This window comes from Triturus cristatus, chromosome 11 (genome assembly GCF_964204655.1).
Source record: "Triturus cristatus chromosome 11, aTriCri1.1, whole genome shotgun sequence".
Lineage (NCBI taxonomy): Eukaryota > Metazoa > Chordata > Amphibia > Caudata > Salamandridae > Triturus > Triturus cristatus.
Window position 1 is genome coordinate 91628476 of NC_140594.1, and position 72089 is coordinate 91700564.

Below are 72089 nucleotides of genomic sequence, written 5' to 3' on the forward strand. Positions count from 1 at the left end.
CAACAAACACTCCACAGGAAGGTCTGAACTAACAACAACTTTCTTGAGGCCAGTTACCCCTCCCCAGGAGAAGTTAACTATTGCCACACTATGGGAAGTAGTGGCATTGCTAGCGTTGGTCACTAGGTAATTCTCACCTAGCATGATCTGTCCAGGGTCCACAGTTAGCTACTAGCCACTTTTCCCAGGTCGCCGGTCCCACGTCCCTCGTCGCCTCCACGGGTCTCAGCTTTGTTGTAGATGTGGATCTGGTTCAGAGGTGTCTGGAAGTCTCTGCACTGATCAGTCTCTGCAGTCGTCCCTCGTAGGATCAGTCGCAAAGCAAGCAGCAGTCACTGGATAGTACCTGGTTGCCCAGGGTGGTCACTCCTTGGCCACAAGGGAGATTTCTTCAGTCTTCTTCCTGAGGTCGAATGTCGAAGGTCCAGAGTTTCTGTTCAAGTTGCAGGTTCAGGATAATCTAAAGTCCTGGAGCCCCAGCTCCCACTCTTATACTAATCTGGAGGGCTGGGTTGCCTGCTAGGTCACGCCTTATGGGTGGGACCTGGGAGGGGGGTGGTTACACCCCCTTCCCTTTGTCCAGTTTCGCGCCAGAGCTGGGGCTGGAGTGCCCCAGCACCGGTTTGAACTGGACTATGCAAGGAACACCTTGTGTGCCCCAGGCATGTCTCATTCCTTTCAACCCTCCCTGCCCCAATACACTAAGGCCTGTCTGGGGTGGTGCTAGCACCTCCCAAGGCAGGAAACCTATTGTCCAAGCCACCCTGGCCGGGATCACTCCCAGCAGCAGGAGGTCAGACTTGTGTCGCGGCAGCAGCATCCATTTTGTGATGCTGGGGCTCTGGTTAACTTTAACCGGGTAAGTAGGTATGCACATGTCTTCTCCCTCTAGAAGGGAGGAATAAAATCCTCATGGCCAGAAATGGTATGGGGGTATTATTCCACAGTGTTAGACACCTTACACGACATGTTTCGATAAAGCCAAACCATAGTTACCATAACCGTTTAAGATTATAAGGTACTTTAAGAGTATATGGTAGGCTATATCATAGAACAGCTATAAGGACATGATTCCGAAAGCTGCAGATAGGCTCAGCTGATGCTAGAGCACCATCTCACATATTACCAAGCACTCTGCCTTCAGGATTGTTAAGGCCTGCCATAGGAGTGGCTGATAGGTACACATGTGTCTATATATAAGGTAGGTATAGGAATACTACACCTAAGCAAGGGGTGATTACACGACCTTGTCCCAGCTGAGTGATCAGCCAGTTGTGTTATATTGGTAGGCCAGGCCAGGGGTGGCATAATACATGCTGCAGCCCCTGGTAGGCCTAGGGTACACCTATGCCCTGGGTACCTAAGGTACACTATACAGGGTCCAATAAGGTGATCCTTACCAATTGGGTTATGCACCTAAAGTACATAGTGTGAATTTAGAGAGAGAACAGCTGGGCTGTGGGTCTGATTAGCAGGCCCACAGCCACATCTAAGTCAAAAACCAGTAAAACAAAAGCAAAAAAGTGGGGGTGAACATAGAAAGCAGACCCTACTCTCCTACAATCCCCTTCACCAAGGTTCATCTAAGGGTCACATCTGTCCTCCCCCTCTTAGGGAGACTGCGTGGCCCAGTTCATTTTTCCAGTTTCCTTGATTGCAGCTGAATTCACCTTCATGATCTCTCTCAGTGACAGGGCCCCCAGCAATTTATTTTCTCTGTGTGCCATTGCAAAGTAGATTCAGATTCTGTTGGTCCTATAGAGGGGGGATTTGAGTGGCCACCCCTTAATCAATCTCTAGGAGATGCTGAACTTCATGTAGTGTCTTGATGTAGTGCTTTTGCCCCTGCTATTCAAATATCAATCGGTTTGGGAGTCCCTGTTCGTAGGAGACCTTGTTGCTTGTGAATGTAGTGTATAATCTGTCTCATGCCCCTATGTCTTTGGAGTGTTGACATAGCAATACCGTGGTAAAAAGTAAATTTATGGCCCTCAAATACAAAAACACCCAATGTAAAAGTATGTGCAATAAGAGCCTCATTTTCCTCAAAGCAGTGCACTCTAGTTAAAATATCAGGCAGCGCCTCCCTACTCTTTCCCTCTGGGTTTGTTCTGTGGGTACGGTCCAGATGAATAGGAGGATCATTGGGTTGGCTTCAAGGACGATGCAGAAGTTTCTGTATGCAGAGTTGGATGTCTTCGCTTTCCCCTCCCCGCAGGAGACTTTGGATGTGTATGTTGTTTTGTCTGGACCTATTCTTCAGATCCTCTTTTTTAGAACTAACTCATCATATCTGTTTTCTAAGGGTAACAATCAAACGCCTAGATAATGGGTCTTATCTGATCTTGCACCATATTCTGTTCAATGTCCTCTACTTGGGACTCAAGGTCAGTTATATGCATCTGAATGTCTTTCAAGTACCCCATAAGATCTGTGCACATGGTTCTGACTGCTTTCTTAATTTTCAGCAAAAAATGTTCCACCTCTCATCAGGTTGAAAATTCTATCCCCGTGGTTGCTGTTCCCTTACAGCCTCCAGTCACATCGTCGCAGGCTGGGCTTCTGAGCCACTGCTCCCAGCCACCTCGGTTTCTACTCTCTGCGCTCCTCTGCTGAAGTGCACCCAAGTTAACGGAAGCTGAGCAAACCTTCAGACCATAAAGACAGCTCTGCCGAACAGCGCCAGCTCAGGCTTTTGGGAGTCAGCAACAGTGTTGATAGTGCACTGTAACGTTCCACTAAAACAATTCTGCCCTGAGGGCTCCAGCAGGCAGCCTGTAAGAAGCAATTTGGGGTGATATAGAGCATAGAGCCCGGTGCCTACTCAATTCCCCTGCTGGCCACAGCCCCCTGGTTTAACCATTTTGACTCCCTCAAATAGTTGTTTTGGGTGAATTTTGCCAGGATTGATATGGAATTTGATGTGAAAGGCCTTTGCACTGAAACCATTTTTCTTACATAATCTTTTAATCATCCTGAAGAGATCCAGACTGGAAAGGAAAGATGACTGCTGCCAAAGTTTCTCAAGTACTGTGAGAGATTTCCTTTCCTCAAAGAGATCTTCAAGAACAAGCGTGCAGAGGTTTTTGTTTTTTTCTTATTGCTTCAAAGTTCAGCTGAGTCATCAAGAAGGTCAGACATGCATTCAGTGAGGCTGGAGGAGGACGTGCTTATGTTGTCATGATGGCAAATAAGAGGCAGACTACTGGAAGCAAGGATTGCAACATTGATGATTTTAGTATCCCAGAAGCAGGATTGATCTTTCTGATTTTGATCAAATGTTTTGCTGCGGTTAAAGTTAAGGATAAAGTGAATAAGAGATGATCCAACCAATCAACTAGGATTGGATCTCCAAAAGTAATCCTGCCAGACTTCTAAATTATTTGAAGGGTTGGACTAGGTTATTGGAAGAGAAGAATGAAAGCATCATATTGAATGCAATGACATTATAGTGACCCTAGTGGAATTTGAAATTAGGGGTGTGCAAAATTTGTGTTATTTGCATTTGCATAATTATGCAGAAATCTTGGAACTCATATGAGATTAAGTATAATTATGAAAAATGCAACAACAAAATGCATGTCGTGTTATATTTGAGTGTGTAATGCATCTTGGTACAAAAACACCACTGTGAAAGGCAGAGATGGTCTGTTGCTCCCCCTGTTCCCCTGCACTCATGCTACAATTTACAGTTTATGACACATAATTAAATAATGTGGCGTAAAAGTATCATTTTGGGATTTTTACATAACAAGGGTAACACAAAATTACAAAAAGTTTGCAAAATTATGCTGGCAAAATGCAAATTTCACCTCAGCCTTTTTTGTATATTTTTTTTATCATCTAGAAATGGACATGGTCCTGTATAGCTTAAAATTGATAAATAATTAGTTCCCACAATTAAAATATTTGAAAACTGTACCTGTAAATGTCACATCGAAATTGACCTGTTTCTGAACAATATTTTGATTTATCCTCACTAATTAAATCTCTAGTTATTGAAATACCCTTCGTCTGAAGCCATGCCTGCCCACTGTGAATTCCTTAGGGGTTAACAGAATATCCCATATTTGGATCAAAACCCCCGAAACTTAAATAGATAAGGCCCGATTCACAGAACTAACTTAAGACAAAATCCTAAACTTACTACTTTTGGTATTCACAGATGGCATTTAGTAGTAGTAAAGTTAGGATTTTGTCTTAAGTTTGACTGAAGACAAACTTAAGACAGACTTAAGACAGACTTAAGACAAACTTGAGACAGACTTAAGAAAGACTTAAGACAGACTTAAGTTAGGATTTTGTCTTAAGTCTGTTTTAAGTCTGTCTTAAATTGTCTTAAGTTTAAGTCAAACTTAATACAAAATCCTAACTTTACTACTACATACTGGCACATGCATCAACAATGCCATTTGCGATTCCTTAATAGCGAAAAATAAGGATTCGCTAATAAGGAATAGCAAAAGGCTATGCATGTAGAAATCGCTTACAAAATAGCGATTTCTAAACATTCCTTAATTGCTACTCGCAAATTGCGAGTCGCAATTAAGAAATACCTCCCCATTGATTCCTATGGGTCTAGAGGCCCATAGGAATGAATGGGAGGACTTTCTCAATTTGCTAATCTCAATTAGAGAATCGCAAATTGCTCATGCTATTTCAAGGGTGCCAGGGCGTCAAAAAGACACCCTGTTGCACCCCTGAAATCTGCCTATGAATACATCTTGCACACACACATGCCCCAAGGGCATGTGTGTGTGTAAAATGCAACTTTGAAAAATGCACAAAAGTGCACTTTTCAAAGTTTTTGCAAATGACCATGAAGTTCAACTTCATGGTAATTTGCTCCCCCTATTAGCGAAATCGCTAATTTTTAAACTTTCATGCATTGCATTTAAGGAATCTCAATTTGGGATTCCTTAAATGCAATCGCAATTTAAGGAATCGCTATTTAGAGATTCCTTAAATAGCGATTTTTGCATTTGGGATGATGCATCCCAAATGCAAAAATACCGGTCGCAAAGGGGCAGATTCTGCTAATCTGCCCGTTTGCGAGCAGTTTTCTCGTTGATGCATGTGGCCCTAAATGCCTTCTGTGAATACCAAAAGTAGTAAGTTTAGGATTTTGTCTTAAGTTAGTTCAGGGGATCGGCCCCATACTGTTTAAACCCATGAGGGCCTTCTAGATTTTTACAAGGTTCTGGGTTAGTTAGCCAACAGGCACATCCTAAAGATGCTTCAATACAATACTTTTCGATGTTTGGAAAAACCAAGCTTGTCCTTAATAAAGTCTCATTTAATTTCTGATTGTTAACATGACAATTTTTCCTGGTCCAAATCTTAGAATGATTCCATACCGTTATTTGAAGATTGTTTTTGGCAAGGTAGCAATCAATAGTTTGCAGCAGTTATAAGCATCAAGGTAAGAATGCCATTTTTATATATTTATCCTGTCATAGAGTGTGTCATTGGTTCCAAACTTCTAATTGGTTCTTTATGTGTTGCTGCAATGGGATATAGTTTAATTCACAGAGCTTTAAAATGTATGTTTTAATGTGTATCTTACTGAACTATTGTTGACAACGTTTGATTGCATTTTGACAAGTAATTTCTGTAGCAGAGCACTGCAGACTAGCACTTAAATTTTAGCCTGACTAACTTTATGCCCATAATCCCCAGATAAATCATTGATTAACGTTTTATTGATGTTGCTCTCATTTGTGTTTAATTAAAGGTAAACATTATCAGCAAAGTGTTTGATCGTTTTACCGTTGAGAAGAAAGCTCTGTAACTATTGGTCTTCCCAAACTTTGGTCGCCAATAGTTCAATAAAGAGCGCAAAGAATAAAGGTGAAAGCAGGAGCCCTTGTCTCAGAATTAGGATAAGGAAAGTCTTGAACGATCAGTATTCAGGTCTTAAGGGCTGCCTGAAAACAGGAGAAAAGAAACAACTGAAACTACAAGTTCCATGATTCTTCACTCTAAGGTGATGGAACGTGCGGAGCATGGTTGCTGGAAATCTGGGGGAAGGACTAAACCAACTAACCTAGAAGGGTACTCGCTTCCTGGTCAGATCAACCACTGAAGTTGCTTTGTAGACAGAGGGATTCATAAGACTTAGGTGAGCATGAAGTATCTGTCTGGCAACTTTTCACACAGTTTTATTTCTTTCCATCTCTAGAATTTTCACCATGTTCTATCCTTTCACCTATATTGCTTTTCCACTGCATGGTTCACTCGTGTAGTGCGGCACGGCACAATAGTTGCCCTGTTTGTATTTTTAAAGACTCTGTGGTGTCCAGGGGTGTGACATCTGTAACCACAGAGTTCAGTAAGACTGTTCTGCGTTATGTACTAATTTTCTTATTGTTGAATTATTGGCTTTCATAGGCTATGAAATCATTTAGTTACCACCTGCAATTTCCACCACACATCTTACTGGGTTATCCCAAACAGGCAAACTTACCCACAGCGTTCAGCTCCAGGCAAAGTGATTACATTACTCCAATGCACAGTCAAACATGTGATGCATCATGGGGTAAAGACTTAGGGGCATATTATCAAGCACAGTGTTAAAATTATCGCAGCTTTAGTTGCAGAAAACTGCCGCTAAAGCGGTGATAATGGGCTTGATAATATGCCACAGAGAATTCCAATAGAAGCCCGTGTCGACACCAGAACATGGGCTTCTATGGGAATTCTCCAGGGCATATTATCAAGCCCATTATCGCCGCTTAAGCGGCAGTTTTCTGCCGCTAAAACTGCGATAATTTTAACGCCGTTTCTTGATAATATGCCCCATGGTCTCAAAATAGAGTGCATAGCTCAATAGAGTATGAGAACTCTTAGGTATGGAAAAACTCCCATGTAACTTGGAGGGGAGGGAGGGAAATCAAGTTTGGGAAAACATGGGTCCATGCACAGCTCTCCTGTCCCAGTAATTCTGCAAGCTCACGTGCCAGAAATATTTGAGTATGCTGTATCAGACAAATACCCTCGCCCTGTTCCTTCACACCAAGGAATAGGCCAGGGGGTCCAAAGAGAGGGATCAATACAATGATTCCTAAAGCGTCCACCAGCAAGAGAAGAAGTTGGGTCGTGCAGAATGTGAACGGAATGCGGGGGTGCATGGGATTTCCCTGTGTGGAACTCGGGAGCTGGGTTGGATGGCAGTTGCTACCACACTGATTTACATTTACGTGGGTTTGAGACGGATGCAAGAAACAGGAGAACTTACCTGTAACCCAAGTCTGCCTCCTTTCCCTGATGACGGCCTTGTCCGTCTATTCCTGCGTACCTGTCCTTGTGTCCCTGTGCAAGCATGCCTGTTTCCTCTGCCAAGCTGTGACCGATGTGCTATTGTTGATGGCAGTTCCCTCCTGCACACGGCAAAGTTGTGAATTGCTGCATGTACTGCTGATGGCCTATGTCAGCGCTTTGTGGGGAAGCATGTTAAGACAACGCTGGGACAGTGCTTTAAGGTAAATCGCAGATTGGGCTGAGGGTCGCAACAGTCGGGTGACACGCTTTGCCATTTTCTCCTCGTAACGGCACACACGCGTCCCCACCTGCTCTGTACCCGATTTCCCTATGAAGCACACGTAACGTGAACAACACGCCGCCATTTTGAATTTGGGCCATATACACTTTATGCCTAACACACCAACAGTGTTTTTTGTGTTCTAATGCACAACTTGTGTAAATCGGTTGCGGTCTTCAGTCCTTCTCATTGTGCAGTGACAGTGACAGGCACATCATCTTTATCAAGCCTGAACCTTATTTCTGTGACATCGGTGACAGGCACACCCGTACCTGTACCGTCAATGCTTTTTTGAATTGGACATCTGGACCTGCATTGTAATGAAGGAACCTATGTTTTATTGAACCTTGGCACATCGATAACACCAGAATTTCACATTAACCAAACATTATTGTGTGGCAGCAACTCACCCACGCAAATTTACCCAATGGATCAAATGTATGCACTGCCACCCTTTTTGCAAACTGCAGGCACATTTAGAAGCCGTTGATGGTGAAACTTTCACTTGCAAGAAGAAGAAAGCACTTTTAGTTTACAATCTGGGTTCCAAAGGCAGGAATTTTCTGAAGACCCTACCATTAGAGGTTGTTAGCACTCATGTCATGGTGGGGATTCCATGTAAATTGATGATTATGCATCTATGATCAAAACACTAGAAAAGAGGTTCAACGCTAAGAAAAATGTACTGAAACACCACAAATATTTGCAACAAGCACAGATTCCTGGGTAATCAATTGATGATTTCGTCACTTCTCTAAGAACTTTGGCCGCCACTTGTAATTACAGAGAGTTCAAAGATAAGATAATTTGTGATCAATTAATTGAAAGAACCATCAACAAAAAGTTTCAAGAGAAACTCCTCTCCACTGAAGACCCTGATCTCGAATCTGCCCTTAGACTTACCAGGGGCATTGAACATTCACAACTATGCATGTGAGAAATGAACAATACAACCAGGTTTGATGAGGCTAAACAATTAAGTGGCAAACATATTTCCAAACCTGCCAAGGGTGTTAATTCTAGCCCAAGTCAGTATTCTGAAACGATGTCTGGTAAAGCACGGAATCCCGAGACATAATCCAGTAAGGCAAAATTCGATAAATCAGACCGGTAGTAAATCTCATCTGGGGAATGACAAATTCTGTTTTGCCTTAATTCAGACTTGCTTAAAGTGCGGAAGAAGAGGTCACCTTGCACGGATGTGCAAAGCAACATCAACTCCGAAACCCTCCATGCTCACTGTCAAAGCCATTGAGAACGGGTTGGATAGTTCGGATGAGGAGAACAATGTATTACTGATGCTATCCTCTTCAACTGTGCAAACTGATGGGGAAGTAGGAATATCTGCCTTGCTGGGATCGCGTAAAAGAATGCTCCTATTTGTGTGGTTGGAGTGAACAAAAGAAAGATCAACTTCTTGGCTGATTCTGGTTCTCTTTTCATGCTTATAAACCAGAAGGATTTTGGTGAGTTGTAGGACATTCGGCTACAGCAAACAAGCATAAAGATCTTTTCCTGTGGGGGTAGTAGGGTGGATTCTTTTGGGAAATTTGAGAGAAGTCTCGAGATTGATGGGAACTCTGCCACTGGACCTGTTTATGTTGTGAAAGAGGGTGCAAATCTGTTGGGCTGGCAGGAACAAGGGGAGTTAGGAATAATCTTGGACCCTAAACATCCGACCATGGTGTTATCTAGTCGTAAAATGAAGGGATCCAGTAATGTGACCCTGTCAACTTCTTCATCCTGTTTTGGGATGGTTGGGCTTTTGATGGCTGATGAATGGGTCCGTAACTATCCTGAGGTGTTTAGTGAACGTTTAGGCACGCTTAAGGGTTTTCAACACAAAATCACTCTCAAGGAGAGCGATTGCCCATAGAGTGCGCAAAGAACCACAGAGTCTGCTAAATTAATTTGGATGGAATCGAAAAGGTTGTGTGTGTGACATGGGAATAATTGAACCCATTGAGGGGTCTGAGTGGTTGGCGCCCATAGTTTTGGTGCACAGGCTGACAAGTCCATGAGTCTTTGTGTGGACTTGCGTGATCTTAACTCTGGCATTTGGATTGATCGCTAACCTTTGCCGAACATCAATGAAATGTTGGCAACGTTGGATGGTGCGAAGTTTTTCACTTCCTTAGACGTCTCTTCAGCATACCATCAAGTTGAGTTGAGTAAGGATTCCAGGCACCTCATGTCTTTTGTCACCACCGAAGGGGCTAACTGCCACATACATATACCTTTTGGTTTAGCGTCGGCATCAGCGGTATTCCAACGCCTGATGGGGAATTTATTTGGTAACACCATGGAGGTGGTGTTCTTCAAGGATGACATACTGATTTATGGGAAGACTGAATCCGAACACGATGCAAGAGTGAAAGAGGTTGTGGATATTGTGAAATCGAGAGCAAATGTTTCCAGGAAGGTGTGGGCTATTTGGGTCACCACATTTCTGCTAAGGGTGTGGAGCCTAAGATAAAAAATCTTCGAAGCTATACAAATGCTCCCAGACCCGTTGATAAGGACCAATTGCATTCCTTTCTTGGGTTGGTGGAGTATTATGCCAAGTTTGTAGGGCATTTCTCTGATAAAATTGTGTGCTTGTGCAATTTGTTGAAGAAGAACAACAGGTTTGTGTGGAACGAGGAGTGTAAGGACAGTTTGGAACTTATCAAAAAGGAATTTGTGTTGGCCTGACCACTAAGACCATTCAACATCATCGATGTAACTATTGTGTCTGCTGATGAAAGAAATGTGGGTCTTGGTGCCATCCTAATGCAAAAAAGGCATGACGTTTCTGAGGAAATCATTGCATTTGTTTCACAAACATTGCAAGGGGCGGAAGGCATTATTCTACCATCAAGAGTGAGGCTATGGCGTTGTGGTGGGATGTGCAATATTTCAGGAATTCACTTTGAGGAAAAATGTTTGCCCTCAGAACAGATCATAAGCCACTGGTGGATCTTTTCACCACTAAAGGGGGTGGCAGAGCTACTCCACACATTGCTAAGTGGCAGTACAGGTTGCAGTTCATTACAAACTTTAGTCTGTGGCCGGTGCTAAGAACTTCGTGGCTGATTGTCTATCGAGGTTACTCCGAATAGACACTACTGAAGGGGAGGAATCTATTGATGAGTTGGAGATTGTGTGTTTGGTATCTTCCGTGAATGATGTGGCTAAGGGTGCTTTGTCTGAACCGGGTTCATTGAGTGCAGTGTCGGAAGATGTGGAGCTTAAGGCGGTGGAAAACCTTGCTTCTGTTGATTGGCCCAACTGTAAGGACACACCCACTGAATTAATGCCATACAGGAGAGTTGGTGAAGAATTGTCCATGGTGTGAGGTATCTTGCGCAGGTGTGGTCAGTTGTTGGTCATGTGCTGCATGCACAAGAGGATTTTGGACCTAGCTCACGAGGGTCATCTGGGCATTCAGGCCATGAAACGGAGAGTAAGGTAAGATTTTTGGTGGCCAGGAGTGGACAGGGCTATTGAACACTATGTTTGTAATTGCGGCATGTGTGTGCTTAGCGATAAGACCCAAGTCACATGCCCTTCTCCTATGGGTCCTGTTGTTGTGAAGAATACCCCTTGGTGTAAACTTGCTTTCGACATTGCCGGACCTTTCGGGGTCACAGGTTGTTCACCCAAGTATGTTTTGGTGTTTCCATTTTACTTAAGGGGTCTATGCTGGAACACTCTGTATTGTTTGTGAATGTGTATGCGCCAAATGTTGATGACCATGTATTTTTTGAAAATATTCACACACACATAATGCACATGGGGATGACCTGATCTGTATGGGAGGAGATTTTAACTTATTGCTTGATCCAGTGCATGATAGTACATCCACCACTGCTGACACAAAACCGAGGGCTAGGAGGGTATTATTAGACATTATTGACAGCTATGGACTTGTGGACACATGGAGGTAGAGTAATACTAGTCACAATGGATTCACTCATTACTCTGCACCCCATGATATGTGAACCGGACTTGACTATTGGTTCCTGTCGCCTGGTGTGGCGCTATGGGTGACGGAATTGACGACCCCGCCGCACACACTCTCTGATCATTCGCCGGTTGTGGCAACTATGCGTGTGCCGCAGGCGGGGGGTGTTGAGCGCCCTTGGGGCTTCTCTGATATGGCACTGAAAGATGCAGTATTTGTTGTGGAACTAGGGGCCACGATTAACTAATATTTTGCACTGAATGAGGGCTCCGTGTCGTCCAAGGCCACACTGTGGGAGGCATTCAAGGCCTATACGGGAGGTGTGTGCATATCCAAAAATGCAGGGATCCTGTGGTGACCTCCAGCACACCCTTGCCCACATTGAATCAGAAGAGGCGAATTTAGATAGCCAAGACGGTCGCTCCACAACCCCCTCTAATCTGCGGCAGTGGGCGACGCTTAAGGTGGAGGTCCGAGAGTTAGCTGAACGTGAAGCAAATTTTTTGGGCAAATATGCAACCGCAAGGAGATACAGGGAGGTGGAACATCCGGGACGGACCCATGCTAATATACTGACACAATCTCATAAACCCACCTATATTGCCGAGCTAGTGGGTAGAGACGATCAGAACATAATTGGCACAGTGGGTATTTTAGAAGAAGTGCTAGCATACTACAAGGCGCTCTACACTACCAGAGGGACTGAGCAACTAGGGGCCTTCACTGATTACCTTGATGAGGTAACCATGGTTTGGATGGAAAAAGCTCATCAGGAGTTTCTTGCAGAACCTTTCTCGGTGGAGGAAATGACCGAAGCCATTTATTCACTGGATGGCTCGAAGACTCCGGGGCTAGATGGGTTCACCGGCTGTTTTTACAAACAGTATAAGAATGTTTTAGCACCATATTTAATTGATGACTACCAGGAGGCAATAGACGCTGGGGTTCTTCCACACACCCTACGGGAGGCGGTCATAATTTTGCTTCCAAAGCCGGGTAAAGACCCCTTGCGTTGTGGGTTATATAGACCCCTTTCACTTCTTAATTTCGATAACAAGGTTTTAGCAAAAATGTTGGACACAAGTCTTACGCTTATCGTTGAAAAGCTGATTTCTCCAGCACAGTCTGGATTCATCTCCCACAAGTCCACTACATTAAACCTTCGCACCTTGTTTGCGACACTCCATAGAATTGACCCAACCGTCCCGGCAGCTGCAGTACTACTTGATGCTGAGAAGGCATTCGATTCACTCGAATGGCCTTTCTTATATGCTACCATGAGTAGTTTGGGTGTGCTCGACCGGTTCCTGGCAATCGTGCGATTATTATATATGCAACCAACAGCGCATTTCAGACTCAATGGTACGCTATCACCTGAATTTTTCCTTGAACGCGGCTCCCGGCAGGGATGTCATCTAGTCCCTTTGCTGCTCGTGCTGGCCTTGGATCCATTGGTATGACTCCTCCTGGAGCGGCCCCACCACAAATGTTACTCACATTATATGCGGATGACATTATACTATATGTCCGGTGCCCTGATGACAATCTGACGCCGTTATTGGCTGAGGTCACTAGGTATGGCAGTCTATCCGGGTTATCTATTAACTGGGAGAAATTAGAAGTGTTTCCGCTTACTGTGGCACATTGTAGCAAAACCTGTGAATACCCTCTGGAATGAAGACTCTGTTAAGTACCTTGGGATCCAGATCCACAGGGAAAAAGAGTGTATCCTGCATCTGAACTACAGTCCGGTGCTTGAACGGCTAAGGCAGAAGATAGAGAGGTGGTTGGCTTTGCCCCTATCTATGGCGGGGAGAATAGCAATCATGAAAATGTTGGTCCTTCCACAGTTTCTTTACTTATTTAATAACATTCCAATCCCACTGTATAATAGCTTCTTTTCTACTCTTCGTACTTTACTGATACGGTTGGCGTAAGGAGGCAAATAGCCCCGCATTAGTTGGGATGTCCTCATGCTACCTTATGAAAGAGGTGAGGTTGGGGTGCCAAATCTTCAAGTTTATTACCGGGTGGCGCAGGCCAGTTTTTCTCGCCACTGGTATCATGCGGATATACGTATACCCTATCACCGAGCGGAGGCTGACTTAGCACTTCCTGCACCCCTTGGGTCTTTGCTGCCTGTAGGATTCCCACCGGACCCTAATGATATCCAAACTTCATCTACCACTAGCTGGGCATGGCATAAATTAGTGAAACTCACGGGATCCCGGCTTTTCTACTCACCCGCATTGCCAGTGGCTGGTAACGGGTAGATCCCTATCCTGCAGGAGGCGATTGTGAAGCGCACACAAGCTAAGTTCCACTTGGTGACCTTTGGTGATCTCTTCCCTAAAGGGCATGTTTTCTCCTGGACAGAGGACCCTCATTTTTGTGATGCAACTGTTAAGGATCACTTTATACTCCAGAGGTTGGGGGGGGTGTTGTGAGTCACTATATATAGCTACCCGTTGGAGCCGCCAGAATTCCCACCACTGACCGGCATCATTAAGGATGGGGATGGCAAGCACCTGGTGACTAGATTATATAAGGCCATGTTGGCACTGTTGCCCTCCGGTGACACAGGAGTGCGTGGGGCATGGGAGAAAGATCTCGGGCCCCCCTCACTGACACACAGTGGGGTAGGTGATGAGCACAAATCCGGCGACTTTCACCGAACCACAAGCATAAACTGTTGCAGTTTAAGTTCTTGTGGAGAGTGTACAAACCACGCAGTATGTTACACCGCATTGATCCCTCTAGATCACATTTGTGTCCGAAATACATGTCCCCTGAGGCAGACTTTGTCCATCTCACGTGGACATGCATAAAGGTGAGACGGTACTGGTCAGCTGTATTTGCGGAACTCTCTAGGATGTTAGACATTACGGTCATGCCCACGCCATTGACGGTGCTCCTTGGGCATGTCCACGACCTTCCCAGATCCAAGCGGCACTATGCTGCCATTGCACTGCTTATTGCTAAGCATGAAATAGCCATTAACTGGGGTAGTAACTGTACGCCAACGATTAAGACTTGCTGCGCAGTATGATATATTGTAGCACAAATAGTAACACCTACTAGCAACTACAATCACCGCAGCAAACCCCTTAGATATTTGGCAACCACTACACCTGTATCTTCTGGACGTACTAGATGCCACAACTACACCAGCACCCACGCAACCTACAAGCGCGCCTCCTGTGGGGGGGATAGGGAATGCGAAAGGTGTTTTTTGCCCATTGTAATGTTAGTAACTAGGATGTATTTTTGCCTCCCTGTGTGGTATCATTGACTTAGCCTTGTTATTGTCTTTACGTACCTGTACACTGTATAATATCCTACATGAGTAGCTATGTATGTTGCACTGTAACTGCTGCCATTTTGGTATAAAATCAATAAATAAAGATTTGTTTTAAAAAGTATGCTTTGATGTTGGTGTAATACATGACAAAATGGTCAGAGGTAAAGTTTGTGGACACTGTGAATGCTGAAGTGGTGATTAAGTTTCCGGGAGGGATTTTCGGATGAATTTGTGACGGATAATGGGACACAATTGGTGTCCAGAGAGATGGAAAGTTTTCTAGTGGAGAACGGCATCAGAGATGTTCTCACATCCCTTTATCACCCGTGCAGCAATGGTTTAGTGGCGTGCTTGAACCGCGTGATTAAGGAACAGTTACAATTGGCTCTTGCGAATGGTTTGCATTGGAGGAAGGCGGTAGAGGACATGTTGTGGGCATTGAGGACTACACCTCACATCAGTACTGGAGTTTCCCCTTTTGAGAGATATAGTGGCTGGATCTAAATTAAACAAGGATTGGATGTCCAGGAAGTCAGTTGAAAAGGGGAAGTTGGAAGGTGTGGTGGACCTGAGAGCTGGTGTGCAGAAGAAGTACGGCACCAGAGACGTGTGTGGCAGGGCATCCCCTGTTTGTTTTGGTGATTGGGTGAGAATCAAAAAACCTGGTTTCATTCGTAAGGGGTTTTCTGCACCAGTTCGGCTGGGGGAGGTGAAGGATTGTGGGGTTGTTCTGGAGAATGGTAAAGTGTGGAATAAGAGGGCAGTTTCTGTGGTGCCCAAATCCAAGGCTGCGTATGTAAAGCTTAAATTGGGTGTACAGGCGGATTCCAGTCCGGTGCGTTGCGTGAGTGTGTCTTCCAAAGACCAACTGCACACAGAGCCAAGCCCTGTGCACCAGAGTGTCTTCCAGGGTTAAGACAGCTCCTGCCAGATTCAAGCATTACTGCAGATTCTAAATCAGTTATCTTTTATGTTTATTTTGTTTTTCCTTGATTGTTTGTTTTATGTTTTCTTCTCTTGTTTTGTGAAGGAATGGGGGGGTGTTGGGTCATGTGGAATGTGAGTGGAATGCAGGGGCACGTGGGAGTTCCTTGCATGGAACTCCAGGGCAGGGTTGGACAGCAGTTGCTGCCGGATGTGGGTTTGAGACGGATGCAATAAAGAGGAGCACTTACCTGTACCCCGAGTCTGCTTCCTTTCGCAAGACTTAACCTTACCGATGCCAGAGGAAGGCAGGAGGGAGGATGGGTAAGTTGGAAGGGTTTAGTTTGAATATATTGCACAATGTCAGCTTAGAAAATATCACTGCTTCCCCACGATCCAGTGGTTGTTGCTGATTTTCAACTGATCAAACAATAAAACCAGATTTAAACCATAATATCATTTAATCAAGAACAAGCTTCTCCACCGATGAGTGATCGCTGCCTATGGATTCACATGGTTGACAAATAATCTGAAATATTTGTGATACTCTTTGGGATACTCCTAAATAGTGGCCTAAATAATAACTCTATTGAGAACCCAGAACAACTGTTGGTAAAGACAAAAAACAAATTATCTAGGCCCTTCAAACCTACCAATCGTCTTTCGACAAAATGATTTAATAGATTGTTGTAATATTATCATTTTCCAATGTTTCAATGGCACTCAACTGATTAGAGATTGGCAGACGGGTTACTTCATCACAAACATTATATCCTGTGGCACTTGTAACGAGGCAGAAGAGATATCTGTCACTTTATGACAGAGTGATCCAGAGGTTTAAGTAGGATGAAAAATGTAGGAGGGTCTACAAAGCGGCGTGGCCTAGAAATTAAAGGTGTAGCTAAAGCATGTAAACAAGAGTTCTGGGATTTCATTATGTGCCACTCAACAGGTATTTTGGTTCCTCTTAGCTCGTTGTTACTGCATCGCGATGCATAGCACAGCAACTGACATACATCTCAAACCAGCCAGGACTACTGGCTTTGTCAATGGTTAACTGTGTAGGATAAATGAGTAACAACCATGATTCTGTTATAAATAATACAGAACATTTCAATTCTGAAACGTAGACTGAATTAAACATTACTGAGGCCTGTGGAAGGGGCAGTGATCTTCAGAATGTCTCAGTCACTACCAGTATGTTCTCTCTATGTTAGACATGTCCACCCATTTCCATGTCATAAAACTTTATTCGGTTTTACAGTGTGAAAACCATAAAAGTCACAATGTATATACACATCCCATAAAAGAAGTACATTAAAATAATTTACAGTCCATAGCCATAAAAGATTACAAATAAAATATGTCAGGTACAATAAGTACATTTCTGTGCTAAAAATAGAAAAGACATAAGAGACATACCTTAAAACTATGAGTACCTCCTCCCCCCTTCGGATGGATGGATTGTGTCTATCTTCATATTTTAAACTTCATCTCTTCAGCACCAACTTTTACCTCCCTCATGACACACACACACCCACTCACCTGTATGCACTGTATTTTCTTTTACTTTCAACATTTCAGTATTTTGACAACTGTGTACCTCCTGCACACACAGAATCCTGAAAAAATTACAATTGCAAAAGGAACATGTGACCATTGCTCTGTGCGCTCTGCAGAAATGCCAAGGACTGGACGAGCATGTATTCTGAACACCCCTCTGACCCACTGACAGGAACAGTGAGAAACTCACACAGCCTTCAGACTCAACTCCAGAGCTCTCACTCAAGGCCGGTTAGCAACAATTAGAGGCAACTCATTTCAAAGTATTCACTATACAATAGTAATATGCTTAACAAAAAATAAAAAGCACAACATCCTGGAAATAATAAACACTCAGGTAATGTAAGCCTTAGAAAAACTTGTGAAATATAAACAGGAACTAAGGGCCTCATGTAGGTAGCCCAATACCAGTCGGTAACGGCCGATTTTCGGTAAATATACCGTTACCGACCGGTATTTAGGCTTTTGATATGTAGGGGGATCATTTCTGTATTCGGTAATTTACCGAATCGGTAAAATTACCGAATCGCGAATTTTACCGATTCGGTAAATACCGAATACAGAAATGAGATGTAGGGGGAGTGTGTGGTGGGGATTCATTATTTACCACCAACTGAAAGTTGGTGGTAAATGACGAATGTCTCAGTTAAGGCATTATTTGGCCCTTAGATGTGTGCAATGTGGCAGACACACATGCCCTCAGGGCATGTATGTGTGCCACATGTGCACACATGCAGGAATCAGGGGTGCAACAGGGTGTCAATGTGACACCCTGCCACCCTTCATTGAGCTCCCCCCATTACCGATTCGGTATTTACCGATTCGGTAATGCTAACTGGCTTCCTATTGATTCCTATGGGCCTCCTGGCCCATAGGAATCAATGAGATACAGGTTACCATTACCGAATCGGTAAATACCGATTCTAAAATACCGACACTTACCGAATCGGTATTTTTTTACCTACATTACATTTACCGATTCATAAATCCCGAATCGGTAAAATTCGGTATTTAAGAATCAGTAAATGTAATTTACCTACATACCCCATATCACTGACATGGATTACCTTACCGTTGTTTACGTTTATTTGTCAGAAACAGATGAGTCTTTTTTGGCTGTTAGGTTTAGGATATGAATCTAGGGCCCAACAGGGACCCGTAGCAATGTGCATTTTTAATTACTACTGGGTTTGAGACATGGAGCCACATGGCCCACTAGCATCACACATCCTAGATAGAAAAAGCACATTAAACTGTGTAGATATCTCAGGAGGCTAATGTTGATGCTACTGATACTTGTAGCTTCACAAGTGTTAAAGTAGATATTTTACTTGATGGATACATCTTTTATTTTCGGGCTCATTTGCAATATTTAGTCACAATGCCAAAGAAGCAGCAAGCAACGAGCGCTGAGAATGACAAACTGTTTCCTGTGAGAGATGGAGGCAAAAGTACTGATCTTTTTCCCTTCATTGCTTCAAAAAACGAAGCTGCAAATGACATTCATTTACAACAGGGTCTTTACTCGATGATCAACAAGGATTCAGCCAAAGCCAGAAACTTAGGACTGGGTGTGGAGGAGGCAAACAAAGCCAGCATTGGGAAATAACATGGAAAAAATAATCAACATAGGGTTGCAAACAATGAGAGACCTAAGAACATGGGGGCATATTAGCAAGGGCCATATCGCCGCTTTAGCGGCAGTTTTTGCCGCTAAAGCGGTGATATTTCTATCGCCCTATCAGCAAGGTCGCTAACAGTAGTTAGCGACAGCTTTTAGGCGACAGCGACCGGTTTGGGGCCCACTTTGCATGTCAGCGATATTTATCGCTAATGACATGCAAAGTGGGCGTACCCAAAATGTTAGGGACTGAAAGCAGTCACTAACACAGCTATCGCCTATTAGGAAGGCAGGCGAAGCGATAAAAAATATCGCGCTAAGCGCGATTATCACTATATTCTAACACCTGCTAAAAACATGACTTACCTGTTTATCCAATGGGAGGTGGATCTTCAGGTTAAGTCCCCATTGGAGTTAATGCGTGAATATCGCTGGATTTCAGCGATATTCACGCATTTCTCCGCTATCGCAGGATATTTTAGCACAATGGAGATAAACGTCGGTAATAGCATGTATTCTCCGCTAAAATATCCAGTGATAGGCAGCGATAAAAATAAACACGCTAAGCGCATTTTGCGATAAATATCGCAACTTCTTGCTAATAGACCCCATGTTACTTTATGTGCTTTTTGATGAGCTAATTTCAGAGAGCCAACAATAAAAGTGGTTGTTTTTGGAATAAGAACCAAAAACACACTGTGTCTGCAGAGAACTGATACACATTCAGAGATAGAAATATTGTTAATATACCTCCGCTTCCTTCTATTCTACGCTGCGTATATTTATACTTAGGGAATATGTTTTCATGAAGGTGGCATGCTCTCAACAAGTGCATCTCTAATTTATTTTTACAAGTGCTCCTTTACTTTAAATCTGTAAAAAGTACAAACATCATCTGTAACAGACAATCCAATCCCTACATGTATCCAAACGTGTAAGCAATTTCTAGTACTAACATATTAGAGATATGGATAGATAAACTACAGTACAAACAAAACAGCATTGCATAGCTTTGGATGGGAGGTTTTTGTTCCAGGGGTGGACGGGGCCCTATCACTGTGTCTGCATGTAGGAGACCCCTCTGCCGGCATAGTCCGTGCCACAGCTATAATCAGGATCGTCCTTGGCCAGCGGCCCGGTGATGGCTAAGATGCACCTGTTGTTGGAGGTGTTTTTGAAATAGGCCTGGGTGGAGTTTGCGGAGTTCTGCTATGCGTAACTTTGCAAAGTGACCAAAAAACCCCGCCCTGATGCGCAGAGTTCCGCAAGCAGCAGCAGCACCGTTCGTGCTGATTTTCACCACTGGGTGGTTAGTCCCGCACAGTAAAATCAGCATTAATGGCACAACGAGCAGCGCAAGAGGGCGCTGCTTCTTTCTACTGCTCGAGTAGATGTTCTTTTTGAGCTGCAGCTTCCTCAACATGAACGGAAGGTTTCTCATTCCGATCGGTAACGACCATCTGAGCTCGCCTGTGTTGACAAATCACACTGGGTGTTGGTCTGGAATGAGATTTTCCTCACTTGTGCTCGCCAACATAATTTTGGCGAGCGAGGAAAAACCTCTACTCCGCAGAGTTTTTCAGAACTCTGCGTGCTAGGCAGAGCGTGCAGTGGGAAAAATCTGCAAACTCCACAAGCACAGCAGAGTTTCATGCCCAGGCTCACTTTGGAACTGGTGAACCGAGCGGGGAGTCCAGTGACAAGCTCTTTGGTAGAGTCAGAGTGAATTGTTAAGATATATTTTGGAGGACCATCAGGTATCTATTGACACAAGAAGATGTAATATTTATTCACACTGTACACGCTGCTTATAGCACAGGACAGCGTGGCTGTCCCACCCAGGGACGCTGTCACAGAGGACGGCTGACTGAACGCGGGCTGTGAGCTGCGACCTGAAAAAGGGGACCAAAACAAGCTGCTGTTATATGAGAATGCTATAGAGTGTGGAAACATCTTGAGTCCAGGAAACATTCTAGATTCAAAGATGGCGAAGATAAATAACACCGATCATTACTGTACATGAACATAGCACGCAGAAGACAGCCAGAGGAGCCCACACCATTGTCTAGGCTTCCATCACACCGCTGCTTTCTGGTGCATCTTTGGGCAAGGATCTTCTGGTGTGATTTCCAATCCCCCTGCAGTGCTGGGAGCCCCTTCTTTTCTGCAATCGTTCATTGGATTATGCACACACTTTGTTTTTTCTTTGGGAAGCTCTGGTGATGAGAATGTGATGAGAATGTTAGCTGTCACTGCTAGTGTAGCGCATGTCAGGCAGATTGAGCTCTAGGGAAATGTATGTGTAGAAAGGTCTGGATGCTGCACCCTGGGTTTCTGATTGGTGCTCAATCATGATCTGCAAGCACTGTGACTGGCTTGGACAGAAAGAATGTAGCACCATTGGAATATGGCATCTCTGCATGTCCCTGGAGATGTTAGAGGTACATAGGTGGTTGTTTACAATGGAGCTTTACGTCTGGTGTGTGCACCCTGGGGACAGCGAACAATCACAAAGCAGTGCATATGGGGAACACTAACTGCACCTCAGGAGCACTTAAGCACAGTGGCTCTGGAACAGTTTTCAGAGTGGGGGTGCGGCCATCAATGTTACATTACTGAAGTCATAGAAATTGTGAAAAAAATCCAACCATCATACCAAGAACAAATGTAGTAAATGAACCAAGCCCATGCAGCTGCACAATGGTCGGGGTGTGGTATGTGGCTGGTGGTGCACTTTGGAGTACACTGTTGCAAATATATTACTAAAGCATGGTGTGGTAGCACGCTGTCGCTTACCAACAGCACATTTCCTACTGAAATGTCTGCTAAATTTGCCACAGACTTAAAGTTTCACTGATAAAACTATACAGTTCTCAAACAATAATGTGTGGAAACCCGATTTCAGCAAATACTTATCATTTGCAAATCACTTGGTAAAGTTCTTGATTTATTTTGATCCTATTTAAATCTTTGTTTCCATTAGAGTTCAGAATTACAAAATAATTAGCTTTATTTATTCTTAAGTGCCAATACAGGTAGAAATAATTGCACAGTTCATTTACAGGTATTGTTTCTTTTTTCTGTTACGAAAATGCCATTCCTTTCACACTCTTTGAAAGCCAGCAAGATTGGCACACAGTTCATTTTCTAAAATCCTATCTCTTTGCAGTAAGAGAAAGAAAAGACCAATGTCCATGTGTAAAGAAGAAGCAGACATTTGACCTCTGTCTTTGAACTGTATAGCACATGCAACACAATAAAACATAATTAAAATGCATCTTTATTACTCATTCACCTTCTGAACCCCAGCTTAGTTATTTTGGGGGTGCTGCAGCACTCCGACTTCCATCACCTATAGTGAAGCATTACACTCGACTGCACCCCAGGGGCACTAACCCACCGCACTGCATTGCAAAGTATGGAGACACATCTATGGCAGTGCACTGCATCTTAAAGACAGCCATTCACCATAGTGCATACAATGGATGCTGTCACACCACAGTTCACTGCATAATGGGGGCAGTAAACCACCGAGCAGTGACACCACAGCTCACAGGAGCCAATACACCAGAACATAGCATGCACTAGGGAGAATTACTCGCTGCTCAGCACTGAACTTTTTTTTAATTAAGTTTCTATTAACACATACACAAAGATGCTATTGCCAAAGTAAACCATCAATGCATATTAACTGTGATTTCAGATGGAAAGGCACCTTGTTTTACTGGTGGTTGTGTGGATAGATGTGGTGGGTGCATGGTAGGTGCGCTGGTTGCATGGTAGGCGTGCTGGTGAATGATCACACCGCTGTATCATGTTCGCACAGATGCAGTGTTCGCTAGGCCTTCTCGCTTACAGCGGGGATTAAAAGCAGAGCTTGCCATAGGCCATATCCTGTGCAAAATCCCCTTGCAGGTAACCACTGCTGCATATAGTCTTTGGACGTCTTCTACAGTGGTATGCTGCAGGCAACTAACCACTTGTGAGGCCAGCCTCCACGCAGTTTGCAAGTGTCTCAACCACTTTAGTATCCCATGCACACTGTCACTGACTGATGAGGCCATGACTAGGGTGCAACCAGTCCTGAGTTGCTTGTGTTCTTGTTCAGGGAGGACCTTACCTGGCATTTCGTACTGGACTATTCCCATTGGAGGAGGGTCAAGACTGATCTACATATGGGTGGGTCCAAATTGAGGTGGCATTGTGTGCAAAGTAACAATGGATTGGGATGCGGCCTGAGGTATTACCAGTGGCTGAGATTAATTCAAGCATTCCAGCCATCATTTTTTTTTGTATACTAAAGTTGTTAAGAAATCAAAGTTTCTATTTTACTCTTCTTGGAAATTTCTGTCCTATTGTCATATTTGCTTGAAACCTGGGATCACTACACTTGGCTTAACTAGATATTTCAACAAAAACCTAAATAGGTAAAATCCTGAAAAAGTTTCTGTGAATTTCATAAAAGTTGCCAAAGTTATTAGTAAATCAACATTTTTGCTCACCCACCATTTAATCATGCCCCCTTGATTAATTTGTATGAAACTCAAAATATCAGACATAACTTAAAGATGGCAAGCACAAGCAAAACTTTAAGTAGATCTATGAAATGGAACAAACAGCAGGGTAAATAGCCATCATGCAAAAAGGGAACATCAAACATTTTTCCCAAAAGAAAAGGCTGCACTCTGGCTGAGGCAGAGATCCCAATTTCACAAACGTTGATGGGGAAATGCTTGTAAATAGTCTAACCTATGCCAATCGCTCAGTGTAGTATTCCAACTCAATGTTTTTTCCTACTTTGTCACCTCATAGACCCAGCCGTATATCAATCAGCGTAGGTCTGGCTCCTAGACGAGCTGCCCAGCCCAAGCTGCTAAGCCAGGTCCTCTTTGAACCAGAACACAAGCAACCCATGACCAGTTATCGCCCAGTTGGGCCTCTTCACTCTGGTTCAGTTTGGTTCCAGTGGTTCAGTAAGCATGAGACCCAAGTCTAGGCATACCCAAAACCACTTAGGGTGTTATATCAAAAATACAACAAGTTTTGATGGGAGGAATGCTTGCACCGTGAAAAACGGGACCGAGGTTTGGGCATACCTGTCACACTTAAGGAGACTACTGCAACAAAGAGATAGAAGGGATGCTTCAATTACTCTCAGCCATTGCTGATTGTTTGCCACATTCCAGGCCATTGTTTTTCATCCACTATGCCAATATGGATAGAGACATGCCAATTGCAAATCAGTCTACATTCTGCTCCAGTGCGAATAGTTGAGTCTGAACTGCAAGGCCAGCTCCCCTCCAGATGAGAATACAAGCAAACCAGCGCAGTTTCAACCTACTTAGGGCTTGTCAGTGAGATGTGGTATGAGTCCCGTGGCAAGTCCAGCTGGGGGCCCATGTCTGGGAATCTCTGTCCCCCTTAGGGCATTAACTACTACAACCAAGAAGGTGAAATAAGAAATGTTTGATTGAATCTCAACCACTAGTGACTGAAATAAGTATATATTACAGAAAAACCTGGAAACGAATAATGATCCATGCATTTCATAGATTTAGGATACCCAAGATTTTTTTGATAAGTCCCCAAAGAGATTAAAAACAAAACTCCTTCCAAATAATTCCACCAATGGCAAAGCACTTTAAGAATAGTCAGCCCTTTTTTTTCTTTTGCTGTTAACTTACGTTGGTTGAAGTTCTTGAGTTTTTGATGTCTCTTGAAAAGGATTGCCTCAATAGCATTGGAGGAAGCAGCTGTTTCTAATATGAAGGGCAATGTCTGATCTAGATGACACAGCATAGCAGCTGCCACATGGTCTTCTTTTACCTAGACACAAGCCTTTTCAGTTCAATACCCCAGTGGAAAGACCGTCCCATCTTGGTTAGCTGATTTACAGAGACAACTATGTTCGAAAAGTCTTAAATAAATTTCAGATTGAAGATAGCAAATCCTATAAATTTCTAAATTTCTCTGACAATTATAGTATTAGGACAGCCTTTTACAGCTATAACTTTCCTTTTCATCCTCCATGAGGATACATTTTTCTGAAATATAAAACCACAGAAAGGCGACGTTCTTGGTTCCAAATGTACATTGTGTCAGCATTAGAGAGAATTCATCTACAAACCCTCTAGTCCAGTTCTCACATGGGTTTGATGATCTTCTTGTGTGCTATAGAAAATGAGCATCTCTTCTAGAGAGATGATGACAAAGCATTCTAATAAATCCCCTAAAAAATCAGTATGCAAATGTTGGAAGGATGCTGATGCACTGCATAATGCAAAGGTCATCACCAAATACTAAAAATGCCCACATCGAACCTTAAAGGCTGTTTTCCACTCATATCCTTCCCTATCAGGACAAAATTACAGGTGCTTCTCAGGTCAAGTTTTGGAAAAATCTTGCTACTTTGAGCATGATCTCATAGGACTGAAATCAGCGGCAAAGTGTATAGTTTCCAAAATGTAATCTGGTTCAATTCTCTGTAATCAATGAACTATAGTACTCTCCCCGTAGTTTTGAAATAAAAAAGTTGGGGGTCTCAAGCTGGCGAGGTAGAATGAAGGATGCACCTATACTTTAACTATGCTCTAAATATTCCTTGTGGACTTGGTCTTCTTGAGGATAAAACAAATACATGCATCCATGGGGAATCTTATTCTATTGTTGTAAGTTTGATTGTATACTCATGTGGTTTCTGTGGAGGCAATGCATCCACATCCTTCTTGTTAAAGGACATTTACAAAGCCTTTATATTCCTCTGGTACTCCTGGGAATTTGAATTATATTGGCATGGCTGTGCACTAGAGAGGTTATCTTTCTGGACAGACCCTTTCTCAGGAAACAATGTATTTCACAAAAGCAATCAGTGAACTCAATGCTGGCAGTGGCCCAATCAATCCAGTGATTATATTTTCTTAGCCAGTTTGTTTGCAAAATCACAGTGAATGTCAATGCAGCAATCAAATCACTGATCATACTTTCAAGGCCTGCTTTTTTGTGGCCATGTCCAAAGGAGCAGTGCCCGGATTCTAAAGAGGACTTTTTCTGGCATTCATTTTAAATAAAATACATCTTCTTTTGTGCGAACACTATATTTGCGAATCAACCAGAAGCATCCCAATCAAATAATGCCCGTATTTATAAAGGACCATGTGATGTTGTTATTGCTACTGCCATATAATAAACTTATCGATTAGGGCTCCACTTGGTTTTGCCATTCAAGGTTGAGTCCAGGAATTTTACGGATTCTTTATGTAATTTTGTAAAAAATTCCATCCTTCACGGGAATAAAGGCACAGTCATTCTAATTCTTACCGTGTTTAAAACACTTGTTTTCTGGAAAGCAAAACCTTGATTTTAGCATGTTTAGTTTGTGTGTTGTGTATTGTATTAAGCACTTTTTTAATCTAGACTTCTGCCACATGTAAAACTGATTTTAAGATTAATCGCTATTACTGTATTTTTTTTTAATTGATTTTTCATTCTGCATTTTGCTAAAAAAGAAAAATGGAAAAACAAAAACTAATTCAGATATAGCAGACATCTGAACTCTTCTTTCTTTGCGCACATGTCACTTTAGAGTAGCAGTCTTCTGCTACTCGTCCGGGTGGACTTGACATAGACAATAGAAGCACCCATCTTAGGCAGGCAGCGCTCTAGTTGCTACCAGGGAATGCTCATTAATAGGTGCGCTGCGCGGACGCGCCGGAGGCACGCCCGAAGGGAAGCACGTCTGCGCCCGTCCGCGTCCCAGGAGTGGCCAGCGCCAGCCAAGCTGGCTGTCTGTTTGCGGAGGTGCCTGGCCCGGTCTCTTTTATGGCCACAATGAGCTGCATGCTCTTCGCTATAGCGGTGGTAAGTGTGCTGGCAGGTGGGCTGTCGAAGATGATTTGCATCTGACCTGTGAAAACTGTAATTACCGCTTACATACTAAAGAGACTAATCCTCCATTTCAGGGTCCTCGAACTTCTAACATTACTAGAGAGCACATCATTCAGGCTGCATTAATCAATGCTCATTCTGTGGTTAAAGACGCCCAGGAAATTTGTGAACTGCTCTCTGATGAACAATTGGATTGACTCTTTATTAAAGAAACATGGCTCAGTGAGTTCTCTAATCCTGCCATTTAATTTGTTATTCCTAGGGGCTACAAGATCTCCAGGGCTGATCGTAAAATGAGAAGAGGGGGGGATGTTGCTGTTGTGTTCAGAAACAATTGGACCCTCCGGCGGGGTGAGGTCTTTACAGTTGGAGAAGGAGAGGCGCTTGACTTCTCTATTATTATCTCGCCGCATTTTACTTTGGGTGACATAGTGGTCTATCGACCCCCTGACCCCTCTGGAGCTTTTCTAAAAGCACTTGATGAAATTGTTGTTCCTCAAGCTTTGCAATTCTCAACTTACTCAATGGGTTAATGCCCCTGCTCATCAGGGAGGGCATACTTTAGATCTGGTCTGTTGTAGTTTTCCCTTATGCGTAACTGTACCCCTCCAAGTAACATGGTCTGATCATTTTCTGATCAATTTCTCATGGACTATTCAGGCGCCTCATGCTCTAAGCAAGCAGGTCCAGGGGAAGCCCATACATAAAATTGATCCCTCAGCCTTATGCTCAACCTTGATAGACTCCCGTCCTCCCTCTTCTACCAGCTTGGAGGGAGCAGTGAAAAATGTTGAGAGCTAGATTTCACAGGCAGTGGAACAGCGAGCTCTGCCCGGTTCTGCAAAGCAGGTTAGAATCTCCCCATCCAAACCCTGGTTTCCCAACGAGTTTAAAGAGCAAAATAGATGTTGCAAAAAATTGGAACGGAATTGGAGAGTGGCCTATTGCCCTCTTGCTAAAATAGCCCAGAAAAGATATTACACTTCCATAAACCTAGCCAATAGTCAGCATTATGCAGAGTGCACAGCTCAGTCCCGTAATAACGCCAAGGAAATTTTCTCCATCGTGCAAAGCTTTGTGACCCCTAGGGCAGAAGAGACTACCTTTGTTGGCCATCTGGTGTGAGAAACATTCAAGTTTCTTCATTGATAAAATTCAGTTGATACAAGCTAGTTTCGATGTCTCCAACTCTGACCAGGAACTGCCTATCCTGCTGAATATTGCCAGTCCTAGCCATGATGTTTCTAACTCATCCTCCTCCTTGTTTGAATTCTCTGCTGTTGCTCACTGTGGGCCTTATGTAGGTGGCCTGGCATTTACCACTTCATAAATACCGAATCATACCGATTCGGTATTTATGAAGTGGTAAATGCAATGTAGGTAATGAGTCGGTAAATATTACCGAATCGGAAAAATTCGGTAATTACCGAATCGGTATTTACCGATTCGGTAATGAGGCATACCTTCCCATTGATGGGAAGGTATGCCTCATTACCGAATCGGTAATTACCGATTCGGTAATGGGGGAGCACATGCAAGGGTGGCAGGGTGTCACATTGACACCCTGTTGCACCCCTGATTCGGCCATGTGTGCACATGTGGCGCACATACATGCCCTAAGGGCATGTATGTCTGCCACATAGCACACTTAAACGTGCACAAAAATGCTTTTCTTCACCTATTCGTCATTTACCACGGTAAATAACGAATCCCCACACCCACCACACGCTCCCCCTACATCTCATTTCATGATTCGGTATTTACCGAATCGGTAAAATTACCGAATCGGTAATATTACTGATTCAGTAAATTTACCGATTCGGTAAATACCGAATCATGAAATTCTCCCCCTACATCTCAAAAGCCAAAATACCGGTCGGTAACGGTATAATTACCGAAAATCGGCCGTTACCGACCGGTATTTAGCTTCCTACATGAGGCCCTGTGACTCACTGAATATTTTTAAATCACTGAAATCATGCTCGCCAACTGAGCCTTGTCAGGCCCGCTTGCTGGCCGCTGTGGCAGAAGCTGTTAATCCAGAAGTTAATTACCTCATCAATTTGTCCTTCCAATCTGCCACAGTTCTGCCCAAATGGAAGCAAGCCAAACTTCTCCCTCTGCTTGGAAAACCTTCCCTCAACCCGGCCAACCCTGCCAACTATCGCCCAATTTCCCTCCTTCCTGCTGTAGCCAAGGTATGAGAAAAGGCAGTGTTTAAGCAGCTGGCCAATTTTGTAGAGACTTCAGGATCGTTACATCCTGCTCAGTCAGGGTTTAGAGCTACCTATAGCACAGAGTCGGCGCTTGTGGATATATCAGAAGCCATTAGGGAATGCTTGGGTGGGGGTGGGAGAGCGGCTCTGATTTTATTGGACCTCTCTGTCGCCTTTGACGTGCCTCGCAAACATTGGTGTCATCGGCCCAGTGTGGGACAGGAATAAATCCTTTTTGGTAGACAGATCACAACAAGTGTGGCTACTTCCTTTTTCATCGACCTCACAAAAAGTCACTACGGGAGTACCTCGGAGTTCTACCCTGAGTCCCCTCCTTTTTAATGTATATGTCACACCTCTAGTTTATCTGGCTGAGGAGCTGGGAGAAGAAATCATCGCCTATGCAGGTGATACCCAGCTCCTCTTCACTTGGAAGGACTCAGATTTTTCTCCAACGAGAGCAAAAAACTGTTTAAAAGCCGTTTTTAGAGGGGCGTGGCCAAGATGGTGGCGAGGTGAGACGTGCCTTTCTGTCTCTCCCTCGCCCGCCTGGGATCAGCGCCGAAGCGGGACCGTTACCTGCCCCCGCTTTCGGCTCACAGCACCGCCGGCGACGCCAGTGACGGGGCGAGCAAGTGGAGACCCCGAGGGAGCCCCGGTGAGCTGTGGGGCCTCCACAACGGCGGGGGAAGCTACCGGACGGCCGCGGCCTAGAGAAGCAAAGTGCAGCCCCGGCCTCGCGTGACGGAGGCCCGGAGAGGCGGAACGGCCCCGGCCGCGGCCCGGGAGGTGTGTGGGCAACCTGCTGGCCGGACAGAGCGGGGCGACGGCGGAGCTGTGCCCCTGCGGAAGCTGCGGCAGGGGGCTGACGAGTCCAGCGCAGAGTCGTAGGAGCCAGGAGCGGCGACTACGCGGGGAAGCCAGCGGCCCACAGAGACGAGGTGAGACGCTGGCCCGGACAGGCGCGAGAGGGCGCGGAGCACTTGCGAGAGCGGAAGGCGACCTAGTGCCCACACCGAGGCCGGGACAGGAGAGGGGGCCTGCGCAGGAGCGCCACCGAGGACGCAGTGACGGGGGCGGGTCTGTCGGGCCCCGCGTGAGCCCCTCCGAGCAGTGGGGTCCCCTTGGCGGCGGGGGTGGCAGACGATAGGCCACGGCCCCGTGACGAACCGTGCAGCATTAGCCGCATGTTCTTGCCGCCCGGAGTCGGGGGTCTCCCTGGTTGGCCGCCACCCGTGAGCGCTGGAGCATTGAGGCCCGACGGTGAGAGGATTGGTGGTGGGGAGATCCCTTGGTGGAGCGGAAGAATCGGGGCGACCAGCGGGCACCCGGAGGAGTGGAGGCGTGGCGCCGGCACGCCGCTGGGCGCAAGGGGGTGATCCGTGACCACTGGGCCCCCCCCGGAACGGGCGGCGGCCGGTTGCACCCCGTCGGAGGCGTCCTTTGGCGTGAGTGCCGCTGCGGTGACTGGACCCCGGGGGATTGACCGACCGATCGGAGACCCGGTCCCCGGTGCCTGGCTGGGAGAGTCGGCGCGGGGGTGCGCCCCTTTGTACCATGGCGAATCAGCGGGATAAGGGCAAGGACAAGACACAGAGCAAGTCGCTGCAGGAGCTGTTTGCCAAGACCCAGGGAGGGGCGGCGGCGGCGGGGCCCGCAGCCCAGGCGGCTGTGACGGAAGAGATGCGGGCGACGCAGGCCGGGGACGAAGGTTCGGAACCAGTCACCAGGGCCTTCCTGCTGTCGCTGTTCGCGGAACAGCGGGAGGAACTTAAGAGCATGAAGCAGGAACTCTCGGCGGAGCTCAGGGAGGTGCGGAGGGACCTGGATGGTGTGGGAGAGAGAGTCCAAGCAGTAGAGGACAGGGTGGACGCTCAGGACACGGAGCTCTCCCTGGTGCATCAGGATCTCTTAAGGCTCCACGACCAGCAAGTGGACATTCAATCCCACCTGAAAGACTTGGAGAACAGGTCGAGGCGGCACAATATCCGCATCCGAGGGGTGAAACACAACGCAGAAGCGGGGGACATCTTCGCCATCACGCGAGAGCTCTTCAACCAGATCCTGGGGCGGCCGGCTGGGACGGAGCTCACTCTGGATCGCGCCCACCGGGTGGGCCCCCCGCGCCCGGACAATGCCCTGCCGGCCGACATCCTGGTCTGTCTTCAGGACTATGGCACTAAGGAGGAGATCCTCAGGAGGGCGAGATCACAACACCCCATCACCTTTCAGGGTACCCTCCCGGTGCTCTATCAGGACCTTGCAGCCCTGACTCTCCAGAAACGTAGGACCTTCCGCCCTGTCACGGAGGCCCTCCGTCAACGGGACATTAAATACTCCTGGGGACATCCATTCCGTCTAATCTTCCGGCATAACGACCGGTTGTACCAGTTGCGCTCCTTGACGGAGGCATGCAAGCTGTTGGACATTGACTGCCCGAAGGATGATGAGGAGGGTCCTGCGCCGGACTCCCAGAGAGGCGACGGTCCGGGCCCAGGATGGTCCCAGTTGAAGCAAAGGCGCAGAGGTGCCAGGCGGCGGGGGCCGCCCCCCGAGGAGATCGCTCAGGGTCGTCAGGATGCCATATCCTCGGTGGCGGGGGCGCTGGCCCCGAAGGACGCGGCCCCCTGAGGGGGGTTCCCTGCGGAAAGCGCCTCTCTTGCTTTCTTTCTCTGTTAATCACACTGCCGCTAGGCCCGTTGGGGCGGCGTTGGCGGGTACACAGCCGGGTGGGTGGGGTTCAGGGGATGCCTTGGTGAGCCACATTGCCCCCACTGACTGTTGACTTTCTGATCTTCCAAGGAAGATGGACCATTGGTTTGTTCAATATGGTTGGGGTGGGGGAGGGAGGGCTCGCGGGGTCAGTTGGGCTTTCACTCTTTTCTCTTTCTTTTCTTCCTTTTTCTTCTCTTTTCTGTACCGGGATTGAGGGGTGGCGGTCGGGTGGCTTAGGGTGCATTTTGGTCATTACAGGGTTGTGCGTTCATAGCGGGTGTTCTTTGAGGGGTGGGTATGCCTTCCACAACGCTTAAGGTTCTTACGCTTAATGTCCAGGGCTTGAACAATCCTATCAAACGTAGATCTATCCTCTCCCTTCTTGCGCAGTCAGGGGCTGAGCTATGCCTGCTCCAGGAAATGCACCTTCTTCTGAAAGACACGCACCGGCTGCAGTCCCGATCATTCCCCATACAGTTCTTTTCCTGTGACACCTCTAAACGGGCGGGGGTGGCGATCCTTCTCGCGCCGTAGTTCAGGGGGCTTTCGATGCGCAGGGTGGCGGAGATCAGAGGCAGGTTGCTTGTATACCAATTCCACATGGGGGACTACACATTCACGGTAGGCTCAATTTATGCACCTAATGACAGACCGGAACGTTTCCTCCAGGCGGCGCTGACGGAGCTGTCGGCCTCCCCGGACCGGAGGTTGCTGCTTGGGGGAGACCTGAATTTGGTCTTCGATAACGTGATGGACCGGTCGGCACAGCGCACGGGGCAGGTGGGCGCTCTATCGCAGAAGGGTCACGTGGCGCTACAAGAGTTAGATATGGTGGATCTCTGGCGGGTGTACAATCCTTCAGCCCGGGAATACACGCATACCTCATGCGCGCACGGCACTTATGCGCAGCTGGACTACTTCCTGGCCACCCGAGCAATCTGTCAGGAGACCTCCGGGGTGGAGATACTGGCGGCATCTCTGTCGGATCATGCAGCAGTGGTCATGACGCTGCGGCTTCTGCCCGTGGGCGGGAGACGCCGCCAGTGGCGCCTGCGGGACACACTACTGCTTCGCCCCGTGGTGGTTAAAAAGCTACGAGGAGTCATCGAGGAGTATCTTCGCTTCAATGATAACGGTGATACGGCCGTGGCCACGTGCTGGCTTGCTCTGAAGGCGGTGGTCCGCGGAGCCATTATTGCCCTCTCCGCGGCCGAGAACAGAGAACGCCAGACGAAGCGCGCGGAGCTAGCGCAGAAGGTCAGGGATCTAGAGCGTATGCATAGCCACACTGGGGCCCCGAGGGTCTGGCGGCTGCTGAAGGCACAGAGGGCGCAGTTGGAGGCGCTGGATCGCGACAGGGCGGAATATGCGGCATTGCGCCTCCGGCACAGCTACTACGTGGGTGGGGATAAATGTGGTGGCCTTCTGGCCCGTTGCCTGCGGGAGAGCCGATTGAAGGAGGGGGTCAAGGCGATAGAGGACTCGAGCGGGGCCCTGCACACGGACGACGGCGAGATTGCCGCAACGTTTCGAGACTTCTACGCCCGGCTTTACGACGCGCAGACACTAGACGACAGCGGGCTTGAAGCGTACTTGGACCACGCGCGAATAGCGGGCCTCTCAGCGCCCCAGGCAGAGATGCTCGAGTCACCAATCCACCCGGAGGAGGTGATCTCGGCCATCTCGCGACTCAAGGTAGGCAAGTCCCCAGGCCCGGATGGCTTTACAGCTACGTTCTATAAGCAATTCTGCCCTTTGGTCACCCCCATTCTTACACGACTCTTCAATTCGTTCGAAGCGTTCGGAGACTTGCCCTCCCCATTGCTGGAAGCTGCGATAGTGGTGATCCCTAAACCTGGGAAGGAGGGCACAAAGTGCGGTTCCTATCGACCGATCTCCCTTCTAAACGTGGACCTTAAGTTGTACACGGGGATCTTGGCGGCCCGTCTCGCGCCGCACTTACCGGACCTTATAGACCCGGATCAGGCGGGCTTTATTCCGGGCCGCCAAACGAGTGACCACACAAAACGGGTCCTGCATCTTATTGAAAAGGCCTCACGCTTCCCGGCCGACTATGCCCTTCTGGCGGTGGATGCCGAGAAGGCGTTTGACCGGGTGCATTGGCCCTATCTGGAAGCGGTTCTGCAGCGGTTCGGGCTACGGGACAAGATGAGAGCGCGCATACTCAATTGCTACCGAGACCCACACGCCACGGTACGAGTTAATGGCCATACCTCGGAGCCGTTTCGGATCTCCCGGGGCACCAGGCAGGGTTGTCCCCTCTCCCCGTTGCTCTTCGCAATGTACATGGAGCCCCTTGCTCAGCACATACGATACAACGGCCGGATCTCTGGGATTCGGTTTGGAGGGGTTGTCCATACGATCTGCCTTTATGCCGACGATGTCCTCTTGACCTTTCGAGAGCCACTGATGTCCCTGGGAGCGATCCTGGAGGAACTTACTGCGTTCGGGGAGGTATCCGGCTTCAAGGTCAACGTTGCCAAATCAATGGCGCTGTCCCTCTCTCTAACGCCGGGAGCGATCGCAGACCTACGAGCGAAGTATCCGGTCCCCTGGTCATCGGGACCAGTCCCCTATCTCGGGGTGCAGCTGACCCCTACGATTCCGGGCATCCGGACCCTGAATTACGATCGCCTCCACGCCACCGTCAAAACGGATCTCCTTCGCTGGCGACGTTTGCCGCTCTCATGGCTTGGGCGGGTGGCGGCCATCAAAATGACGATACTGCCCAAGATACTGTATGTGTTCCACACGCTCCCCATATACCCACCGAAGGGCTGGATCAAAAAGGTCCAATCCGACTTAGCTCAGTTCATATGGCAGGGCAGGAAACCTCGCCTCAAGCGTCAGATTAGCTCTCTCCCGCCGGAACATGGTGGTGTCAGCGTTCCCGATCTCGCGCTTTACTTCCAAGCCGCCCAACTCCGCTACCTGGTGGAATGGGTAAGGCCCGAATCCGCAAAGCACTGGCTGTTCCAGGATCGGGCGGTGGCGGGGACATCCCTGGCCGCAATCCCGTTTCTGCGCCGGGAACAGCGGCCCCCCAATCTTTACGCCTCGTGGGTGACCCAGGCGGTGGTGCGGATCTTGGACCAGACCGGGGAAAGGCAGGAACTGACGACCTTTCCCTCGCCGCTGACCCCTCTGTTCGGAAACTCTGACTTCCCGCCGGGGCAGCCGGAGTCCTCCTTCCCGGGTTGGCGCTACACCGGCTGCAGGGCGCTGGGGGTTTTGTACGGGGCGGGCGGGCTCGTCACCCTGGCCCAGCTGGCCACCGATTATGGTATTCCGGCCAGGGACCTGATTGGTTACCTTCAGATCAAACACTGGGCCACGCAGCCGCGGGAGAAAAGCACGGCGCAGCGTCGGCTCACGGCGTTTGAACGCTGGCTCATCACACGGTCATCGGACAAAAAGTTGACCTCGGACCTCTACAAGATGCTCCTTTCTTCGCACATTCACTCGTACCACGCGGGTAGAGCGCGCTGGGAGAGGGACCTAGGGAGGGATCTGCTCGCAAAGGAATGGGAGGGTTGTTGCTACAGGGCCCGGCACACGGCTACACATACAGGGCTTACGGAAACGTTCACTAAGTTGGTGAACTATTGGTATTATACACCGGAACGCTTGCACCGAATGGACAGCTCACGTACCGCGGGGTGCTGGAGGGGGTGCGGTCAATCTGGCACCCTTACGCATATTCTTTGGGACAGCCCCCTGATATCCCTGTATTGGCGACAAATTCTGGATGAGGTGGATAGATACTTCGACACGGAGCTGCCCAGACTACCTGCATACATCATTCTGGGGGTCCCTAATGCCATTACCTACCCCTTAAAGTCCCGTAGGGGGAAACAGATAGCCTTAGCACTGGGGGTGGCCACGCAATGTCTACTAGCTTGCTGGAACACGCCCCGCATTCCTACACACTTGGAGTGGCTGCACCGCCTCTGGCACATCCTGGGGATGGAGCGTATCTCCTTAACGCTGGCTGGTAAGGTTGACTCCTTTTCGGACTTGTGGCGGCCGTTCCGGGCCCTCCTGACCCAGGACTTTAGGGAGCTGACGTGTCCCCGGTACCTACGCCTCCTACGGCTTAGCATGGACCCGGAGGAGAAGGACACTGCTCAGAAACCTTGATTGGGCTCTTGCCCAGGGGCGGCCCTTTGCGCTCGGCCCCCGGGTCCCTTTGACCCCGGGCTCGGTTCTTCATTTCTTTCTTTTTTCTTCCTTCCTCTCTCTTCTGTTTCATTCTTCACGGGGGAGGGGGGGTGGGATGGTCGAGGAGGGGGGGGGTTATTTGGGGGTTCGGGTTGGGGACGGAGGGCCACTAGAGCGGCGGGTGATGGGCCTTGCGGGCACGCTCTCGCCACTCTGAGCGTTTAGTTGCGATGAGGGCGAGCCCAGTTCATCCCGCTCCCGCTGGGGTGGGGGTAAGTGTAATTGTTTGCTGCCACTCCTCCCGCTGTTGAAAACTTTAATAAAAAGATTTAAACCCAAAAGCCGTTTTTAAATGGCTTGCAGCCGCCGAGTTAAAGAGCAATGAGGATAAGTCAGAAATCCTCTTATTCGGATCCTTTTCCCCACAGTTCAGGGAAGCCCTCTGGCTGCCTGAATACCCCCTCCCCAGTTCTACGGGACAGGAGGTGCAGAACCTGGGAGTCTGGTTCGAGGAAAATCTAAGGTTCTCTACGCAAGTAAAGAAACTGGCCGGCCAATGCTTTGGCAGATTGAAGTCCCTTAGGAAGTTTCTTCCTCTATTACCCAGGACTGCTAAGGAGATGGTCATGTGCGCTTTGATCCTTAGCTGCCTTGACTATGCCAATACACTTTATATTGGCCTACCAGGATATCAGCTCAGGAAACTCCAAGTAATACAGAACGCTGCGGCCAGCCCTCTGATGGGTATCCCGGGCAGGTCTAGCGTAAAACATTATTTGCGGGATCTGCACTGGCTCCCAGTGGCCCAAAGAGCCAAATTTAAGGCTCTCACGGTGGCCCACTCAGCCCTTTATGGATTAGGGCCCCTCTACTTGAGGAAACTGTTTAGTTTTTATACTCCACAAAGGCAAATGCGTTCCGCTTCACAGTGCCTAGCATCGATCCCTCGCTTTCGGTTGGTAAGAATTGGACGTAGCTCTCTATCCTTCAAAGCGGCCGAAGCTTGGAATTCTCTCCCCCTTGAACTGCGCAGCATTCATAACCCCTGCCTGTTCAAGAAAAGACTAAAAAACCCTGCTGTTTATTTAATCGGTAATCTCTCCCAGTTTCCTACAGTTTTCAATATTGGCTTTTTGCGTCGGGACACTCATGAGTAGCCGCGGACGTTAGAAATCACTGTAAAAATAAAATAACATAACCTTTTCTTTTCTCTCGTTCCTCTGGAGTGAGAGGTTTTCTAACATTGCTGATTTGCTTAGCCTCCTCTGTGGATGCCTTGGTGGGGGAAGTGGTACTTAACTCTTCTTGAAGTCACTTGTATAAATGGTGGTGCCCCTAATTTCACAAAATGCGACCCTCCCTGCTGATATTCCATTTCTATCACCAGATCCATCAGTTCATTTCATGACTCAGGATGATTTACAACAAAGGAAAGTGCATCTTTATTCCCATTTTTTAAAAAGGTGGCAGCCGCTGCCTCCTCTATTTATAACACCAAGGGGCATATGTACAAGGGGATTGCACCACCGGAACATCACTTTTTTCGACGTTGCGCTGTTGCAATGCCCTGCACCTTCAAGGGGCGGTAAGCACTTGAGATCATGCTGCAGCACAGACTTTTGAGTCAAAAGTCTCTTATAAGAAACAAAGCAACATAATTATTGACATACTGAAAGAAATGTATGCATTGGAGTGTGGCTTGGGTAGGTTTAGTCAGTGTAGGTTAAGATATTTTAAATGTATTGCTAGTGAGTGTGATGTGTTGTTAGAAAGGCAGACATGTTGAAAGATGGCTGCCTATCAGTTAATGCTGGGGAGGGGGCAGAGTGGCATGAGTGGTGATACAAGAGCAGGTTGTGAGAGAGGGATGCTGAATTCTTACTTGACCTAGCACTGGGTTTTCCTGGAACAGGCAGGTAGGCATTGAGGGTGATGAGATTGAGAACGGATATAGGCCCACCATGAGAAAGAGCTTGGGCCACCCCTATGCTAGAGAAAATCATATTCACCTGCCACCTCTCATCCTGTCAGTTTTTCTTAAGTTCTTACAAGGTGTGACACTCCCACTGACAATTTATTGTGTGTCAATTCCTGCCATGTGGTTGCCTATTCCCCCCCACTGAGGGTTTGTGGAGGCAGAGCATTTAGCTCCTTGTGATCAACAGCAAAAGTAACTACAAGGTCAGTCTCCTTCTCAGCAAAGTTCCACTTTCTTTTGAGCAGAGCTTCCGGCATATAGGAATTTAAAGGTGTTTGTGAGGCATCCAGTTAGGCAGTCCAAGTGGAAGAAGACAGAACCAAGAAAGTGTGCTGTAGTAATGTGCTAAGGGTGTTAAAGTGTTTCAAGTGTTTGCGGTTTGGGTCATTTTTATAGTGTTTTCCAGTTCCCTTGAATTTGGAGTTCAGTGACCCGGTGTTGGAGATTTGAACTTGGCTGCATAGATCTCCACCGCCAGGGAAGAAACCACCCCCACCAGGTGTATAGTAGAAACCCAAATATGAATTTACTATGGGCATCATATCTACTGGAGGAGGCTTTATCTCCTCATATAATAGGGTGTTGATTCATAAATCCCGCAATTTCATACATATTTTCACTCTGAATTGGGTACTCTAATTTGTTCTATTACCAGTGCTTATCTTGCAATGGTGGTTGTAGGTGGTGGGCGCCACCGCTCTTTTATGGCCGAACAGGACTTATTTTTCATCATTAGATATGGACACAAAGGCAAGAAACAGAAAACCCAAAAATGAAAATAAAAGGAGATAAGAAACAAATGACAAATGAAAAAGGCAGGTTTGAAAAGTGAGCCTGCAAAAGTAACAAACAGAGGCAGAAACTGTAGGGTGGCGCACCTTTGGGGCAGATTTACTCAGACTTTGGGTCGCCCTTGCAAGGTGACGAAGGGCAACTCAAAGGCTTATTTAGAGTTTTCAAAGCCACAGAAGGCCTGATTTGCATGGCCCTGTGCTGCCTTGCATTGCTTTTCAGACTGGGAGGGTTCAATGCATGGAGAATGGCCATTACCATGCATCCACCCATAGACTGTGGCACATTCTGAGAAATCTGTGCTTCCCCAGTGAGGTGTAACAAGGACAACTTTCTTTGTTTCTCCTCATTATTTCCGCTTTCTTGGTGTGCTGCATTCCTATGCCTCTATGGATTGTTTTTGTAGAATAATGTGCCCCTTCGTGCACTAAAACAATCCTGCATGTAAAGCACGCGATCTTGCATTGTGGTGCAAGGGTGCCTTCCTTTGGGCTAGCCTGCACAGAGTGTGCCAGAACAAGGAAAGGGCAGAAATGCTTCATATCTTTGTAAATATGGAGCATTTTTACTCTCTCCCTTTTTGCACAATGCAGCACAGAAACTATACTTGCTGCCTTGCGGTGCATGAAAGATTAGTAAATATGCTCCTATGCATGTATCATCCCTTACATGTAGCTGTGCCTTCAACAGGCTCGTAAGAAACCCTTCAGGCCCCTGGATTTGTTTCCCACAAAAAGGAAATCTTTGAAACTGAAAATACAAAGCTTATATAAAGACTGTAGGGACCGGTTGGTCACTGTTCTTGTGTTTGCTGTGCCAGCCACTCCCGAGGGCTGGCTTACCCTCCACCTCACACCCATCCAACACAGGCATCACAGGACATGTGACCCTGGTAATAAAAGGGGCCGGGCGCACGTGCTCTGGGCCAGTTCTAGCAACCATATTCCGGTGTCTGTGTCGTTACTCTTACTGCATGGGGGCCTAGGGCCCCAAGTCTTTACATTGGTGACAAGTGGGTAAATCCACGCTGTGCCACGGCCGCAGTCTTTACTTTGGGAAAAGCGATGTATAGCTGGTGCATACGGCACCACCGCACCTGCTGCTAGGGCAATGAAGACCAAGGTAATGGGGGGTGGTGCCCTGAGATATGGTGGAGAAGAGGCCTCCCGGTGAGGGAGCCAGGCTTTGTCTACCAGTGATGCCCCACAGCTGCCTCAACTACAGGAAAGAGTTGGAGGAGCCAAAGCATTGACACCCCAGGTGAGAGAGGGCTAGAAGCAAAGCCGCGGCACCTGAGACAGTGTGCAGCCAGTGCATGGGGTGATGGGTCAGTGCCAGATGCATTAAGCATAAAAAAGGAAGTGGTGTGGACAAGGCAAAGCCCCCACTGAGGGATGGGGCTGTAAGGTGTTCCCCAGTAAGAACTGCGTAGGCCATGAGAAAAGGCAAAGGAAAAGGGGGTGAGGGTGCTGGAGCGGGTAGTAAAAGATTTTGTATACCCCCCCATTCTGCATGTTTATATTAATCTGAATAATCAACTAATGGTAATCTTATTAATTTGTTTGAAGTGGAGTCTTACCAATTATATTGACTAAAGAATTACACGTGGGATTTGCATTTTTGCATGGCTAAATTAATTGTATACTAACATATGTACGCATACTAAGAGTAGAAAATTTGAATATTGCATGATATATGTTGCTTTTGTGATGTAAATGTAAGTTGCACATCATTGAGTGAGTATAAACGCTTTGAATGTAGCTATTATGCTAGATAATTACTTACACATAAGGGAATTAGTGAGGGTTTAACATTTTATTAGCCATTTCTATGTTTTAATTACGTTTTTGTGTTTGTTTTGCTTAAGTTGACCATTTCGGCCTTCTTCAAAATGGCTGACTGAGACGTACAACGTGACTGCTGCTGACACACGAGGTTCTGGGTGAAGTGCGCATGCGTCACTGCCAGCAACAATGGCCTCGTCCTGACCCCAGGAGACGGTGTTCCTACCAAGGACACTCTGGGAGCTTCGCCAAGGATAAAACAATGGACAGTCTTTCAAACCGGAACTAGCAAGTGCGATGACTTAATCTTGCGGACTATGTGAGAACTTTACAGATCGACCCCAAATCCACCAATGAGGACTGTCTAAAACCCCAATCTTGATACATTTTGACATTAGTTTCATTATAAAAGTAGGTAGAAAAGTGAACTAAAAAAAGTCTCTCTTCTTTGACGAACTTGATTTCCTGACGTTATGCTGACGGAGAGGACGGTGACACTGCTGGACAGCTGTTATCCTGAATCTTTGAAGACTGAATTGCGGCCTGACTTTGATGAATTTAAAGATTTTTCCACGACTTGACTGACTTAGAGGATGACTAATAGCCAGATTAGGTAAATATGATGTTCTGCGGTTTGGATGATGATTTCTAACAATTTGCAATTTTATTAAATAAACGATATTTGATTAATTGATAAATGTGTTGTGTCGATTATTTGAAGAAGAAACTAGAAAAAGAGAAGAGTATAGATAGATGAATTGGATCACTAAATCAAATAAACAACTAACTGATTCATCACCCAATGAGGGGAATATCACAAGGTTGGAGTTGATAAAGTATTCAATGCATTTAGGGTTTAGGTAAAGATATTCCTTTCATGTCAGCGTTTGGAAACTTATTCCTCTAGAGAAACAGATCAATGAAGTATGAGTGTTGGTGTTATGGGCCCCACCAATGAATGTATTTGAGTGAATTTGCTATTGCGGTATTTGGTCTGTGACGAAGAGGGAATTTGATGTTCCACACTGCAACAGTTTTTCTGGTAGCAGATTGATAGTTGTTATTGTTTTGGTTTGGTGATTATTGCTTGTAAATTGCTTATTGATTATTGGTTATTGATATTGGTTTATGTATTAACACTCTATGTTGAGTCGCATCGAGTTTTTATGTTGTTTGCACGGCTTCTGGGATGTAGGAAGTCGGAAGTTTGTAACGGTTCCGTAGTAGAGCAGAGGTAAGCGCTGCTTTCGGGAAAGACTGAATTGTTGTTGTCCTGTAGGTACACAGGGAGAAACGTGTAATGATTGAAGTTGCATGACGCATTGTCTGGGTTCGATTCGGTGACATCGTCGTGTGTTGCTATTAGAGACATTTTCTGTGTGAGAGAAGTGTGTCTGATAGCGAAGGTCACCTATGAAATTTTGGTCTTAGGTACCAGTAGTCCAAATGGCATTCCGATAACGCTTATCACTGGAAAGGTAACAGGTGTTCTCTGAGCTTGTTAGAAGGATAAAGTAGAGGGAAGCGCTATTTTGTTAACGTATGTTATAATTCTGTAGTAGGACAGACTGTTCGCTGTTCTCGGGAAAGACAGGATTCTGTGTGAATGTACTACATTTTTCTCGTATGAAAGTGCGTGAATGTAAAGGTATTCGGGTTAATTGTGAACCTCTAGTTTTATTTCTCAGGAGCATTGGGTCTCCAACTATGTGTCTTAATTCTGGAGAAACTGTTTGCTAATGCTTGTTAGAAGGGTATGGTAGAGGGATGTGCTACTTTATCAATGGAAGTAACGATTCCGTAGTAGGGCAGAGGTAAGCGCTGCTCTCGGGAAAGACGGAATTCTCGTGAGAAAGGTCTATTACTATTCTTTGGTTAGCGAAGCGGACAATGGTGGTGTTTTTATGTTGTTACTAACAGAATTGTAAATTTGAAACAAAAACTTACGGAGTGGATTTTGTAAAGGAGGGGTAGACAGGAGCAGAAGCTGCGGTAGCGGCTGCTGATGTCAGAACGAAAGCGCTGGGATTGGACAGACGGTCAGAAACTTAAAACGCTCTGTATTGGTGCATTAGTGTGCGCCACGCTAGGAGTGTAGAAGTACAGGGTGACGTAGACGCTCCGTATTGGTGCGTTAGTGAGAGTCGCGCTGGGATTGGAGAATTGCAAAAGTGACATAGATGCTCTGTATTGGTGCGTTAGTGTGAGCCGCGCTACGATTGGACAGAATAACGGTACAGTTGCAAGGAGAAACTAGTGATACACGGAAGACAGGAAAATGTATTACGATCCACCAGAAAAGTAGAAAAAGTCTTGGTTTGGTAGAATTAAAAAGTGGTTTAAAAAGGACAAACCGATTGTAACAAGGGAAGGACAGTTACTTCCTCCACCGAAAACCCCTGCATCCTTTATGGTTGTGAAATATGGATATCACACTTGTATTTGGTTAGACAATTGTGTCAAATATACTGAAAAGGACGGAGTGTTGGCTTTTCCAGAACATGGTTCCTTTCATTTGGCAGTTTTGAGAAATTTAAGAGAGAAAATGATGAATTTAGAACCAAGACCTAGACCGACACAATTTGAAGCATTGACGGAGTGGGAAGATGAGATGCATGACCGAGAAAGACAGAGAAGTGGCAGAGGGTATAGGTACATGTTTGGTAGGTCATATGGACATGAGACTCATGATGATCGAATGAGAAGGTGGCGAAATGCGAGTATGACTGAGGGTTTGTTTCCCGTAAGAACTGCAGGAGAGAATGAAGGAAGAAAGTATGTAGAAAAGAGATATAATGTGGAATCGAGAGGATATGGAGTGAATGAGTCAGAGGATGATGTTCTTGATGACATGTTCTATAAAAATCCACCCACATATCGACCAGAACAAGAAATATTAACCCCAAGTGCCCCAGTGAAAGAAACAGTACGAATCATAAAATCGGAACCAGAATTCCAAGATTTGGGAAGAAACAATTCCATTAGAGAGGTAGAGAAGAAGTCCGGAGGTAAAATAAACGATGAAAATTCAGCAGAACTAGCGAAAATAAGAGAATTGACTAAAAATCTGGAAGCGGTAACAGTTCCAGTAACGATAGGTCCAGTAATGCCTATTTTTGATAAACAAAAAGATAGCGAACATTGTTTGACGGTTCCTTATAAAAGTAATAAACAGGTTGAACAACCAAGAACGAGTCAGAATGATAATCCATGGAGACAGACTATGAGTACGATTGAACCGAGTTTTTCAAATAACCCGTTTGTAGGCCAAAACTGTGCAGAAAGGCGTATGACAATAGTGGAGTCAATATCAGAAACACAAAAGGATTTTGGACAAGGAAATGTAGAGAAGCCAGTAGGACCATCTACAGAGGAATTGAGTGAATGGTTGAGAAGCTTGCAGAAGAAAGACAAAGAATCTCAGTCAATTGATGTGGCCAAACTACGAATGGTACTGGAAGAGTTAATAGTAGGAACTATCCCTACGGAAAAGTTAAAAACTTACCAAGATGAGGAGTTGTTATTTCTGTGTAAAAGCGTAACATGGAGAGCAAAAAGTCTCCATGAAAGATTAGAAGAAGTGGCAAATGAAATGGGTATTGATATTGAAAAGGTAAAAACACTACAGAAACCCTATCGGGTAGATTTCACTGAAAAAGACATTGAAAACATGAATACCACAGGACGAATAGTCAGATTAAGGAGATAATTATTTTGTTCAGAAATGGGGAGATGTGGTCAAATGGAAAAGTAGATGGTATTGAAAACGAGATGAAGTTTCAGATAAAACCTTTTCAGCTTTCCCTGTCAGAGAAAAAGAGAAGGTTGTGATAGAATGCCCTCTGATAGAGATTCCAGGAAAAGGATATGTACATGTCCCATGGACTAGACAAGATATTTTATCATTTACAAATGACTTCCCTCGACTACGTGAAAAACCCGTCGAGTGGTACAGACAGGTGGACAGATTTGTAAAATTGTCCAAAGTTTTGTGGATTGACCTAAATAGCTTGTTTGACATAATAGTACCACCAGATTTATGGACGGAGTGCAAAATCATGACAGATTGGCTGACACAGGAATTACCAAGGGATCTAAAAACAGGAGCTCCAGACCCCGAGGTAATGAAGAAATACGAACAGGTTATGGCATTTTTTTAAAACAAAGTACCTCCTAAAGAGACAGACTGGGTAATAATTGACCGAACACATCAGGAAAGCAAAGAGTCAGTACATGCCTATTATGAGAGGTTAATTTTGGCTTTTAAACAATTTAGTGGAGATGAAAACCTAAGTGAAAACGATTTGAGTCATTTTGGATATAGATTTGTATATGGTCTTCGTCCGGAAATTAGGGACATGATAAAGCAGCATACCGTTGACTGGCAAAATAAGAAAATAGACGAAGTACTGAGACATGCTAAATATTTCAGTGATGAGATTGAAGCAAAACAGCGAAAATTGAAAGAAAAGGCTATGTGGGCACAAGTAAAGGGAGCATAGGGGAGACAGGAAGCTCAATTAGCAGAACAAACAGGGTCAAGACCAAAATTTAATCCTGGGAAAGGTAAAGGAAATATCGAGGAAGCCAAAAAGAAATTTCCGTGTCATAATTGCGGTAGGATAGGGCATTGGAAATCCGAGTGTAAATTTCCTCCGAGTACTAACGATGAAAATGCATCATTGAATCCACAGGTGCAGAATGAGGTGAGTGGTCAACAGCAGCGACAACAGCAGGTTGTAACACAACAGAATCAGGTGCCAAAACCACCTTTTCCACAGAACAAAAATTGCCAGAAGTATAGTAAGGAAAATGGATTCTACAACGAAGAACAGGTAAATAAACCGCCATGCGCTAGCGCTGCTTCGCAGAATTGGCTGCAACGCGATGAAAGCGATTCAGAAGAAGGTTATTGACGGTGCCGAAGGGAGGAAGAAGAGTGCGTGCTTGGCGCAACTCTAGAAGGAGACCAGACAGGCCCATTTGTAGATGGAAAACTTAATAATGAATATATTACTTTCCTAGTTGATACTGGTGCTACTCGATCAACTGTTAGATCAGCTGATGTCAAGAATCTTCCTCTCTCGGATGAAACGATCCAAGTAGTTGGTGCATCCAACAGACAGATTAAAACTTACCTTACAGAACCAGTGAAAGTTAGCATAGGGAAATTCTCTGAAATGCACCGGTTTGTCGTGTGCGAAACCAGTCCTGTGAACTTGTTAGGTAGAGATTTATTGTGCACTATATTTTGTACTCCAGATGGAATAGCATTTGAAACACAAGATGATGTGCTGTATAAAATGACAATGGCAAAGAGGGAGAAGGAGGTTACTGGAACCTATGCTGTATTTAACCCTGATGAATTACCAAGAGAATTAAAACAATCTGTAAAAGGAGAAGTGTGGGGTTTCACAGGAGAAGACGTAGGATTGATGAGAAATGTAGACCCAGTAAAAATAACAGTAAAAGAAGGAATAAGTTATCCAAATGTCCCACAATATAAATTAACACCTGAAATAATTGAAGGAGTTACTCCTGTGATTGAGAAAATGATAAAACAAGGACTTTTGAGAGAAATAATGAGTAGCCCATGTAATTCACCAATAATGGGACTGAAAAAGACTAGTGGGAAGTTCAGGATAGTACAAGATCTGAGAAAGATAAACAAAATTGTTGTACCATATTGTCCCATTGTACCAAATCCATCTGTGATTTTATATCAGGTCCCCCATGACGCAGAATGGTATACAGTGATTGATCTATGCCATGCTTTCTTTTCCATCCCTTTGCATCATGACAGTCAGCAAATTTTTGCATTTCATTTCGGTGAGCGTATTTTGGCGTGGTGCCGAATTCCACAGGGGTATACAGAAAGCCCCTCCATATTTAATCAGCTATTAAAGAAGTCTTTGGAAAGTCTAGAAATGCCAAAAAATTCCGTACTAGTTCAATACATCGATGACCTACTTGTGGCATCGAAAACCCATGAAGCTTGTGAGGTAGACACAGTAGCCTTGCAGAATCATTTGGCAGATGGAGGACTAAAAGTGTCACCATCGAAATTACAATTTTGTAAGAAGGAAGTACAATATTTAGGACATAACATTGAAAAAGGACTGAGAAGAATAACCATAGACAGAATCAGGATCATAAAGAGAATGAGTCCACCAATGACTCAAAGAGAAGTGAGAATGTTTCTGGGAATGGTTGGATATTGTCATCAGTGGATTAGTAATTATTCATTGATCATTGGGTGTTTGAAAGCAGTAGCTGCTACATGTCGAAGTTTGGAACAGAGTGAGGGAATTGTGATGGGTTATCCTGTGAAAGTGTTTGTACCTCATGATGTGGCGATCCTTTTAACAAGGAGTCGTACTCAGTATATGACACACAGTCGGCTGACTAAGTATGAAAAGGTCATATTGGGTGCAACAAATGTAAGTCTTGTGAGATGTGTGAATGTGAATCCTTCAACCCTGTTGCCAGATGCAGAGAATGTGGAAGTAAGAGATGAAGCAGATCATGACTGTTTGGATGTACTTGATTTCTGTACAAAACCACGACCTGACATAAAAGATGAACCCCTACCAGAAAGTGATTATGTTATGTTTGTCGATGGATCTTGTTTGAGGACAGATGATGGAGTGTTGAGTGCAGCATATGTGGTATGTACAGTTGCTCAGAAAGTTGGGATATCACGCACACCGTTTTTTATCCAAATATAAATGTTTCTTGAACAGGTAGTGGCGTGCTGATAGAGGAGCGACCTCTAAACCAAGGTCGGTAAATCGATGAATGTTGCACTAACCCGTCCTGGGTAGTGTCCCTCTGTACGCACAGCGCTGGTCGGTAACGAAGTTACCAAATGTAACACCAAGAGAGTTTTACAAGAGAGTTTAAATCAAAGTTCGTTTAATCACGATATGATGCTCTTTGTACTTGAATTTAGAATTTCACATATTTTAAAGACGATACCAACGGAAATCCACAATGCATTTCGGGTTATAAACCCTTCATCAGGAGGAATCCTATAAGAGAAATAGGAGTCAATGTGGTCTACCCCGTCAGACTTTGGTTAAGCATGATCTTCAGTCAGTATTTAAACATCGTAAACCCAGACATCCGAACTTTTCATCCAAGGATAAATCTTTGCTTAAACAACTGGCTGACAATCCCAACATCATCTTCCTCAATGCTGACAAAGGAGGCGCACTTGTTGCGATGGATACCATACACTACACACGGAAACTTGATGAACATGTATTAGATATTAACACCTACTCTAAACTTGATTACAATCCTACAATGGATATTCTGAAAACATTGCAGAACCTTGTGGATAAAGCAGTTCTATCAGGTACCATTGGAGACACAGAAAGGAAATTCTTAATTTCCAAATTTCCCAGAAGCCCATCTCTACGGATGTTACCCAAGATACACAAAAACCTGTTGGATCCTCCTATGCGGCCCATCGTTTCAACCAGAGGCTCGCTCCATGAACCAGTTGGTAAATATCTGGACAGGCACCTCCAACCTTTAGTGCAGTCCATGTCTACCTTTGTCAAAGACACTACTGACTTTTTGAACATTCTTCTCAACTTCACCACCCCATGGGAAACTGACATGTACTTTTGTACGATAGACGTCACTTCTCTTTACACCTCGATTCCCCATGATTTGGGGCTAGAGGCAACGGAATACTTTTTGTTACAATCACAGACACCGTATGATTTACAGGTTTTTCTGATGGAATTACTACACTTTACACTATATCACAGTTATTTTTGTCACAATAATCAATTTTTTCTTCAATTGAATGGAACATCCATGGGAAATTGTGCAGCTCCTTGCTACGCTAACCTGTTCATGCACAAGTTTGAGTTGGATCACATACTTCACACCACACCTTGGGAGAGTCATCTGTTACTGTTTGTCCGCTACATTGATGAAATTTTTTTAATTTGGAGAGGTTCCAAGACCACATTGATTGAAGCTATTGCGAATCTCAATACCATCAACGACAGGTTGAAGTTTACCTTTCACATCAGTGACACAAACATAGACTTTTTGGACGTTTCCATCTACATCATTGATCAACACATCCAAACAACACTTTTCAGGAAGGAGACGGATAGAAACAACTTACTACACTATCTCAGTTTTCATCAGCCTTCACTCAAACGTCACTTACCATATTCACAAATTCTCAGGATAAAACGGATCACGTCTGAACCTCAACAACCAACACAACAAACTCTAGACATGGAACGACGCTTCGTGGAATGAGGTTACCCACCACAAATTTTTGCCAAAGCAATTGATAAATCTCTAAACAAACAAAGGAAAACACTTTTGGAACAACAATCAACATCTCTGAAACCGTCCTCAAGGATCGTTATGGTCACAAAATATTCCACTGAAAGCGTTAACATCAGGAAATCTGTTCTCAGACATTGGCCTCTATTACAAACGGAGTCTGACTTCAATCGGATTTTTTCGGATCAACCGTTGTTTGCCTACGAAAGAAGCAAAAACTTCTTGGAGTTACTGAAACCCACATGCTCTCCACAGGTTTTTTCTAAACACAAGGGTACCATACCTTGTCACAATTGCGGAAACTGCAATAACATCATCCTAGGCAATAGCATACAGCATCCAACAAAGGGCTACAACATCAAGCTTTTTGTTTCAGCGACCTGTGATTCTAAGAATGTTGTATATATGCTAAAGTGTCCATGTGGCTCGCCATACATTGGCAAAACTGAAAGAAAAATTAAAACCCGGTTGAATGAACACAAGAGCAACATTCGCAATAACAACCTGAAATCCACTGTGGCAGTACACTTTAATGATCACAAACACAACGTCAGCCAACTGCGTTTTCTAGTATGTGAAACTGTTCCATTAAAAGAAGGATGTGACAACAAAAAATTTTTGATTCAAAGAGAAACATCTTGGATATACAGAATGAACTCCATGGTACCGTTTGGACTGAATGACCGCATCGAACTTAGTTGCTTTATCTGAATTTGTATAGGTGCCTCTGTTAATGTTCAAATGTTTTATGTTTTGTTTTTAATTTAATTTCATTTGAATGACAACAATATCATTTTGATTCATATTTATATTTATTTTCACTATTTCATTTGTTTATTCATTCTTAATTGACTTCTACCTAACTCACTTGTTATTTCCTTACTTCATTTTAACCATTCCTGGATCTTTTCCATCTCTGACTTTTTGGTCCTTGTTTTTTTTCCTAACTTTATTGTTCACAACTTTTTCAATCAATATATTCCATTTTCACACTATCATTCAACCGTTTTATTTTACCTTGATCTATTTCACTGTACCCCGGATTTTCGCAACACTTGGAAACTCATATTCTCACATTCCCTGTACAACTACGGTCTGACACCGTTCATAGTTCACTAAGCGTATTTCCCTCTTCAAAGATGGCCGCTATATGTCTAGTCCTCTTTTTCTGTTCAGAACCTACTTTCCGCTATAACCCAGTCACACGCCCAACGGTATGCTTCCGTATCCTTCAGAACTTTTTTGACGATGTTCGTCTAACGCGACCTCCGAGGTAATCTTCCACACTAATTTTTCTAATTCAACTTTGGAATTTGGGTCTATTCGTATTTTCTTCATTGCTTTGACTCGTCACCACTTACATTTCGGTGTATTGTTTGGCGCGGTTACACGTGTTGAATTTAGCACTGGTATATTTGGGTCTAATTTCCAAACCCTCCTTTTTTGATTCCTCATTTTTCCTTATCGCTTTGACTCGTCACCACTTATATTTTGGTGTACTTTGTGGCGCATGTATACGTTTTGAAGTTATTACTGGCACACCTCGATCCTTCACTAAACCCCTCGCATTTAGTTTTGTGTTCACTTTAAGGACCTTTACATTTATTATTATTGATTTTTTTGAATCCCTGACGGGGTAGACCACATTGACTCCTATTTCTCTTATAGGATTCCTCCTGATGAAGGGTTTATAACCCGAAATGCATTGGGGATTTCTGTTGGTATCGTCTTTAAAATATGTGAAATTCTAAATTCAAGTACAAAGAGCATCATATCGTGATTAAACGAACTTTGATTTAAACTCTCTTGTAAAACTCTCTTGGTGTTACATTTGGTAACTTCGTTACCGACCAGCGCTGTGCGTACAGAGGGACACTACCCAGGACGGGTTAGTGCAACATTCATCGTATGTACAGTTGCAGCAGTAATGGAAGCATCCTATTTGAAAGGAATAAAATCGTCCCAAGTAGCTGAACTTCTTGCCTTGACGAGAGCATGCAAGATAGGGAAAAGTGTGAGAGTAACTGTGATAACTGATGGCCGGTATGGCTATGGAGTCATCCGTGATTTCGGCCAGATATGGCTGCAGAGAGGTTTCTTAACCTCGAGTGGAACTCCCATTAAGAATGCCGAAGTGGTTGGAAAGTTGCTTGAGGCGATAGAGCTGCATAGGCAATTGGCTGTTGTAAAATGTGCTGCCCATAGTCGCAGTGGTGATTACATTGCCACTGGTAACAAATTCGCAAATGACATGGCGCAATACTGTGCACGAAATCAGAATTCAATCAATCGGGCTAAGGAAAGGGAGGTGATTTCTTGTTTCCCAATGCTTACTAACACTGTGGGAACATGGGAAGAAGTAAGACAATTGCAGGAAGAAACAGGAGAGGAAGAAATAAAACAGTGGGTAAAAGCAGGATGTGCACCTAGAGAGAAAGATCATGTGTGGGTCTATCAAGATGGAAGACCAGTCATGCCTGATAGCATGATGTCTGCCATGGCACGGATGTATCATGGACAGGGACACATAGGGAGAGACGCTATGATTAGGTCCTTTAAGCAGACTTGGTATAATGCAAAATTCAGACTTGTAGCAGAAAGTCTTTGTCAGAGATGTCTAATTTGTCAGCAATACAATCCAGGAAGAAAGACAGTCGTGAGTCTTGGAATAATAGGTCGAGAAGGAGGGCCTTTTACCAGAATGCAAGTGGATTTCATTGAAATGCCTCCCTGTAACAGGTTGAGGTATGTTTTGGTTTTGGTATGTCTATTTTCCAGGTGGGTAGAGGCATTCCCAACAAGAAGAAATGATGGAATGACAGTGGCAAAATTACTTTTGAGGGAATTTATCCCTAGATTTGGGTTCCCAGTGACAATTGAATTAGACCGAGGAGGACATTTTCATAATGAGATCATAAAACTGATTTGTGAAGCATTGAATGTACAACAAAAACTGCATTGTGCCTACCGACCAGAGGCTTCTGGTGTAGTGGAACAAATGAATGGTACTATCAAAAACAGAATAGGAAAAATGAGTTTAGCCACAGGTATGAAATGGCCTGATGTCTTGCCTCTAGTACTCATGACTATTAGTTCAATTCCAGACAGAACTACAGGGTTGAGTCCACATGATATCATCATGGGACGAGCCATGCACCACGTTTTTATACCAGTCAACAAGCTGATGACTATAACTGATGACATGGTGTTGGAATACTGTAAAAGCCTGGCTGACGCAGTTCATTCTGTGTTTCATCAGGTTGGAGCGGATGCCACCACCCTTGAAAAGAAGCCAGCACATAATCTAAGCCCAGGGGACTAGGTAAGGATAAAAGTCTGCAGACGAAGAAACTGTTTGGTTCCCAGGTGGGGAAAACCAAGACAAGTCATCTTAACCACAACAACAGCTGTGAAGTGTGTTGGATTGAAGAACTGGATCCATGCAAGCCATACTTTGAGAATTCCAAATCCAGTCGACAGCACAGAAAAGGAGTATTTTAATGAATCAGAATCTAGAAATGAGTCGGATGATGGAGAGCCAAAAGACAAAGAAAACCCTGAAAGGGGGGAAACTGAACTGAGTTTAACTTTTGTCCCCAGAAGTAATTCCCTGAGGAGAAGGTTACAGATTTCTGATACCAGTTCAGACTCAGAGACAGAACAAAAAGCACAATCTTCTAAGAAAGGACAAGGGAAGAACAAAGAAAAAGACAGTGGAGAGACGATAAAAGAGATTCATGAGAAGGATGTGCCAGATGAAAGATTAAGAGAAATTCCACCTGAAACAACACACTTAGATGAACAGGTGCCAGATACAGAGAGAGAGGAAAAGATTATTGCGGAAGACCCCCGAGGAGGTGTAGGGAACTCCAACATCCAGTTAGAAGCAGGGACAAGTAGTCAGCAGGAAGATTGCATGCCGGAGATTCGAGGAGGAACAGAAGTAGGAAAAACAAAAGAAGTGGTGGAAAAAGAAACTGTTGAGAGTAAAAGGCAAGTTGAAACAGAGTCAGAAGAAAGCGAAGATGAAGTACCAGAAGGCCGAGTTCTGAGAAAGAGAGCTTGGAGGACTGAAAAGAATGACAAAGTGAGTAAATTGAAAAGAGCTGCAAAGGATGACGTTTGGCTGAATAAAATAAAAAGATTGAGATATCGATTGACACGAGTAAATTCGCCAAGGGCTGAACAGGTGAATGAAGTCACGAGTCAGGAGAAATCGAAAGAAGAGGAAACAATTGTGGTTAAAGAAAGCAAAAGAACAAGGAAACCTAACCAGAAGTATAAATCACCGGAATGGACATATGTGGCCCTGCCTGAAGTAAAAGAAGAGGCGGATAGCCAAGGAAATCCAGATCTGGTTGTACCGGAAGTGGTTGAGGAAGACGAAGAATCGGAAATCCTGAGAGTTATCTTGTCCGATATTGGAGAAGAAGCAGATGTTCAGGACATTCTGTATACCGAAAACGAAGGAAAAGTGAAAGATGATGAGATGCCAAACTGAATGAGACAAGAAAACTGCTGATGGAAAGACAATAAAATACTGAAAAGACAAAAACTGGTAGAACCACGTAGGTGCTTAGAGCCTTGGGTTAGAAAACTAGTTGTGAAGTGGAAGAGGCTAAGTCAAAAGACACGGTCCATTTTAGCTAAGATGGCAAACATAGATAGTAGCAAAGGGAAATGTACATTCTTTAGGAGATGGTGTAAAATGTGTTGTTGTTGTACAGGATTATTAATGCTTCTTTGGAGTATACATGCTCTACTAATCTCATTTAAAGTTACTATAGATACCTTAGAAGGACATAGTGATAACATAACTAATATAGGGAAGATTCAAAAGGTAGTTCCGACTAGAATAGATAACAATTATTTGCATAAAGATAGGTCTATAACAGATTTTTCTAAGAATGTGTTTTCAAAATTGTTGTATCAATATGTAAAAACAATGGAAGTAAGGGATTTCTACGTATGATTGCAGTTACCTGCATCAGTATCTGAAGGAGTGACTTATCATCACCTTCCAGTAACATATGGAATAACATGTAGTGTAATAGCTAGTTTATTTTATCAAACAGGTAAATTAGAGTATTATTTTTCAGATGTAGATACTATATTTTCACAAGTACCGTCAATTAACAAACTAATTAAGGTAAAACCTGCAAAGGTATTAGGTGAATTTTTCTTAGAGACTAAAGAACTAACATTAGAATACATATTTAAAAATAACCTGACTTGCAGTTTAAAGAAAGAAGAGAAGACATTTTAGATATGGTTGAAGAAAGGAGATTGAAAATGCAAAGAAAGGCCTCAGAAGGCAAAGTGGAGAAAACAGTTTGGGGTGTAGAAATGGAGAAACACTTGAAAGGGGAAACGAGTCCAACTAGGCCTTTAGATTGGCCTCAGAAAGGGAAATTGTGTATTAGAAGGAATCAAACAGCATATGATAATTATTTCGTAGGGAATAGTGAGTGCCATGATACATACCGAATCATGGGAGGATGGCGATTTAAAGGTGGAAAAGATCCAGTTTTTCCAGGACAGTATTTCATTTGTGGGAACAGGGCTTATTATCGTTTGCCAGACCATTGGTATGGCACATGTTATGTTGGCCTGGTTTTTCCAAAGATTTTTCATATGGATAGAGGAGAAGATGGTGTACATAGTTTAGGTAGTTATTTAGCAAGTAGTAAGAGAGAATCTTGGACTGAAATTGTGGGTGACATTTTTGGAGCACTGATACCCGCAGTGGGAATATCTCTGAATGCAAACAAAATTTGAAGACTTTCAACAGTAGTGGATCGCTTGTCAACAAGCACCGCTGGAGGATTCTTATTGGTAAATACTGAAATGGTTGCCATGCACGCTATGGTAATGCAAAATCGACTTGCCCTTGATATTTTATTGGCAAAAGAGAGTGGAGTCTGTGGAATGCTGAAAGTTCAACATTGTTGTACTTACATTCCAGACGAAAGTAGAGATTTGAAAATTTATATTAAGAATATTACAGAATTGCATGACGAAATTGCACCACTTGAGGTTGAAGGTGTTTGGGAAAAGATTGGAAAGAAACTATCAGCTATTAAAGATTTTGTAGTCAAACTAGGTAGTACATTTTTAGGTAAGATATTATTTCCATTAACATGTGTAATTTTCTTAGTATTAACAATTAGACTAGGATGTATTTGTCGTAAAAGGATAAAAATCAGAAAAGATTAAAAAGAGAAAACCTAAGGAGAAGAGATAAGAACCAAGAAAGAGAATTTGAAGAAATAGAATTGGAAGAAATCAAGGAGAGTATGTATAAAACAGCAAAAAGAGAAGAAACAGGGGAAAGTGAAATATGAATAAAACAAGAAATCACTTTGAAATTCCGTAAAAGGGGATACAAAATGTTTGTTGGTGTGGTGATATAATCACCAAAGGGGGGATTGCTGGAGCGGGTAGTACAACATTTTGTATACCCCCCCCATTCTGTATGTTTATATTAATTTGAATAATCAACTAATAGTAATCTTATTAATTTGTTTGAAGTGGAGACTTACCAATTATATTAACAAAATAATTACACGTGGGATTTGCATTTTTGCATGGCTAAACTAATTGTATACTAACATATGTACGCATACTAATAGTAGAAAATTAGAATATAGAATGATATATGTTGCATTTTTGATGTAAATGTAAGTTGCGCATCATTGAGTGAGTATAAACGCTTTGAATGTTGCTATTATGCTAGATAATTACTTACACATAAGGGAATTAGTGAGGGTTTAACATTTTATTAGCCATTTTTATGTTTTAATTAAGTTTTTGTGTTTGTTTTGCTTAAGTTGACCATTTCTTTTATACGGATACAATGGTTCTGTCAGGGAATTACAATTGCTTTGGGATGTTCACAATATAAATGCATTACATGTAACATGTATCCATGATTTAGGAAAAGGAATGACAACACCCAAGCAATACTTTTGAATCGATATTTTTAAGAAAGAATAATGAATAATTAGGGCTACAAAATACAATTGACAGAAATGTGAAGAAGAAGTGACATGTAAAGGTGAATACAAACGATACACTTAATACACTCAATATAACAAACACGATTGGGTAGAAGTAATTTTTGATGATTGAGTCCATATGCTTGATCACATACGCATCCTGTTCATGTATGAATTGGTTTTGGAACTGAGACGTTGTGTGGACTCATGGTGTACGTCGACGTTTCGACCCTATGTTAGGCGCAAAATTTAAAAAGCGTCACGGCGGGTCTTCCTCGGGACGAAGGGGTAGAACATAAGTTGACCATTTCAGCCTTCTTCAAAATGGCTGACTGAGACGTACAAAGTGACTGCTCCTGACACACGAGGTTCTGGGTGAAGTGCGCATGCGTCACTGCCAGCAACAATGGCCTCGTCCTGACCCCAGGAGACGATGTTCCTACCAAGGAAACTCTGGGAGCTTCGCCAAGGATAAAACAATGGACTGTCTTTAAAACCGGAACCAGCAAGTGCGATGACTTAATCTTGCGGACTATGTGAGAACTTTACCGATCGACCCAAAATCCACCAATGAGGACTGTCTAAAACCCCAATCTTGATACATTTTTACATTAGTTTCATTATAAAAGTGGGTAGAAAAGTGAACTAAAAATACTCTCTCTTCTTTGACGAACTTGATTTCCTGACGTTATGCTGACGGAGAGGACGGTGACACTGCTGGACAGCTGTTATCCTGTATCTTTGAGAGACTGAATTGCGGCCTGACTTTGATGAATTTAAAGATTTTTCCACGACTTGACTGACTTAGAGGACGACTAATAGCCAGATTAGGTAAATATGATGTTCTGCGGTTTGGATGATGATTTCTAACAATTTGCAATTTTATTAGATAAACGATATTTGATTAATTGATAAATGTGTTGTGTCGATTATTTGAAGAAGAAACTAGAAAAAGAGAAGAGTATAGATAGATGAATTGGATCACTAAATCAAATAAACAACTAACTGATTCATCACCCAATGAGGGGAATATCACAAGGTTGGAGTTGATAATTTTTCAATGCATTTTGGGTTTAGGTAAAGATATTCCTTTCATGTCAGCGTTTGGAAAATTATTCCTCTAGGGAAACAGATCAATGAAGTATGAGTGTTGGTGTTATGGGCCCCACCAATGAATGTATTTGAGTGAATTTGCTCTTGCGGTTTTTGGTCTGTGACGAAGGGGGAATTTGATGTTCCACGCTGCAACAAGGGGTCATGGCCAGCATCGGGCGCGAGGTGCCACGAAGCTGCCGTCCATCGCAGCAAGAAGAGAGGAGGGTCTCTCCAGAAAAGCCTGTGCAGGCAAAGAATCGTGCCGACATGAAGGTGGCTGTAGTACCTGCAGGCAAGGGGAACACAAATATACCTGGCGGCAGCAATTGATAAAGCCCTCCCTTGCAGTGATTGGGCCAGAGCCCGTGTGTTGTGGGCATGTCATCAGGTGCTCCATACTGGCGATGGGGCTAGTTTATTGGCGTGGAGGAGGGGAGATGCAGCCGTGGCCCTTGATGCCTGGCAACAGGTGGCAGATTTTGTAGATAGTGCCCCACCCTGATGAATGAAAAGAGAAGCACAAGGTCTCTGATTTCCACTGCTGCAAGAAGGAAGGTGGATCTCCGTGGCAGCACTAGCTGGACAGTTGCCTACCTTGAATCGGGTCCTGTGAGGCCCAGGTGGGTGAGCAGACCTGCGGCATCGGCGGCAACCCTTGGGACTTTTAGTAGAAGAGTGCACAAGGCCTGCAGTGTTGGGAAGCTTCCAGAACCTCGAAATTAAAGCTGTAGTGCCAATTACCGGCCATTGGTTAGTTACTGCGCATAGGAAAGCTGCTGTGGCAAAGTACCGAGGAATGGGTAGGCAGCACTGAGGAAAGCTGCCATGGTTTGCCCTTGATGAGTTGTTCCTCATGGGGCTACAGTTTTTGAAATGTAATGACAGACTTACAGCACACTCAATACAGAGTGCACAGACACATTTGATAACTTTGGGGCATATCATCAAGCTGGCGATAGAAAATTATCGCCACTTTTGCCGCCGTTTTCGGCCGAAAAGCGGCGATAATTTTATCGCCTAATTAGCAAGGTCCCGCTAACGCGTGAAACCTTGCATTAGCGCTCAAATTCTTAACGCCCATCTTCGCATCTCTAATGAGATGCAAAGCGGGCGTTCCTGACCTGACATGACAGGAAAAATGTCGCTAAGCGACATTTCTCCTATCATCAAGCCCCACGGTATGAAGCATAGCGGCAGGAAAAGTAGCGATAACCCCTGTTATCGCTACCCTCCTTGCGCCTGCTTCAGGACTGACTTAGCCATGATATCCTATGGAAGGTTGATATCATGGCTAAGTTTGTGAGGCCCTATCAACAAGGTAACGCCACACTTCGTGAGATTATCGCTGGGTTTCCAGCGATAATCTCACGTTAGGCAGTTAGCGTTAGGATTTTTATCGCTGATGAGATAAGCGTTGCTAACAGCACGCTATCTCAGCGATAAAAATCCACGTTAGCCGGCGATAATTTTCCTAGCGCTAGTGCGTTTAGCGATAATTATCGCTGGTTGTTGCTGATATGTCCCTCTGTGAGTCCAAAGGAACGTTAGCAGTGCATAACACAAAATACCCCATCATGAAAGCTGCCAAAAGTACGGTGACAACAAAAGAGAATAACATCAAAAGGCAGCAAAGGAGTGTAGGATAGACCCTGTATCTGTAGCCAGAGAGGAATCCTTGTACCCAGAGAGACTGCAGAGTGTGCATTTAGCCAGAGTGCAGAGGCCGCACATCAACAAGGAAAGTCTACGGTGAAAGAAGACAGGACCGGGGCCGTGGCTTGACGTCGTAGAAGATGGCGGTGGGTTGATTCCTCTCCTCGCCGGACACCGTGAGGAGCAGCTCTATTTCCCGGGGTCAGTGTCTTGCCACTAGAACGGAGATTGCCGCTGAGTCGGGGGAAGATGCCCTGCATACAAACATATTTAGGTCTCGCCTAGCTATTGCGTTTACGCAATCGCTAGGCGAGACTCTAGTAAGAGGGGCATTTCAAAGTGCTCCCAAAAGTGGATTGCATGGCGAGCCCGCGCACAATCACGTGCATCGTGCCGCTATGCAATCCGTTTGGGGAAGCGCTTCAGCCCACTAGCGCGTGCACGTGTAGCCACAGCCTCGGCATCATACTTCAAAGGGTCCGCTCCCCTGCCTGGAATGCGCTTCCCCGCCCCCGCCACAGCCTGCCGAGAGATTGTTTCCTCTTTGGCGTGCATACCCTCTCATTAGCAACTACATGCGTGATCATTTCAAAGAGCTTCCAATATAATGGTAGCCTGATGGAAAGTCTTACTTTCCTCACCATTAAAATGCACATTTAAATTTATACAGAGTGCTCCCACTACCACAGACTTGTTGACGCATACACCTTTTTTTAAGCATCTAGGTGCGTGTGCATTTTAAATATGTTTTAATGTAAGGGTAGCCAGATAGAAACTGTTACCCACAATTATACTGATGTTAACTTCAAAGTGAGTTGTCCATTTTTCTTTAGCAGCGCATACTTCTTTTTAAACATATAAAGACACAATTCAATTTGTTTTAATTTCTCTTTCCCGCCCCCTTGGCTCTTTCCGTGAATTATTTCTGTGTATTATTTTAATTCATTCCAGACGCTTAAGTTGGTTTGCCCTGGATATGCCTTCTGCACAGTACTCCACTGAGCAATGATTGAGGTTAGTGCTTTAATACTTAATTTACTTGTTTATTTTAGCCCATTGATGCGCCCTTCCATACAAACACAGCATTTCCCTGTTTGTCGAGAGGCCGCTGCATTCTGCATCGCTTTGGTATCCTGATCTATTTTGAATAATAACTTCCGCTACATTCTCAGGGAATTCTGGATTGAGAAACACGGTCGGAGAGCTTGCCTTTGTTTCTCCCGTGTGAATGCCTCACACCGTGATGCCAGTATGTTTATGATTATGGCCCATCACTGGCCGTTTCGATTCCCCTTCTGCTTCATTTTAAGCCCTCCACCCACCATCCGAGCGCACACAGCCCCTGCAGCAGTGGGTTTTCATTTGATTTATTTTAGCCCTTTGATGCGCCCTTCCACATAAACGCAGCATTTCCCTATTTGCAGAGAGGCCCCCAAACATGCTGTGTCGCTTTGGTATCCTGCTCTATTTTGAATAACAGCTTCCACTACGTGCTCAAGGAATTCTTTATTTACAAATAGGGTAAATTTGTAGGTTCTTCTCAGCATCGCCAGTGACTGGCATTGGCATTTAAAGGATTGTGTTTTCCTCCGCGTGTGCTGGCTCGAGATAAACCATGCCCACTACAGCGTGATATATTTTGAAAGGTGCACAATTTCTTCAAAACATCAGCTGCATACCTCAGCTTAATCTCCCACTCCATCTTGTGTGTGTGAAATGTCTTTCCAGTTGATTTAAACTTCCGGTCTGCGGGCCGTTGTCTACGCGTAAGAGATTTTTGTGCTCCTTCTAATAAAATAGTCATGATATTTCCAAGCTTTAATTCAAAAGTAAGCCTGAAATATTATTTGCTTTTCGTTATTAGTTACTTAGATCTCATAATTTAACTCCAGGAATGCAAATGGCACTGATGGGAAAGGTCACACTAAAGATAGGTAAAGCAGAACAAACCATATAACCCCTGACCTCCATCTTACATTTTTCTGTTTTCCCATATTCATGGCTGCATAACTCAAGACTCTTTCTGTGTTGTTAGTGATGAGCCATAATAAAGCTGTGCAATTATTTAAAAAGTGTTTGCATTCGTCTTCAGCTCCTAATGAGTTTCTAGGTGTTAGTTCAAACATTCAAGGAAGAAACTTGCAAAGTCCCTTTTAGTGCAGCCATTAAAATTACCTGTCATCAATCTTGGAATAGACAAGTGGCAGGAAACTGGGCAAATGTGGATACCCATTATACGCAGAAATCAAGAAACACAAATAGTTGTTCAAATTTTAAATAGTACACCTGTCTGGAAAGCTTTACAAGCAGTATGCTGAAACTGTCCGCATTCCTATAATGGATCACATGGTGCACAGTGGAACATTAAGAGGGCAGGCAATTAGATCTGACATCCGTAGTATGGTATTTCCCAAAATGTTTTGCCTTCATACTGTCAGTTTTGGTGAATTTGTTATTTATTAGCTTTAGGACTGTGCACACTTTACCAATGCTAACCACTACTAAAGGCTTATTCTCTTTCCTTCAAACATGGTAACAATGCCTTACACCGAATTAGCAAATGTAATTACTTGTAAGTCTTTAGAAAACTGGTACTACCTTTACCCATGCCCTGCAGTACTCATTGTACCACCCACAAAAGTAGCTATCACAGAGGCCTGCTTCTGCAGCCTTTATTGCAGTTTTAAACTGCCATTTCAACCTGACAAACTAAACCTTTCGCCAGCCCTAAACCTATCCTTTTTAATGCATGTTAGTCACCCTAATGCATGCCCTATAGTCACATAAGGCAGGTTGCATAGTATTTAACAAGTGTGTAGTGCCAGCCAGGAATGTTTGAAACTCCTTATTTAATGAAATATAAACTGCCTCTCAGCAACATTGGTGTTAATTGAAAATATATGTGCTCTTTTTTGCCTCTATTTTTTTTCACTTATTATTACCAGAAACATATAACCAGTTTTGATAGTTTCAATAATTTTTTATTGCTCTTGACTGCTAAATTCTGTTACCTAACATAGTGCAATTGAAGCTGTTTTGCACATTCTTTATTTTAAATTTTATTTATAAGTTTTCAGTTAACAAAATCAAAAATACATGTTCATCCTTTTAGCCATATTACAGAATACACAGTAGCAAGTCATGACAATACCACTAAATTCAATGACAGCCCAGAAACGTACAGCCTGGCAGTGAGACAAATATCATTCACAGAAGCATATCCGGAGGCATTAGTTGGTAGCCGAGTGCGCTAATATATAAGCAGTGAAAGGTCCCCAAATGTCCTTTGGTCTTGTGGCTTGAGGCAGTTCCTCCCCATAACTTACCAGCTGATCTCGGCAATATGCAATATCTCTGAGCCAATGTGCCATCTGTGGTGCAGGTCTGCCATCCCAATGTATGGAAACCCTACACCGCGCCAACAATAACATCATTGCCGCCAACTTCCGATTAGAAGCTTTAAGCTTCGACACGTTACCTAGAAGGCATAATGTCATATCACATGTCACCTGTTCACCAATCATTTCCGCTAAGGCCCCTGTGACCTTGTCCCAGAATTCAGACACCTTTGGACAATTCCACGCCAAGTGACAGAAGTCAGCATTATCTGTACCACAGCGCCTACAGCAATGGGATTCCCTGAGCCCATATTTATGCAGTTGTGCTGGCGTATAATACATTTGATGCAAATATTTGTAGTGGTTCCCATTAGACGCATACTGTCCCGTTAGCCTACAACATGCTTTCCACTCATCATCTGTGATTGGCTGCAGCAATATAGCATTCCATCTGTCCATAGGACCCAGAGCAACAACCGCCTCATCAGCCTGCGAGGCTTTATATAACCTAGTAATTAAGTTAGTACGAATTTGCAAGGTGTATAATATCTGTAACGCTGTTAGAGTCATTGGCTCATTCGGGAAACTGGGGTGTAATGCTCTCATCGCAGCTCTCAGCCTACTATAGATAAACGTTGCCATCGCAGGCTGGTCCCGCATCCCCACAAATGCCTGAAGCTCAACAAATTTGCCAGCAGGGTAGAGGTTCCAAAGTTCTTTCCACGCATGAGCTGTACATTGTACCGTATCAATTTCACCTTTTTCAAACACCGTATTTGTGTTTACAATCATCGCTTTCAGTGGTATCGGTCGCACAGCCCCTGCCTCAACTGCTACATGCGGTGTGTATGGTGGCGCGTTCTTCCAGAAGAAGGCATATTGCGGCTGCGCACATAAATAGTATAAGTTCATATCCGGTACTCGAAAGCCTCCCAGCTCATAGGGACGTGTCAAGACCTCCCATTTGACACGCGGCTTTCCCCCCCCCAGACCAATGTGATCAATAATCCGCGGAGTGTGTTAAAGAAGTGCGATTTCAATATTATGGGTATGGTGACAAAAAAGTACAGAAATGTTGGTAAAACTACCATTTTAATTAGAGCCACCCTATCCGCAAACGTCAATGGCAGACGGATCCATCTGGCAACCTGTTCCTCAAGCCGGGTGATCGCAGCGCCATAATTCTCCCTGACAACACATTGCGGATCCCTGTGAATCCACACACCTAGATACTTAACTGGTTCATCACTCCACACTAAAGGGAATCCTAAGTCAAACCGTGCCGTACATGCTGTCAAGGAGATCACTACTGATTTATTCCAGTTTATTCCCAAACCAGAGTGCCATTCAAACCTTATATATTCCCTAATGAGTTGTTCCAGATAAATTGCTGGTTCACGTACATATAACACCATGTCATCCGCGTACATGTAAACCGCCAATGGTCTCTGATGAAAGCGCAGCGCCGCCTTTGCATGTCGCTGTCGTAATATACAAGCAAGCGGCTCCAGCACTATCGCGAAGAGTATTGGCGACAAAGGACAGCTCTGCCTCGTTCCGCGCCGAATGGGGAATTGGCCAGACGTCCTACCATTTACCCGCACTCGAGCCACTGGATCGGCATACAATAACTTGTTCCAGTTGGTGAAAACGAAGGGTACACCCATACGATGTAACACTGCTATCATGTATCGCCAGGAAATGGAATCAAAGGCCTTCGCGGCATCCAAGAGGACCGCTGCAGCAGGCAGAGTGGGTTCCAAGAGATGCAGGACCGCGAAGAGCATTCGTAGGTTATGAGCCGTGGATTGAGCAGGGACAAAGCCCGACTGATCCGGCAGCACCATGACCGGTAACAGTAGCTGCAACCTGGTGGCTAGGACCTTCGCTAGTATTTTAACGTCTGTATTCATTAAGGACAATGGTCGATATGATTCGAATTTATCAGAGTCCTTCCCTGGCTTCAATAAGGTTATAACCAATGCCTCACGTAGTGTGTCCGGCAGCTTCTGCTGTTCATAGGCATCTCCAAGCATGGTATGTAGCTGTGGCACCTGCAAATCTATATATTCCTTATAAAACTCCGCAGGGAGCCCATCTGGTCCTGTAGCTTTGCCATTAGGCAAAGTGAGGATCGCATCCCGTATTTCACCCTCTGTTATAGGGTGCATTAGAAAATCTTGCTGTCTTTTCGACAAGCAGACCAAGGCAACATCCTCCAGATATTGTGCTATGTCATCTTCATCAGCTGTCTGCCAAGACCTATACATATCCGTATAGTATTGTACAAAAGCGCCAAGGATACCTGCACTGTCACAATGTCTAGTATCACCATCCACAATAGATTGCACCATATTGGTTTTCGCACACTGTATTTTAATTTTGTTGGCTAGAGCCCTACCTGGTCTTCCACCCTCCCCATAATATCTGGCTGTCCAGCGTCGGGACATATACTTTACTTCAGAGTCCACTAAATCATTGTATTCAGTGACTTTAGTTCTCATCAATGCTAGGGTATTTATGTCGGATGTGGTCTCATATTGGCGTTCCAGGTCGATCAAGTCCTGTTCCAGATGTTTCATAGAGCCCCGAAGTGATTTGAGCACCCCTGCCTGTAGGCCTATACATACACCACAGATCGTTACCTTGAATGCTTCCCATACTGTAGCCACATTTTCGACTGAGCCAGTGTTTTCATCAAAATAATTTATAATGGCATCCCTCACACCCTCCCGGAACACCTGGTCCTGTAAGGCCGTTGCCTGCAATCTCCATTGGAATGTGGGCGGAGTATATGTGGGCACGAGCATTGAAAACAGCGCTGGGGAGTGATCCGAGAGCGTTCCAAATAAATGATGCACTTTAGTAATTAGTGAGTTGACTTCAGCAGTAGCCAACCAATAGTCTAATCGAGACCAGAAGCGGTGCGCATATGAGTGACATGTACCCTCCCGTTCCCTTGGGTGCCTCAACCTCCAGATGACAATGAGGGAGAGTTCTTGTATACCATTTATAACGGCTTGTGCAGCTTTTTTGACTACAGGTACCACTCTGGAGTTGCGGTCCAGGGCCGGATCCAGGACCACATTCAGGTCCCCCCCACAGATTATGGAAGTCGGCTGCAGCCTATGGATTTTGTTCCAGATCACATCATAAAACCCGGGGTCATCAACATTAGGACCATATATATTAATAAGAGTCACCATCATGCCACATAGTTTCCCCTGTACGATAATATATCGACCACTATCATCGCTATCCACATGCGTTGCCATAAAGGGAATATTTTTTTTAATTAAAATCATGACACCTCTCGCATAAGAGGAGTAGGACGATGCCCATTTTGCCCCAGCCCATTTGGTGGCCACATTATCAGATGCCTACTTAGTCAGATGTGTCTCCTGTAGGAACGCCACCTGCACATCATGCCTATCCAAGTAGGCCAGTACTTGCCTCGTCTTCTTCGGATTGTTCAAGCCCCTGACATTCCATGTTATCCATGTAAGCTTGCCTATCTCAGCTGCCATCTACCCTGTTCTCAATGTGTGTAGCATACTGGACCATCATATGTACATTATACGTCACATTCTGTCCTCTACAACGTATTCTGATTCGCATACTATTGCAGTTGAACAAACACCCAACCAACCCCCCCACCCACTGAAGCATCCCAATTATGCCAAGTATTCCCTTTGCAAGAAACCCATCAAACAACCCCCCCCCCCCACCCACCGTGAGCAGCTAATCCGCACACACCCAATAAGCATACCCACAACTGCTTGGGGCGTACCCTTTTGGAGGACACCAGCCGCCCACCTACCCCCTCGTTGGAATGAGGGGTGATCAGGGCCATATCTAATTTCCCTCATCATGTCAGATTATATCATGTTGCACTATACCAGTTGTACCAAAAGACTCTCATCAATTCAAAAAAGGATATTCAACATCAAATAACTGCAGCCCACAGTCGTATGCGCCATCGCCCGCTTACACAATGTGGGATGGCAACGTAGCATCTGCAACCCCAGCCCAAGTCACGACTAATACCACCATGCCAGAGTTCTGAGGCAGTGTTGCACCCTGTACCATGAGGTTTCTCCAACAACCTGTACAAAACCTTAGGCGCTACACCCTGCTCGCATATATTCCCTTTACGAGGCATGCCATATATAGCCACTCTCACTGGTTCGTTGAAGTTCTCAAAGACTTGTCTTGACCTCAGGATCACAATGTTTGCTGCATAGTACAGGTCCAAACCCTTAACTTGTACCAAATACAAAGTGTAACATATTTCGTGCGTAGGACATCTGTGGGCCCGCATCCTAGGATATCGCAGACACCAGCACCAAAGACCACTCATAAACTGCTGGCAATTTATTTAATCTTCAGTATCCGCTCCAGCACTGCCTACGTCTGCCGTTCCCTTTCGATCAATCTGTTTGATGAAGAGCATTGCATCCCTCGGCGTCGTGTATATTTTGGGTTTGTTGTTTTGCACGTTCTTCATTAAAGAAATTACTCTTATTACTGTCCAATTATCCATGTGTATGGAGAGAACTAAATCTATGAGAGGTGCTGCCTCTAACTCAATATTGTATTATAATGCTCCTTTGTTAGTAACTTCAAACCCATTTTCTGTGCTACAAGACGACATGGATGACTCAGAGCATGTTGTGCCGCTACCTTTTGTGGGGGTATCGACTCCTACACCCTCACTTATTCCTCAGTCTACTTCAAATTCTTCTCCCCCAAATACAAAGATTTCTTCTAAACCACCGACCTCTTCCTCATTGTCATCTACTAAACGAGTTAAAGAGGATCCTCCCTCACCGACTAAATCTCCCCCACCAATATCACTAGAGTTCCTCTTGGAGAAATAGTGGCTCTCAAGCCCTCTGTGGAGGAAACAAATAAGCGTATACAAAGCTTGGATGCTAAATGGTCTAATGTTGACAACAAAGTGACTTTGATAGAACAAGTGGAATCTCCACAATCATCCACTCAACAAATTCACCCTATAAAAATTGAAATTTCTCAGCTTCCAAAGCAAGTTTAGAATCTTGAAAATCGAAGCAGTTGCAACAACCTACGCAATTATGGTTTGGCAGAGGGATTGGAGGGATGCAATCCTATTTATTTGTTTTCATTTTTTTCTTCCACAGATTCTTAAGTTACCTGAATCCCCACAATTGAATATACAAACAGCACATAGACTTGGTCACATTCCGCACACCACTTCATCAACATGCAAACCAAGGGGTGTAATATTATACTTTTTGGAATATTCTGACTTCTTGAAAGTTTTGCAGGCAGTTAAAGTCAATCCTCGTATCTCTTGGCATGGTTCTCCACAATTTTTCTCTCAAGACTATGCTAAATCCACAGCAGATAGAAGGCAGAGTTTCTTGGCTACGCGTCCAGCTTTACGGGATCTTAATGCTAGATTTGGCTTAATCCATCCATGCCTCTTCAAAGTGACTTACAGAAACAATACTACCACTTATGAAGATCCTATTTTGCTCCAACGATTTTTAGACACTTGTAAAGAAGAAAACATAGAAATCCCAAGAGCATCTCTTGACTGATAATTTACATGTGCTAAGCATTGTTTATTCTGTATATGTATGTCTAGACAATGTTTTTGAATACATACAATTTTCCTCATATTTCTGTTTTTTCTTTTCTTATTAGGTGCTGTTTCTCTGTTTCACCCATCGTTGCCTGGTTCATTTGGAAGGCTATCCCTCTCCCCTGCCCGTCCCGGGATTTCGACCAGCTATTCCATCGTTCTTTTGGTATGTTATATTGTTTATTTGGTCTATTGTTATTATCTATTTCACTCCTCATCCCTCTTTTGCTCTTTTCTTTCCTTTTCTGTCCTCCTCTTTTATCCTTCTATCACAAATCTCTTCTCTTTTTAACTTACTCTTCTTTTGTTTGAGAACTTGGTTTTCAGCTACCATTTTTGTTTTTGAAATGTACATTGAATACGACATTGTTTTTTCTATCTTTCGCTTATTTCTTGTTTAATGACGTTGCTTGTAATCTCTTGGAATATTAATGGTTTGGGTTCACCCATGAAGAGAGAAAGAGTCCTTATCCAATTCTCTAATTTATCTAATCACAGGACGTGTGACCCTGGAAATCAAAGGGGCCGGGCGCATGTGCCCTGGGCCAGTTAGTTCTAGTAACCATATTCCAGAGTCTGTGTCATTACTCTTACTGCATGGGGGCCTAGGGCCCCAACACTTTACAAAGACCTGAGCATAATTCAAATGTTTTGCCTTCATGTTACATTAAGAAGATTTAAACGTCTGATATCATTCTTCATAAGCAGGCAGAGATCACTCAGAATTAAGGGAGAAACAGCTATCTGACAGTGATTTGCATTATTATCATTTGGACATTGTCTGAATGCTCTTCAGGGGTGCCAACGTTGCGTGGAAATATGGACAAATGTCAGCCAGTGACAATTGCCTGGTTAACATGTTACCTCTGCGTCCCTTGTCATGCTACCAGTCATTACCTATGAGAAGGCTGAGCCCAGCTCCATCCGAGAGGGGGCGGAAGAATGCAGGAATATTACTGGAAAACAGCCCAGGATCCTGCAACGCAGCATCGCCCCTCCATTCTTTTCTTTACTTCCCAAGCCCAGCAGGGGACTTCCTGGGAGCAGTATCGATAAAACAGACGCTGTATAAAACAAGGCCAGGTAAGGATTTAACAGAACAATATTCTTCTTTTCATCCTTACACAAGTCTCTTTAAGGGAAAGGAAAATAACAGGAGAATTTGGGGAATACAGACCCTTCTTATGGTCCATAGAGAGGCACGGGCAGGCTGTTTCCTAGCAATCTTTCTGTTTCAGAAAGAGTTGGGATCTGCCTCCTCACAAGTCATCACTGGTACAAGTATACTTAGGGCTAACAGCAATGAAGATTACAGATACGCAATCAGGGCATTAAAGAGTAATAGCAATTAGTACCTTCATCCTTCTGAGGTCGATAAGTTGAACACCACAGAGGTGAAGACTAGTAGCAGCTGTTCTCTACTTCATTAAACCAGCAAAAACAAAGGGAAACTGTACTTTTTGGCTAATATTGTGTATTCCACGTCATACTGAAATCCAGCAATCTAACACACTCCTTCTTTAAAAGAAGGTAGCAAGACCGCTTTTCATCAAGGAACTCCTCCCCCACATATGACCGAAAGATGATGGACCCCGGGTGCCAGTCGACTCTGTCCTACCTGCATCCTTTCCTTCAAGCTCCCTCTGTACTTTCACCTTCTTGCCTCACTCCATCGCTTTGTATCTAGGTTTCTGCTGTGCTAGTCACATACATGCATATATGCACTCATTCTGATAAACCACGGAGAGAGGAGCAGTGCACCTATGCATGATTGTAGACATGTCATGCAATGCAATTGATTTAAAAAAATGTGTTTACAAACACATCAACTGATCCCCCCTCCCTGTAGTGTCGCGATATCACCCCTGACGTGACACGCGTTGGCGTGCACGTCAGGGTACGTCATGTGAGCCCCAATAAATGCTACGTCACGCAGGCATGTAGGCAGAAGCGCCACGGCTGCGGAGACGGAGAGTACACCACCTCAGTATCCTGTGTGATCCTTACTGCCCACGTGCTAGGCCTACTTAGTGGGGGTCATCAGCCGAGGTCCCCAGCAACACCACAAACTGGCGACGAGAGTGGGCGTGCCCCGCTCCAGCTCTGCGCGTCCGGTCGGTGAGGCGGCCGTCAGCGCTCCTCGCTCGCGGTGCTCGTGCCCCGCCGGAGCGCGCTGCTGTCCCTGCCTCCCAGGTCTACCTGAAACGTGCGCGGAAGCGCCGGAGTGCTCCGCGTGGTCTGGTGGTTCGCGCTGGGGCCGTCTCTAGCATCGGTGCCCCAGCGCGCGTCGTTCAGCTCACGTGCTCTGCCCCCCCCCGGCTTGGAGAGCGCACAGAGCCTGTCGTGCCCCGCCTCCTGTCTCCTGTGGGGTCAAAGAGCACCGCCTGGGCCTGCAGCTGCCTGGAAGGTAGGACCACGTGCCCTGAGCCGGCGAGAGCCCGTCTTCACGATCCCTGCTGTTCTGGGGCCCCCCCCCCCCCCCTGGGGATTCTGACAGTGTTTATGCGTGAAGGTCCCGCAGTCCACGTGGAGGCCCTCATTGTCCTGGGGTGGAGAAGGTCTCGCCCAGCGCTAGAGCGCACGTGCCCGAAGGTCTCGCCCAGCGCTAGCACAGAAGGTCTCGCCCAGCGCTAGAGCGCACGTGCCCGAAGGTCTCGCCCAGCGCTAGCACACACGTGAGAAGGAGGTTCTGTCCAGCGCACGCCGCGCACGTGCAACATGGCGACGATTCCGCCAATAGAGCCATTCTCTGTGGAGGGGCCCCCATCGACGGTTGCGGCCCGATGGAGAGACTGGGAGGACAGAGTACGCATATTCTTCGAAGCCACGAAGGTCCACCGGGATCAAAAGCGCGCAATGATCATTCACCTAGGTGGGAAAGAGATCCACAATATAGTGAAGACGCTTGTGGAAGCCACCCCCAAGACGCACACGACGCTAATAGCGGCGCTCAACGAACACTTTGAGCCAATGGCAAACCGCGACTATGAACGCTTCATATTTCGCCAGGCGCGCCAATTGCCAGAAGAATCCCTTGACAAATTCTACGCTCGTCTAAAGAACTTGGCGGCCACCTGTGGGTTCCGAGACGAGACGGAGGAGATAAGAGGCCAGAAAATACAAGGGTGTGCGTCCGTCAAGCTGAGGGAGAGGATCTTGGAGGAATCCGGTAAGCCCCTAGCTGATATCCTGACGATGGGCCGAACGAAGGAGCTGTCCAAGGCGCGCGCTGCGCACATGGAGGCGGCCCTGCAAGTGCCAGTAAAGACCGAGCCGGTCAATGCGGTGGCGGTCAAGCCTAAACAGAGGTGGCCCCGACGAAAGCCAGGCCCGGCTGCCCAAGAACAACCAAAGTCCTGTGGATACTGCGGTGGCTCGCCCCACACCCCGTCGGAGTGCCCAGCGAGAGGGACCAAGTGCAGAGGATGTGGACGTTTCAACCACTTTGAAAAAGTGTGCAGATCGAAGGGCTTCCGAAAGCCCCGCCAAGCCGTCAACACGGTCGAGGAAGGAGGTCCGGGGGCCAGCGACATGGACGACGATGAAGAGGAGGAAAAAGTCATACACCGGGTACACATGATAGGCACGGCGGCCCGCCGGACTAGGAGACTGCCGCAATGCAGCATCCGAGTAGGGTCACAAGAAGTCACGACCGTGGTAGACACAGGAGCCAGCATCAACATCATGGCTGCCGCGATGCACAAGTCCATGCGCCCACAGCCCACGCTCCAACCCTCGACAATCACGGTATTCGCCTATGGACAGGAAGAACCGTTAAAGGTACAAGGAAAGTTCAGGACGGTGATCTCCCATGGGACGAGGTCCATCACGTCGAATGTCTACGTCACCGAAGACGGACAAGGCATGCTCCTAGGCTGTCGGGCAGCAGAAGATCTGGGAGTGGTGACGTTCGCGTTCGGAGTACACCAAGAATCAGTACACCACACCCTGGAGGAGTTCGAGGAAATCTTCCGAGGGATAGGCAAGTTCCGGGGAAAAGAAGTCCACCTGCATATTGATCCCACTGTCCAGCCGATAGCCCTCCGGCACCGCCGCATAGCGTTCCACCTCAGGCCACTGGTGGAAGCGGAATTGAAGAAGTTAGAGGCTGCGGGGATCATTGAGAAAGTATCCGGACCAACCCCGTGGGTGTCGCCAATTGTCGTGGCGAAGAAGCCCAAGCAGCCAGGCGCTGTCAGAATATGTGTGGACATGAGGCTCCCCAGCGCTGCCATCAAACGGGAGCGACACATCACCCCGACCATCGATGACATTGTAGGGGAGATGGCTGGCGCCAAGTGGTTTTCAAAGCTGGACCTACGATCGGGGTATCACCAGTTAGTTCTAGACGAAGCATCCCGGAACATAACCACGTTCTCCACCCATGTAGGTCTGAGGCGGTACACGAGGCTGAGCTTTGGGGTGTCGAGCGCTGCGGAGGTATTCCAGAACGTAATACAGGAACTAATCGCAGGGATCCCCGGAGCGATCAACGTCAGCGATGACATCATGGTCCATGCCACGACCGTAGCGGAACACAACGAGAGACTGGTGCAGGTGCTACGCCGTATACGAGATGCAGGCCTCACGCTGCATCGGGAGAAGTGCGAG